At 49.8% G+C, this 68,377-nt stretch overlaps 4 protein-coding genes across 11 annotated transcripts; all 4 read left to right on the top strand.

Annotated features, from left to right (window-relative positions):
• The first annotated feature begins 1,785 nt into the window (after positions 1 to 1,785).
• On the top strand, positions 1,786 to 11,928 carry PSME3 (proteasome activator subunit 3). Of its 4 annotated transcripts, none has more exons than XM_055255884.2 (11): positions 1,786 to 2,348; positions 3,022 to 3,054; positions 3,175 to 3,237; positions 3,436 to 3,540; positions 6,304 to 6,352; positions 6,745 to 6,857; positions 7,393 to 7,461; positions 7,607 to 7,674; positions 7,775 to 7,829; positions 7,957 to 8,043; positions 10,179 to 11,928. In XM_055255884.2, the coding sequence occupies exons 1-11, from the start codon at positions 2,307 to 2,309 to the stop codon at positions 10,257 to 10,259; spliced, it is 765 nt and encodes a 254-aa protein (XP_055111859.1). In that variant the 5' UTR covers positions 1,786 to 2,306; the 3' UTR covers positions 10,260 to 11,928. The 4 variants fall into 4 exon arrangements, with proteins under 4 accessions (XP_055111859.1, XP_055111858.1, XP_055111857.1 ...); XM_055255883.2 differs by having other exon boundaries at positions 2,124 to 2,935; XM_055255882.2 differs by having other exon boundaries at positions 2,209 to 2,348; positions 7,354 to 7,461.
• Positions 11,929 to 12,432: 504 nt separating this feature from the next.
• Positions 12,433 to 19,166, top strand: AOC2 (amine oxidase copper containing 2). 2 transcript variants are annotated; one of them, XM_055255871.2, is made up of 4 exons: positions 12,433 to 14,660; positions 17,541 to 17,826; positions 18,057 to 18,186; positions 18,538 to 19,166. In XM_055255871.2, exons 1-4 carry the CDS (start codon positions 13,073 to 13,075, stop codon positions 18,802 to 18,804), a joined length of 2,271 nt encoding a protein of 756 aa, XP_055111846.1. In that variant the 5' UTR covers positions 12,433 to 13,072; the 3' UTR covers positions 18,805 to 19,166. The 2 variants fall into 2 exon arrangements, with proteins under 2 accessions (XP_055111846.1, XP_055111847.1); XM_055255872.2 differs by having other exon boundaries at positions 17,541 to 17,745.
• Positions 19,167 to 19,762: 596 nt separating this feature from the next.
• AOC3 (amine oxidase copper containing 3) lies at positions 19,763 to 26,542 on the top strand. 4 transcript variants are annotated; one of them, XM_063629111.1, is made up of 5 exons: positions 19,763 to 20,189; positions 20,301 to 21,378; positions 22,863 to 23,148; positions 23,857 to 23,986; positions 24,689 to 26,534. In XM_063629111.1, the coding sequence occupies exons 1-5, from the start codon at positions 19,779 to 19,781 to the stop codon at positions 24,962 to 24,964; spliced, it is 2,181 nt and encodes a 726-aa protein (XP_063485181.1). In that variant the 5' UTR covers positions 19,763 to 19,778; the 3' UTR covers positions 24,965 to 26,534. The 4 variants fall into 4 exon arrangements, with proteins under 4 accessions (XP_063485181.1, XP_055111845.1, XP_063485182.1 ...); XM_063629112.1 differs by lacking the exon at positions 19,763 to 20,189 and having other exon boundaries at positions 20,574 to 20,667; positions 20,844 to 21,378; XM_063629113.1 differs by lacking the exon at positions 19,763 to 20,189 and having other exon boundaries at positions 20,857 to 20,952; positions 21,081 to 21,378.
• Positions 26,543 to 38,071: 11,529 nt separating this feature from the next.
• LOC129469654 (membrane primary amine oxidase-like) lies at positions 38,072 to 45,729 on the top strand. The gene is made up of 4 exons (XM_055256441.2): positions 38,072 to 39,620; positions 43,436 to 43,721; positions 44,415 to 44,544; positions 45,113 to 45,729. The coding sequence occupies exons 1-4, from the start codon at positions 38,072 to 38,074 to the stop codon at positions 45,386 to 45,388; spliced, it is 2,241 nt and encodes a 746-aa protein (XP_055112416.2). The 3' UTR covers positions 45,389 to 45,729.
• Positions 45,730 to 68,377: the final 22,648 nt, after the last annotated feature.

Consider the following 68,377-nt stretch of genomic DNA (forward strand, 5'->3'; position numbering starts at 1 on the left):
AGAACAAAGCATGTTTTAACAGGCACAAACATATTAAGTTTTCCAGTTGACGTTATAAATTCTGACAGAAATAAGAATAGTGGCATACTTAAAATAGAATGGAGTAAATGTGGGAAATAATTCCTGAAGTTTCAAATCGGATCTCAAAAGTTCCCAGGGAAATATGTTAACAGAAAACAGAGGTAAAAGGGGGAAAACTGATAGATGTTTATGAGCAAGATGTTATATGTGGCCTTCTACAAGCTGAAAAGGACTTTGAGCTTGAAAGCAGGAATGGGAATAATTACTGTAATTTAAGGAGTAAACTCTTCATGCTAAGCATGAACAGATCACTTACTTATCTGACAGTGGCTACTATTTATTTTGTATCTAAGCACTGTGCTAATTGTTTTACATATATTATTTCTAATATTCACAACACTACAAAATTACATACTATTATTTATTACTAATTATTAAAGTTCCATTTTACAGATGAGGGAATTGAGACTCAGCATTTCAATAATTTGCCCAAGATTCCAGTTAGTAAGGAGCTGAGGTGGGATTTGAAGCCCAGGTCTCTGATCCCAAAGGCCATAGTCAGTCTTCTGTGCTTTACTCCATTTAATTGTGTATTCCCCTCATTTCCCTAGCACTTAGTAGAGAGGCCAGCCTAGGATAAATGTTCAACAGCAAGAGCGACCCCAAAATACAAATCTGATGACCTCCTTTTGCACTTAATCTAGATTGTTTACTAACAAGCCTCCTCACCTTCAGCTCACTAGTCTTTGTCTTCAAGACAATCTCTTTCCTTCCCTAGAGCATTTGCCTGAGCTGCACTTATACCTCTCAAGGCTCTTCTCACTCTTTCCATGCTAACCCCTTTATATCCTTTAGATCACAGCTTGTCACTTGTTCAGAGGCCTTCCTTGGCCATTCGATCTAAAATAGATCTCTGGTATTTTCTATGTCATCCACTTGTTTCCTAACATTTATCAAATTTTGCAGTTACCTTGTCAGTTTACTTTCTGGTGTTTTTCCAATATTATGCCCCATGGGACCAGCGACCTTGACTCTTGTTTGCCTTTGATTTCCCAGAGCTGTGCTGTTCAGTGCAGAAGCCAGCAGCCACATGTGGCTACTGAGCACTGTACTGAAAATGTGGTGTTGCCTTATTGAGATGTGCAGTTAAGTGTAAAATACGCACTGGATTTTGAAGACTTGGTATGAGAAAGGAATGCATACGATCTCGATTTTTAAATGTTGATTACATGTTGAAATACTTGTATAAACTGGGTTAAATATACGACTAAAATTTTCACTTGTTTTACTTTTTAATTGTGGCTGCTAGAAGATTTCAACCTACATATGTGACTCACATATTTCTAGAATCTGACACAGTGCCCTGGTCCATTTTATTGAATGAAATATCCAATGTCGAGAGAGAGATCGAATGAATGGGTGCATGAAGAGGTGTAGTCTCAAGCTTCCACTAGGCAAATAGATACAGCACTGCCGTAGAAGTTAGGAGATCTGCGTTCTGGCTCAGGATGTACTGGGAACGCCTTGGACAAGCCCTACCCTACTCTGGGGATCAATTTGCCGATTAGGTAGTTGATCTTTGAGGTCTGGAAGCTTACGAGAATCAGTTGGCAGGGAAATGTACCAGGAAAGCTTGGTACAACGGCACTTGTCTTTTTCGCTCTAGCCTAAACACTTGAGCCTCGGCAAACGGGCACAGGCAGCGGGAATCAAGGACTACACCCCCGAACCCAGTACCCGGGTCCCCGACTTCCCCGAGCCTACGTCACTGGGGCGCGACGGCGTTGTCCCCGGGACTGCAGCGGCTGAGAAGGTCCCTTCGGTGAAGGCGAGTTCCGGGACAACAGAGAGGGTCGCACCGTTTCCGAGTCTCTCGGAGGCTCAATTCCCCACAGCGCACCATTCTCCACAGCTCTCCTTTTACTTCACCCCTACCCGACACTTGACCCCGGCAGTGTAAACCCAGCTGGGAGCGTCCAAAGCCGAGCCTCATCGCGGCTGCGCAGCGCACGTGCACAGCCTCGCAGGAGTCTCGGCGATTGGCTGTGACGCAGTTTCCGGCGTGAGCCGCGAAAGCCGGGAGGGCGAGCGAGAGAGCGACCAGGCAGCAGGCTGCCGGCGGGCGGGCGGACGGCACGGAGGGAGTGAGCGAGCGAGCAGTGAGTGAGCCAGCGAGGGCGGCCGGGTCCCGAGGGCAGCCGAGATTTCTCAGGTCCCTCCGGCCCCCTCCCTGGAGTCCACAGCGCCTCCGCTGTCCAGCGGATCGGACACGGCCCGGCCCGGCCATGGCCTCGTTGCTGAAGGTGGATCAGGAAGTGAAGCTCAAGGTAGCGGCGCCGGTCCGGCCTTTTTGCCCCTCGCTGTGATCCCCCAGCAGTCTGACCGGCTTCCTACTCCCCATGGCGTCTTTGTCTCCCTGGGGATACCAGCTCTGAGCTTCCGCTCGGCTCAGCCCAGCCCCCAACTCCCGGGGTCGGCTTCGCGGGAGAGGAAAATATAGGATGGCTTTCTGTACCGCGTCTGATGATGGAGAGTCCCGGGGAGACCTCCGCGGACACGTGTTGGACTCAGGGCTTTAAGCCAGTGACAGCTGGAAATCCCCCAGCCCAACAACGTCCCTGGACACTGCCCCTGCCCTTGGCGGCTGGCCTGCCTGGTATCACAGACCAGGTCTGGGTGGGGGTTGGCACGTTTGTGAGCTCACATCTTCCCTAACTACCTGTCTTTTGTCTGCTTATCAAATTCAGACAGCTTCAGACACAGGAGGGAGGGAGGGAGGGAAGGGAGAGGACAGAGGAGACAGGCAGGTGTCCTCAAAGCCCTGCTTTCTTCTCCTGAGATGGAAAAATGGATCCTCAAAAAAATAAAGTATTTGCAGTCTGGGGGCCTCTCAGCTTCTTATTACAGTTACAAGGTGAGGGAGACAGTTGGATTTGGGATTCTCCATCCTGCTCTTACCTCTGTCCGCAGGTACTGAATTGCTCTCTTTGTTAATTTTAGGTTGATTCTTTCAGGGAGCGGATCACAAGTGAGGTGAGTGAAATAAATAGAAAAATGATTGTTGGTTGAGAGTTTCCCAAAGAGGAGGTATCTATGGAGAGAGAGAGACCTTCCCACAGATATTAATTCAGCTGTATTTTCCCTCTTCCTTAGGCAGAAGACTTGGTGGCAAATTTTTTCCCAAAGAAGTTGTTAGAACTTGATAGTTTTCTGAAGGTGAGAGACCCTTTTCTTTCCTCAAATTCCCCGATTTTTTTGGCCCTGGTATTACTGTCAACTGGGACAACCTGTGTGTTGATTCTTCTTCTTTTTATTTTTTTAAACTGTAAAAGCACTTTCATTTCTTGCTCTTCGAATCAAATACTTCTTTGTTCAGCTTGAAAAGATTAATGTTTTGGGGTGGGTGTCTTTCAGGAACCAATCTTAAACATCCATGACCTAACTCAGATCCACTCTGACATGAATCTCCCAGTCCCTGACCCCATTCTTCTCACCAATAGCCATGATGGACTGGATGGTGTAAGTGTCCTATATTTATCTTTGTGTTCTTGAGCAGTAGGTCCTCTGTCCTCTGTTTCCTTGTCAGTTTAAGATGTACAGAGGGAACAGTGGGATTTGGATCTGGGAACTAGGACTCTGTTACAGACATGATGACTCTAGTATAGTTCTTTTATTTCTTATTTATTTATTTATTTTTGAGAAAGGTGTCACTTTTTTTGCCCAAGCTGGAGTGTAGTGGTGTGAGCGCTGCTCACTGCAGCCTTGACCTCCCGAACTCAAGCGATCCTTCCTCCTCAGCCCTGCAGGTAGCTGGGATTACAGGAGTGCACCATCATGCCCAGCTGATTTTTGTAGAGACGGGGTTTCACCATGTTGCCCAGGCTGGTCTCAAACTCCTGAGCTCAAGTAATCTACCCGCCTCAGCCTCCCAAAGTGCTGGGATTACAGGCGTGAGTCACTGCACGGGACCTCCAGTATATTCCTTTTAGACCCTGAGTTTCATTTACGACGTGAAGTGAATGTGCTAATGCTACTGTCAGTGTTAGAGTGAGTTTCAAATAAAAGAGAACTAGCTTAGGCCAGGCGCGGTGGCTCACGCCTGTAATCCCAGCACTTTGGGAGGCCGAGGTGGACAGATCATGAGGTCAGGAGATCAAGACCATCCTGGCTAATGGTAAAACCCCGTCTCTACTGAAAATACGAAAAAATTAGTTGGGTGTGGTTGTGGGCCCCTGTAGTCCCAGCTACTCGGGAGGCTGAGGCAGGAGAATGGCATGAACCTAGGAGGTGGAGCTTGCAGTGAGCTGAGATCGCGCCCCTGCACTCCAGCCTGGGCTACAGAGCGAGACTCTGTCTCAAAAAAAAAAAAAGAGAACTAGCTTCATCAAGTTACCTGGTTTTTCTCATGGCTCTGAACAAGACTTATATTTGTTTCCATGTCTTAAGTAGTGTTATGGGATATGAAGTTCTCGCTATGTAACTGCAATCGCTGTCTTTGCTGTGCATCTCTAACACCTGGTCCTTATCAGTCATGTGTCCACATGCTACTATAACACTGATGATACTGTATTGTTGTCTGTAGTACTGCCTCATTGATAGAACTTGTACGTCTGGAAGGCAGGAACTATCTTTTTTTGTTTGTTTGTTTTGAGACAGAGTCTCACTGTTGCCTAGGCTGGGTGCAGTGGCACGATCTCAGCTTAGGGTAACCTCCGCCTCCCGGGTTCAAGTGATTCTCCCACCTCAGCCTCCCATGTAGCTGAGATTACAGGTGCATGCCACCACACCCAGCCAATTTTTTTATTTTTAGTGGAGACAGGGTTTCACCATGTTGTCCAGACTGGTCTTGAACTCCTGACCTCAGGTGATCCACCCGCCTCAGCCTCCCAAAGTGCTGGGATTACAGGCATGAGCCACCGCACTCGGCCGGCAGGAGCTATCTTAATCTTTGTATTCCCAGCACCTAGTGTTGATCTTGGTCCCTAGCAATTGCTGAATACATGTTTGTTGACTGAATAATGTGTTCCTTTGTGGAACCAGCAGATTTGTACGTATTCCTTTAATTATCTTCCCTGCTTTGATTGGTTCTTTTTTCCTATTCTTTATAATACTTAATGTATTGCGTTTCTGGAAAGTTGGTCATCCAAACTAGAGCATAATTTGCTTTGTGGTAAGAACCTTTTCTTTCTTTTTCTGAGGGGGGACACAGTCTCACTCTGTCACCCAGGTTGGAGTGCAGTGGCTCAATCTCAGCTCACTGCAACCTCAAACTCCTGGGCTCAAGTGATTCTCCTACCTCAGCCTCCCAGGTAGCTGGGACTACAGGCACATGTGCCATCATATTCAGCTAGTTGTTGTATTTTTTGTGGAGATGGGGTTTCCCTATGTTGCCCAGGCTGGTCTCGAGCTCCTGAGCTCAAGTGATCTGCGTGCCTTGGCCTCCCAAAGTGCTGGGATTACAGGCGTGAGCCATGGCGCCCAGGCCAAGAATCTTTTCTTTCTTTCTTTTTTTTTTTTTTTGAGATGGAGTTTCGCTCTTGTCACATAGGCTGGAGTGCAATGGCAAAATCTTGGCTCACTGCAACCTCTACCTCCCAGGTTCAAGCAATTCTCCTGCCTTGGCCTCCCGAGTAGCTGGGATTACAGGTGCCTGCCACCCCGCCCGGCTAATTTTTTGTTTTTTCGTTTTTTTTTTTTTTTTTTGAGACGGAGTCTTGCTCTGTTGCCCAGGCTGAAGTGCAGTGGTGCGATCTCGGCTTACTGCAACCTCCGCTTCCCGGGTTCAAGCAGTTCTCTACCTCAGCCTCCCAAGTAGCTGGGATTGTAGGTGCTTGCCACCACGCCCAGCTAATTTTTGTATTTTTAGTAGAGATGAGGTTTCACTATCTTGGCCAGGCTGGTCTTGAACTCCAGACCTTGTGATCCACCTACCTCAGCCTCCCAAAGTGCTGAGATTACAGGCACGAACCACCGCGCCTGGCTAACTTTTTGTATTTTTAGTAGAGATGGGGTTTCACCATGTTGGCTGGGCTGGTCTCGAACTTCTGATCTCAGGTGATCCATCCACCTCGGCCCCCCAAATTGCTGGGATTACAGGCATGAGCCACCGCGCCCCGCCTCTAAGAATCTTTCTTAAAGCTTTATATGTACTTAGGAAATTGTGCAGAAATTAATAACCCAAGCTATGAGGCTGAGGAAGGGATTAAACTTGTTTGAAGGGTATCTTGCGATGGAGATGTGGGTGTCAAAAGCAGGCTCATCCCTGCCTCTTTGTATCCTTAGCCCACTTATAAGAAGCGAAGGTTGGATGAGTGTGAAGAAGCCTTCCAAGGTAAGAGGCACCCTTACCTCACCTCCCCTCACCCCACCCCTGACTTGCAACCCTGAGAAGCAGGATGGATCTAGTGTTCTCCTGACCAGGAGGAAAGATCTGATCTTACTCCCCAGAGGTAGCATTCCCAACTCCTCCAAACGTGCTTGTTATTTAGTGCTCTAAACCTGGTTTTCCAATAAACAGAGGGTTTAAGACTTTTGTCATGTTTTAGATGCTCATCTGTTCTTTTGTTCCATACATTCTCGTTGATTCTAATAGTGGTGTCATGGTAGGATTATGACAAAGGCAGAGATCATAGCATCTGATAAGTATAGGGAAAATGAGAGAGAGGCAGGGGATGCTGTGTTCTTCCCTCTTCCCTGATCATTTGACCTTCACATCTCTGCCAGGAACCAAGGTGTTTGTGATGCCCAATGGGATGCTGAAAAGCAACCAGCAGCTGGTGGACATTATTGAGAAAGTGAAACCTGAGATCCGGCTGTTGATTGAGAAATGTAACACGGTGAGGCACAGGCTGGTGACCTATGGGCCGTACTTGCCGGCCCCAAGTACCCCACCTGAAGTGCAAAAAACAGTGGATGTACGGGTGGTATGGGAATTGGCAGACTAGGTTTTTTTGTGTGTTTTTTTTTGAGATGGGGTCTCGCTCTGTCACCCAGGTTGGAGTGCAGTGGCGCCATCTCGGCTCACTGCAACCTCTGCCTCCTGGGTTCAAGCGATTCTCCTGCCTCAGCCTCCTGAGTAGCTGGGATTACAGGTGCCTGCCAACACACCCAGCTACTTTTTGTATTTTTAGTAGAGACGGGGTTTCACCATTTTGGCCATGGTTAGCCAGGCTGGTCTCGAACTCCTGACCTCAGGTGATCCACCCTCTTTGGGCTCCCAAATTGCTGGGATTACCGGCATGAGCCACCATGCCTGGCCAGACTAGGTATTTTGACTTCTGTGTTCCTGGCATCTGGCTCCAACCGTCTGAATTGTGTACTTCATGGCTTCAGCCTTCAGGCAAAGGTCCTCATATATGTTTTGACCTCCAGGTCAAAATGTGGGTACAGCTCCTGATTCCCAGGATAGAAGATGGAAACAACTTTGGGGTGTCCATTCAGGTAATGTACTTGAATTACAAACTGGGAAGAGCAGCTTGGGAGATACTCTCATCTCCCTTGTGTTACCTTTTTTTCCTTTTTCTTTGGGGCTGCTGTGGATGACATGGAAGTGGCTTTTGATGCACCTGTTGTTTGTTTGTTTTAGGAGGAAACAGTTGCAGAGCTAAGAACTGTTGAGAGTGAAGCTGCATCTTATCTGGACCAGATTTCTAGGTAGGGCTGCTTGGGCTTGGCCGAGGCATTTGGGGGCTGATGAGGTGGTGGGCGCCATCAGGGGTCTCCTGCAGCTTCCTCCTCTTCTCTCTCCTTCCAGATATTATATTACAAGAGCCAAATTGGTTTCTAAAATAGCTAAATATCCCCATGTGGTAAGTAAGGGGTTTGTGGCCTGAGGGTGGAGGTGGCAGGATAGTGAAGAGTGACTGTTACTGGGAAGGAGCTGTCTGGGAACAATTGGGCTTTGGGGACTAGCTTTTTCCTCTACCCTCCTTGCAGGAGGACTATCGCCGCACCGTGACAGAGATTGATGAGAAAGAATATATCAGCCTTCGGCTCATCATATCAGAGCTGAGGAATCAATATGTGAGTAACCTCAGTCCTTGTCCATAGTTGCTGTGGCTTCTCTTAGTTCTGTTGAGAGTATTCTTGAAATTCTCTGAAGGGCTGAGATGAAGGTCTGAGGTAAAATGAATAGACCAAATTCTATGCATCACCTGAGTGTTGAGAACCATGAAGTCATCTAGCTGGGTATCTCTCTTCTTTCTACCTGAGTGGAGGGGTGTGCAGTACAATATGGTTAAGATATAGGTGTCAGAGTCAGACAGACGTAGGTTTGCAACCAGGCTCTACCTGTATTGTATGACCTCGAGCAAACTGTTCAAGCTCAAACTTCAATTTCTTCTTTAAAATGGGACTGGGCTGGGTACAGTGGCTAACGCCTGTAATCCCACCGCTTTGGGAGGCCAAGCCGGGTGGATCACCTGAGGTCAGGAATTCGAGACCAGCCTGACCAATATGGTGAAACCTTGTCTCTACTGAAAATACAAAATTAGCCGGGCCTGGTGGTGCATGGCTGTAATCCCACCTACTTGGGAGGTTGAGGCAGGAGAATCGCTTGAACCCGGGAGGTGGAGGTTGCGGTGAGCCGAGATTGCTCCATTGCACTCCAGCCTGGGCAACAAGAGCGAAACTCCGTCTCAAAAAAGAATAAAAATAGGCCAGGTGTGGTGGCTCACACCTGTAATCCCAGCACTTTGGGAGGCCAAGGTGGGCGGATCACTTGAGGTCAGGAGTTCGAGACCAGCGTTACCAACATGGAAAAACCCCGCCTTTACTAAAAATACAAAAAAAAATTTATCCGGGCGTGGTGGCACATGCCTTTAATCCTAGCTACTCAGGAGGCTGAGGCAGGAGAATTGCTTGAACCCGGGAGGCGGAGGTTGCAGTGAGCCGAGATAGGGCCACTGGACTCCAGCCTGGGCAACAAGAGCAAAACTCTGCCTCAAATAAAAATGAAAAAATAAAATGGGACTGAAAAGGCTGGGTGTGGTGGATCACACCTGTAATGCCAGCACTGTGGGAGGCTGAGGCAGGTGGATCACATGAGGTCAGGAGTTTGAGACCAGCCTGGCCAACATGGTGAAACCCCATCTCTACTGAAAATACAAAAAATTAGCTGGGCATCATTGGTGGACTCCTGTAATCCCACTTAATCGGGAGGCTGAGGCAGGAGAATCGCTTGAACCCAAGAGGCGGAGGTTGCAGCGAGCCGAGATCGTGCCACTGTACTCCAGCATGGGCAACAAGAGCAAAACTTCGTCTCAAAAAAAAAAAAAAAAAAACTGAAGAGTGAAGAGTACCTACTGCATAAAATTCATTCGCTTTTTAAAAATAACAGATAACACATTGAAGGACCTGGTACAATTCTTACTATGTTAAGTGCACAATACATGTTAGTTGTTATTACACACTTGGGGCCTTGGAAATACCCATTTATACCCAGTTGAAGTATAAGAGAGACGGTGCTGCCACCCGGAATGCAGGCTCAAGTGAGGTTAAAATTACAGTAACTTGGCCAGGCGCGGTGGCTCACGCCTGTAATCCCAGCGCTTTGGGAGGCCGAGGCGGGCGGATCACGAGGTCAGGAGATCGAGACCATCCTGGCTAACACGGTGAAACCCTGTCTGTACTAAAAATACAAAAAATTAGCCAGGCATGGTGGCGGGCGCCTGTAGTCCCAGCTACTTGGGTGGCTGAGGCAGGAGAATGGCATGAACCCGGGAGGCAGAGGTTACAGTGAGCCGAGATCGCGCCACTGCACTCCAGCCTGAGTGACAGAGCAAGACCCTGTCTCAAAAAAAAAAAAAAATATATATATATATAGTAAGTCATCACTTAATGTTGTCCATAGGTTCTTAGAAACTGTGACTTTAAAAATGATGTATATCAAAACCAAGTTTATTTTCATTAACATTGTAACAAAATGACATCGAACAAAATGACGTTATTTGAAACCAGGTTGAGGACCTTCTGTACTTGATTTGCTTACCTGCCGTACTTTGATTTGCTTCAAGTCGCAGTTGCCAAGAACCTATTGGTGACATTAAGGACTTACTGTATGCAGATGATTGCTTGGGGATTTGTGGAGGGGTCTCTCATTTTCTTGATGAGGTAAGGTTTGTACAGATATGTGATTCCCCTGATCCCTCTTCTCCCAGGTCACTCTACATGACATGATCCTGAAAAATATCGAGAAGATCAAACGGCCCCGGAGCAGCAATGCAGAGACTCTGTACTGAGGCCAGGGCCAGAGCCAGGGGACTCTGTGAGTCTGGCTCAAGACCGACATTGCCTTGGTTTGTTACATGACTATCGTGATGGGGAAACTGGCTGGAAATAGTAATCACACCTCTCTGTTTTTAGTTAGAGTCTAATGAAACTCTCATCTAGTTCTGTGATGTGTTTACCTCTTTTTTCAGGCCTCAGGAACTCTTCTATTTCCTTCCCTAATACCCCACACCCAACCTGTCATAATTTCTGGAGAACTCCAGGTTTGTGTGTGCAGGATGTTGGCACAAAAATACTTGTGTTTTCACTCTTTTCCTCTCTCCCTCCTGTGTCTTGCGCTTTATGTTTTCTTCCTTTTGATAATTAGTTGGTTAAAAGCTGAGGGAACCGGAAGGAAAGTGCTAGGTATTTTTTAGGAACTAGGGCGGCGGGGGGACAAACTTCTCTTCCTCACATGAGGTTACTGTTTCTTTCCTCTGCGGAGCATTGGATCCTCCCACAGTTGCCCTGGTGATGAATTAGGGCTTCGCATCTGTGTACATCCCACCTTGAATCTTGATCGTGACAAGAAACACCTCAGGCCTTCAGTCAATTCCAAAGCTCCTTCAGATGTTTTTATAATGGGTGTTTTTACATGCACGTATGTGTATGCATGTATACACCCATACAGACATGCACACACACACTCCTACTACTCCTACTCCATTAGCTAACATATCCTCCCTCTCCACAATCCCTGTCACATACCTTTCAGGAGGTGATGGTTGTCTTAGTTGTCATCTACCAGACAAACGTCCTGGGCCCATCCTCCCTCCTGATACTGTAGCCTTTTGGTACCCAGGGTGAGTTGGTGGGGAACAGAGAGATGAGAAGCAGAGGGCTTGGGGAAGGCCTGTTCCTCTCTGACTCAGCCGTTTTTGGCATTATTGCAAAAGCTTGACTCCTGGTTGCCTTTTCCCAGCCAGTTTTCAGTTGGGGTGAAGGTGTCTGTAAGTGTGAGGTCCGGATGCTGCTGCTCATGCTGGGCTTTCCTTTTGGGAACTATTTCTCTTATTTATAGTGTCGGGCTTCCGGGGAAAGCAATCATTGGTTTGTATGTGTATGTGCACACACACATGCATATACACGTTTGTGTATGTGGAAATGCTCTGGGCAAGTGAAATCTATAGAAGAGTTGCCTCCTGTCTCTCGAATCTTCCAGAGATATCACTTAATTGTTAACAGCTTTTGTGTTAATCCCCTTCAGCCCCCAGCTCTTTTATTCTACCATGGCTGGAGAGTTGATACCTGCAGTCAGCCTGCCAGTGACTCTTAGTGTCTGTTTCTGACTTATTCTTCCTGTCTCTGTCTTCCAACCCCCAATAATATTTCCACCAGGGATGCATCATTTTTACTCCCAGTATTCTGTAGAGAAGGAGTCAGGATGCTGTCTTCCCACGAATAGTACTCAGTAACAAACCAATTGCATTTTAGTTGGGCAGTGCTCCCACCCACCCTCCAGATCCCTTCCAGTTAAAACCCTTCCCCCTTCCCTCCATGTGTTTCTCAGTTTCCCGTTTTGTTTGTTGGATCGTTCCACTGCCCCTCCTCCTCACCCTATCACCCTTGGATCGTAATGTAAAATTCTTTTACCATGTCAAGAAATTATTAAAAATACAGGTACTTTGACCTCTTTCTAAAGCCGCAGACCCTGGTGCAATGCTCTGGTGGCTAGGGACGTACTCGTGTGCACGCTTGGACACCCACCTCCATGGACACCTAGCCACCCTGTTGTGTGTCCTTATGCCAGTTGAGCTGAATCTTTTCCCCAGTATAGTGGAAAGACTGAGGCTTCTGCCTACTGAGCAAGGGTGGGTGCTTCATTTGTGTTCGGTCTGAATTACGGGAAAGTTAGCTCTTCCCAGACCTAAGCTGCCTTCTCTCCCTACTTTCAGAAGATCCTAGTTCCTTCCTTCCCGAGTGATACCCATGAACTGCCAGTAGAGGTTGCTGTCGTTCCATGTGTAAGGAATGAACTGGTTCAAGGCATGTCCTACCCAGTCATTTTCTTTACCTTATACCAATTCTCCCTGAATAATGTCTTCAGTTTCTTGAGGAGACTCCTAGTTTTGGTTTTCAAATTACTTGGAGGGCTGCCTAGGAATCTGTCTCCCTCTGAAATAAAGTTTCCTCAACTTCCACCTTGCAAGTAGCCTTCTGGTTTCCAGTGATCCCCTCGTTGTCTCTGTAAAAAGAGTTTAAGGTCTTGAACAATGGAGGACCAGCTGCTCTGTTCTCTTTCAGAGATGACTACCAAAAGCTAGAGGTTTGTGAGTGCCTCCCCTGTGCCAGGCTGTTAAGTACCTAATGTGCATGATCACATTTAATCTTCAGGAATCTATAGGATAGTTGTATCTATTTGTTACAGTTGAGGACACTGAGATTCAGGATAAGTATTTCCGCTAAGGTTACATTCCGCTAAGGCATCCGAGGTTTGTACTCTTCCTGAGACCCATTCCGGGTGGAAACTGGAGGTTAGCATCGTTAACCCAGATTCCCTTTCATCTGGTCTAAATGATGGAAATCAGTAGTTGGTACTGACTGCTACCAGTGGGAGTTCAGGGGCAAGGAAGAGGCTATGCATGTGGAAGCAGTGCCCAGGGCCAAACCACAGGACAGAAAATTGGAACAGAATTACATAAATCAAGGTCAGAAATTCCTGCCCAACCCATGGGGTGGAGTTTTCTCCATTCCTATCCATCCTAGTGAATATAAACCCCGACTTGATGTCAGTAACTGGAAGGAGCAGCTGTTAGAACTCTGATTTCAGCTCTCAGCATCCACCATGCATCTCAAGATAGTCCTGGCGTTCCTGGCACTGTCCCTCATTACCATCTTTGCCCTGGCCTATGTTTTGCTGACCAGCCCAGGTGGTTCCAGCCAGCCTCCCCACTGCCCCTCTGTATCCCATAGGGCCCAGCCCTGGCCACACCCTGGCCAGAGCCAGCTGTTTGCAGACCTGAGCCGAGAGGAGCTGACAGCTGTGATGCGCTTTCTGACCCAGCGGCTAGGACCAGGGCTGGTGGATGCAGCCCAGGCTCAGTCCTCGGACAACTGCATCTTCTCAGTGGAGCTGCAGCTGCCCCCCAAGGCTGCAGCCCTGGCCCACCTGGACATGGGGAGCCCCCCACCTGCCCGGGAGGCACTGGCCATTGTCCTCTTTGGTGGACAACCCCAGCCCAATGTGAGTGAGCTGGTGGTGGGGCCACTGCCTCACCCCTCCTACATGCGGGATGTGACTGTGGAGCGTCACGGCGGGCCCCTGCCCTATCACCGTCGCCCGGTGCTGAGAGCTGAGTTTACGCAGATGTGGAAGCATCTGAAAGAGGTGGAGCTACCCAAGGCACCCATCTTCCTGGCGTCCACCTTCAACTACAATGGCTCTACCCTGGCAGCTGTGCATGCCACCCCTCGGGGCTTGCGCTCGGGGGACCGAGCTACCTGGATGGCCCTCTACCATAACATCTCAGGGGTTGGTCTTTTCCTTCACCCCGTGGGGCTGGAACTACTACTGGACCACAGGGCCCTGGACCCTGCCCACTGGACTGTCCAGCGGGTCTTCTACCTTGGGCACTACTATGCAGACTTGGGCCAGTTGGAACGGGAGTTTAAGTCTGGCCGGTTGGAAGTGGTTAGAGTCCCTCTACCCCCACCAAATGGAGCTTCATCCCTGAGATCTCGGAACTCTCCGGGTCCTCTTCCCCCTCTTCAGTTCTCGCCCCAGGGTTCCCGCTACAGTGTGCAAGGAAACCTGGTGGTATCCTCCCTCTGGTCATTTACCTTTGGCCATGGGGTGTTCAGTGGCCTGAGGATTTTTGACGTTCGGTTCCAGGGTGAGCGAGTAGCCTATGAAGTCAGTGTCCAGGAGTGTGTGTCTATCTATGGTGCCGATTCACCCAAGACGATGCTGACTCGCTATTTGGATAGCAGCTTTGGACTCGGCCGTAACAGCCGAGGCTTGGTGCGGGGAGTGGACTGCCCCTATCAAGCCACGATGGTGGACATCCATATATTAGTGGGCAAAGGGGCAGTCCAGCTGCTTCCAGGGGCTGTGTGTGTATTTGAGGAAGCCCAGGGACTGCCCCTTCGAAGGCACCACAATTACCTTCAAAATCATTTCTATGGTGGTTTGGCCAGCTCAGCCCTTGTGGTCAGGTCTGTGTCATCTGTGGGCAACTATGACTACATTTGGGACTTTGTGTTGTACCCAAATGGGGCACTTGAAGGGCGGGTCCATGCCACGGGTTATATCAACACAGCTTTCCTGAGAGGGGGAGAGGAGGGCCTCCTCTTTGGGAACCGTGTGGGGGAACGAGTGCTGGGAACGGTGCACACACATGCCTTCCACTTCAAGCTGGACCTGGATGTGGCAGGTGAGTGCTGAGGGGATGAGGATGGAGACTTGGGGGCGGGGTCAGGTGGGGTGAAGGGAAGGGAAGGGAATCTCCCAGGTCAAGCTGAAATAAGTGGCAAGAGCGGGGTGTTCCAACACCACAGCTGTAGTGGCAACAGGGCAGTGACTGTTTGAGCATATTCAGTACAGCCAGTCTGCTACTGGGCTACTGGGAATCTGGTAAAAGGTGAAAAGGGTTCCCCCGCCCAGCCCCTTTGACTTGCTGTGATTGTGAAACTAGTTTAAATGTAATGGCTGGGCATGATTGCCTTAGCCTCAAGTGACACTGGGTGGGTGAACTGGCCCAATGGGGCTAGAGTTGGAGCACTTTGCTTCTTCCTAATTCTAAGGGTCAGTGGGGGTGGGGAGGGCAGGGTCCTGAGCCGAGGTCGGAAGCAGTCTGTCCAGAGTCTTCAGGGTGGGGGTGGACCTGGGGCTTAGGAAGGAGAGGGTAGCAAAGCTGGGGTTGCTCCCCAGGATAGGGCCACTCCTCGTCGGGAGGGCCATCCCATTCTTGTCATCACAGTTGACTCATGGCACACAGTCAGCTTGCTGCAAGTATGGAAAGAGATTTCTCAAGCACAAAGGGCTCAAAGCATACTGAGGACTTGCTGTTCCTGACAGATTTTGTCAAGGACAGAAAGGAACTTACAGACTCACAGACTTTTAGATCCACAAAGAAAATGAGAAGAAACTCACCAGACCCTCTCCATTTTAAGGGAAACTAAGGAGGGTGGTGGGAGATGGGACAGGTAATGACTGCCCGAGTATAATGCAATGTAAACTAGTATTTCTTGTGAAAATGCTTTCTTATCCACAAGTCTAAAGACATGGCACGTGCGTGCCTGCGTGTGTCTGTGTGCACACACTTGCACTTGTGTTCGCAGTGGCGTGGAGGGTAGGGAGGACTGATAGCATGATTGAAATGATCATATTAACTAGATTACTCTTTGACATACTTGGATTTTGACTTGTCTTCTGATTGGAGGTTTTTCTTCAGCATCTTTGGCATTAAAGAGGCTTGTTTTGGGAAGTAACATTTATTGGATCCCTAGCGTGTGCAGCATGGGCTGCCGCTGTGGGCCAGAGAGGCTGTGTCAGGCACCAGCGCACAGGATGGCTGCAGAGGCACCAGCTTCAGCATAGTGCCTCCTGTGCCAGGTGCCTTCATATAGGTCTCGTTGAAAGGAACTAACAGTCCAGACCTGCAGAAAGTGTATGACCAAGTGCTGAGTTAGGCGATGCAGGTTATGGATGCTGTAGAATTCCAAGGAACTCCCAGACAAAGGTATGAATGTGCTCGCTTCTGAAAAAGACTGACAGTACTTCCCACCTTGCTGAGATCAAAAGTGAAGTCTCAGAGCTGGGAGGAGTATGCAGGGGACCATGGGAAGGGAGGGATTGGGTTTTCCTTTCTTTTTTTGAGGCAGCTTCTCACTCTCACCCAGGCTGGAGTGCAGTGGTGCAATCACAGGTTACTGCAGCCCTGACCTCCTGGGCTCAAGCAATCCTCCTGCCTCAGCCTCCTGAGTAGCTGGTATGACAGGCACACACTACCACGCCCAGCTTTTTTTTTTTTTTTTTTTTTTTTGAGACAGAGTCTCACTCTGTTACCCAGGCTGGAGTGTAGTGGTGCAATCTCAGTTCACCGCAACCTCCACCTCCCAGGTTCAAGCGATTCTTGTGTCTCAGCCTCCAGAGTAGCACACCACCACACCTGGCTAATTTTTATTTTTTTATTATTTATTTATTTAAGTAGAGATGGGTTTCACCATGTTGGCCAGGCTCATCCTGAACTCCCGGTCTCAAGTGATCCACTCACCTTGGCTTCCCAAAGTGCTGTGAGCTACCATGTCCGGCCTTTTTTTTTTTTTTTTTTTTTTTTTTTTTTAAAGAGGCAGTGTTTCATTCTATTACCCCAGCTGGTGTCCAGCACCTGGACTCGAGGGATCTGCACCATCCTGCGACCAGCTTCCTGAGTTGCAAGCCGCCACACCCGGCTTGGGAGTCAGTTTTTCAGCTAGCTTCTCCAAGACAAATACCATTATCCCTTTCATAGTTAAAAGAATGTCACTAGTCAACTGCATGTGCTTTTCTGTTTATTGGGCACAGTCATAGAACAGCTTTAATTATGCCCAGTGTAGGGATTCAGAAAGTGAATCAGAGAAGCAAATTGATCCAGGGACTGTTTGGTAGTCCAGTGCTAATAGAACTTTCTGCAGTGATAGAAATATTCTGTATTTGTGCTGTGGCTCTAAACAGTAGTCACTAGCCATGTATGGCAACTGGGCACTTTAAATGTGGCTAGTGTGACAGAGGAACTGAATATATATATATATATTTTAGACAGGGTCTTGCTCTGTTGTCCAGGCGGGAGTGCAGTGGTGTGATCTCAGCTCACTGCAGCCACAACCTACTGGGCTCAAGCAATCCTCCCACCCCAGCTTCCGAAGTAGCTGGGACCACAGGCATGTGCCACCATGCCTGGCTGATTTTTTTATTGTTTGTGGAGTCAGGGTTTCACCACGTTGCACAGGCTGGTCTCAAACTCCTGGGCTCACATGATCCACCCGCCTCAGCCTCCCAAAGTGCTGGGATTGCAGGTGTGAGCCACCTCAGCTGGCCCTAAATTTTAATTTTCGTAGCCACGTGTGGCTAGTGGTTACCCTATTGGATAGGGCAAGTTGGAAGAAGATAGGAGCTTGCGCTTGCCCAGACCTCCTGGCTCCCAGCACAGTGTGCTCTGATGCTCTCTCTGCCTTTTGTCACACCAGTACAGTGGACATCATGGGGAAGACAGGGACCTGGCCCAGAGACCTTACCTAGTGTGGAACTCATCTCCCTTCCCTCCCCCTGGCAGGGCTGAAAAACTGGGTGGTAGCTGAAGACGTGGTGTTTAAACCTGTGGCCGCCCCCTGGAACCCGGAGCACTGGCTACAGCGCCCACAGCTGACTCGGCAGGTCCTGGGAAAGGAGGACCTGACAGCTTTTTCCTTGGGAAGCCCCCTACCCCGCTACCTCTACCTGGCTAGCAACCAGACTAATGCCTGGGGTCACCAGCGCGGGTACCGAATCCAGATCCACAGCCCCCTTGGCATACACATACCCCTGGAGAGTGACATGGAGAGGGCTCTCAGCTGGGGGAGGTGAGGAGGGCCCTGGCCTGGGTGGAAGGAAAGGACAGCCCCTCCCCCGCCCCAGTCCTTGGAGACAAACTCCCAGCCCACAGCTACCATTCATCCCTGTACCTTCCCTCAAACCCAAGTTAGATACACGGTGGGAAATGGTCTCACACAGAATCGGATCTAAGGGACTCCTGGGCCAGTAAAGGCACTTGACATTTTTCCAAAACCACCTTCTTATGATTCCTGGCCAGATACCAGCTTGTGGTGACCCAGAGAAAGGAGGAGGAGTCACAGAGCAGTAGCATCTATCACCAGAATGACATCTGGACACCCACAGTTACCTTTGCTGACTTCATCAACAATGAAACCCTCTTAGGAGAGGTTGGTTGCCCTAGGGACATAGGAAAGGGACACCTGTGGGCATGGCATCTTGGCTGCCCAGCCTCTGGCCAGAGGTTAGAGGGAATGGCTGATTTCCAGTTCGCAGATTCAGAGGCCATGGAGTTTTCTGATGACCAACACAGGTCATTCCTCCTGGGGTGAGATTAGCTCTGGGACACTGGCTCCCCCCTCTCCCCGCACAGCTGCTTACATGGATTGCTCCACGTGTTGTATGGGCATGAGGCTGGGCAGAGTGGAAGCCAGGCTGAGACTGGAGGCTGGGATTGTGGCTGAAGGGTGGTTCTTTGGGTCTTGCTTCCATAGTCCTCCAGCTCCTCCCTCTTCCTGCAGGATCTGGTGGCTTGGGTCACAGCCAGCTTCCTGCACATTCCCCATGCCGAGGACATCCCCAACACAGTGACTCTGGGGAACAGAGTTGGCTTCTTGCTCCGACCCTATAACTTCTTTGATGAGGACCCCTCCATCTTCTCCCCTGGCAGTGTCTACTTTGAGAAGGGCCAGGATGCTGGGCTCTGCAGCATCAATCCTGTGGCCTGCCTCCCTGACCTGGCAGCCTGTGTCCCGGACTTACCCCCTTTCTCTTACCAAGGCTTCTAGTCCTGAGGGTGTGGCGGGGGGCGTGGTTAGGCACATGTACTTTTCCCTATTTCTACTTTCTGTTCTCTGTGTTTTTATCACACCTGCTCCCCAGATTCCCACCCCTTCAATGTTCCTCTCACACGAAACCCCCATCAGTCCCTTTGGTTAATTCTTACTGCCTGTTCATCTCTAAAATGTTAAATTATAAAAATGATTTTAAAATACTGAAAGAAAAATACCACAAATCCTACTACTCAGAAATCGGTGGTGTTCACATTACATCAGACATCTCTTTATGCATGTGCATTCAAAAGGAAGAGTAGGTAGAATTTTGTAAAACAGATGTTATATGTAATTTATAATAAAAAGTATTAGAGGAATTTTACTTGAATTTATTGTTTGACCTTTTAAGTATCTAGAGTCCCCTGGAGAATACTAAAGACTCTGACCAGGGAAATTAGTGCCGGGGGACAGAGGGCAAGGGGGATAGACCTGGCCAAGGAATGTCATTTGGAAAGCTAAAGGGGCAGGGGGTGGGGGTCTTTGGAAGGAGAACAATAGTTTGAAGTTACCGGAAAATATCTGGCCCTGACTAAGTGGGGGGTTCAGGAGAGGCCGCTCTGCGCAGATCCTGCTCCTTCCCGGTGCTGCATTATCTTGAAATTTTCCTTCCTCTTCTGCCTAGCCCCAACTCTCCCCAACTCCAACCCTGACCCAGAAAGTAGAGTGATTTGGAGCCTGGAAGACAAAACCATGTAAGGTCTGTGGAAATCACAGCTGTTCAGACCCGCCTCCAAGCCCGGCCACCCCGCCCCCTTGCCCCAGCCTTCCTGTGTCCTTCCCACCCTTAGTCCCAGGCATCTGACTATCGGGAACCTCAGCCAGAGTCCGGGAGCCCCCCTCCATCCAGGAGCCAACAGAGCCCCCGTCTTGCTGGCGTGAGAATACATTGCTCTCCTTTGGTTGAATCCGCTGTCCCTCTTCGTGGGAAAATGAACCAGAAGACCATCCTTGTGCTCCTCACTCTGGCCGTCATCACCATCTTTGCCTTGGTTTGTGTCCTGCTGGTGGGCAGGGGTGGAGATGGGGGTGAACCCAGCCAGCTTCCCCATTGCCCCTCTATATCTCCCAGTGCCCAGCCTTGGACACACCCTGGCCAGAGCCAGCTGTTTGCAGACCTGAGCCGAGAGGAGCTGACAGCTGTGATGCGCTTTCTGACCCAGCGGCTGGGGCCAGGGCTGGTGGATGCAGCCCAGGCCCGGCCCTCGGACAACTGCGTCTTCTCAGTGGAGCTGCAGCTGCCTCCCAAGGCTGCAGCCCTGGCTCACTTGGACAGGGGGAGCCCCCCACCTGCCCGGGAGGCACTGGCCATCGTCTTCTTTGGCAGACAACCCCAGCCCAACGTGAGTGAGCTGGTGGTGGGGCCACTGCCTCACCCCTCCTACATGCGGGACGTGACTGTGGAGCGTCATGGAGGCCCCCTGCCCTATCACCGACGCCCCGTGCTGTTCCAGGAGTACCTGGACATAGACCAGATGATCTTCGACAGAGAGCTGCCCCAGGCTTCTGGGCTTCTCCACCACTGTTGCTTCTACAAGCGCCGGGGACAGAACCTGGTGACAATGACCACGGCTCCCCGTGGTTTGCAATCAGGGGACCGGGCCACATGGTTTGGCCTCTACTACAACATCTCAGGGGCTGGGTTCTTCCTGCACCACGTGGGCTTGGAGCTGCTAGTGAACCACAAGGCCCTGGACCCTGCCCGCTGGACCATCCAGAAGGTGTTCTATCAAGGCCGCTACTACGACAGCCTGGCCCAGCTGGAGGCCCAGTTTGAGGCTGGCCTGGTGAATGTGGTGCTGATCCCAGACAATGGCACAGGTGGGTCCTGGTCCCTGAAGTCCCCTGTGCCCCCAGGTCCAGCTCCCCCTCTGCAGTTCTATCCCCAAGGCCCCCGCTTCAGTGTCCAGGGAAGTCGAGTGGCCTCCTCACTGTGGACTTTCTCCTTTGGCCTCGGAGCATTCAGTGGCCCAAGGATCTTTGACGTTCGCTTCCAGGGAGAAAGACTAGTTTATGAGATAAGCCTCCAAGAGGCCTTGGCCGTCTATGGTGGAAATTCCCCAGCAGCAATGACGACCCGCTATGTGGATGGAGGCTTTGGCATGGGCAAGTACATCACGCCCCTGACCCGTGGGGTGGACTGCCCCTACCTGGCCACCTACGTGGACTGGCACTTCCTTTTGGAGTCCCAGGCCCCCAAGACAATACGTGATGCCTTTTGTGTGTTTGAACAGAACCAGGGCCTCCCCCTGCGGCGACACCACTCAGATCTCTACTCCCACTACTTTGGGGGCCTTGCGGAAACAGTGCTGGTCGTCAGATCTATGTCCACCTTGCTCAACTATGACTATGTGTGGGATGTGGTCTTCCACCCCAGTGGGGCCATAGAAATCCGATTCTATGCCACGGGCTACATCAGTTCAGCATTCCTCTTTGGTGCTACTGGGAAGTACGGGAACCAAGTTTCAGAGCACACCCTGGGTACGGTCCACACCCACAGCGCCCACTTCAAGGTGGATCTGGATGTAGCAGGTAAGACATTTTGGTGGGGAGAAGTCTTCTGGAAGAAGGGCTGAAAAGTTGTTTCCATTTGCTTTGGGTTTTATGTAGATTTTCCCAGAAAAGAAGATGTGGATTTTTGTGCTTCCCTTTTTGCTGGATGGGAGAGAGTTGGCTGCTGAGTTTTATTTGGATCTTAGCTCACTGGCTGCATGCAAAGCTGCAGCCTTCCTCCACGTGACCTCGTCCAGATCTTGGGAAATGGCCAAGCTCAGGGAGGAGGCAGGATCTGGGCTAACAGGGTCCCCATTGCCCTCTTCCCTCCCTTGTACTTATATGGGCTCTGCTGCTGGGAGCAGCCTTCTGTTTGTCAGCTCAGTTCTGCGTCTGGCCTGTGCTGGTGGTGTGTTGAAGGATCTCTTTGCATTCTACCACTTCCCTGGCACGTGCAGGTCAGTCATTCCAGGTTGTACATTTCCTCTGGAGATGGACCCCCCTCCTCCCTGATTTTCCTTCTTTCTCTGGGCACAATTCACTTAAGGGTGAGGGGTCACATGGATCCTGTGGAGCATTCTGGACAGATCCTGGAGTCTGGTCACACAGAGAGCCAAGGCTACATGATGGCTTGGAGTCTTCATCTTTGTCTTTTCACTGTCTTTCCCCACGTTGAGTCAGTCGCCAGGTGGTTTTTTGGTTTTTTTGTTTTTTTCTGTTTTGCACCTGCAGTATCTCGCCAGGTCACACTGTCATGCCCTGCAGGTGCCAGCCCTCTCTCTGCTGTTTTTGCTCTTGTTACTTTCAGATCCAAGAGCCACTCTGCACCCTGAGGGCCTCCCATCCACACCAGCCTGCCCTTTACTCAGCTCTCACTTTCGTCATCACCTGTGGGATCCTGTCCACAGAACCCCCTCAAAACTCTTTCCTTCACAGTGCAGCTCCACCCTGCCTTGCTGTGCTCTGCACAGCTACACCCAAATACTCCATGTCCCTGGACACGCACTGCACACGTTACAGTCAGGCATCCTCCTGTTTGCTTACGCTTTGTCTCTGCTTAGAATGTCCTTCCATGTCATCTCTTCTGGTAATGTCCTTTAAGGCCAGGCTGAAAAGTTGCCCCCTTTTCCTGCCTGCAACTGTATTCCTGTGACCCGGAAGCTGCCTAGGCCATGCTTCTCTCACAGGACAGGCCAGTCAGTGGTTTGCCTGTCTGCATGGAAAGCGAGAGGGTAAGGATGATCATTCATCTCTATCCCCAGGGACGAGTACAGTCCTCTCTGCTAATGAATGTTGATAGAATGAATGAGTGAAATGGAATGAACTCCCTGATGAAATATTTTAATTTATAGGTCAACAGCTTTGGCTGAAGGATTGGAGGTATCTTGGGGAGAGGGAAGAGAAGGAGAGGCACACTCAGTTCTGGGCTGCTCTTTGGCCCCCACTCTGAAGCCAGGTGGGGGCAAGTCCAGAGGGGCCAGGGCAGTTGCCTGACAGGCCCTCCCCCATCCTACCCTGAGCAGGACTGGACAACTGGGTCTGGGCCGAGGATATGGTCTTTGTCCCCATGGCTGTGCCCTGGAGCCCTGAGCACCAGCTGCAGAGGCTGCAGATGACCCGGAAGCTGCTGGAGACGGAGGAGCAGGCCGCCTTCCTCGTGGGAGGCGCCACCCCTCGCTACCTGTACCTGGCCAGCAACCACAGCAACAAGTGGGGTCACCCCCGGGGCTACCGCATCCAGATGCTCAGCTTTGCTGGAGAGCCGCTGCCCCAAAAGAGCTCCATGGCGAGAGGCTTCAGCTGGGAGAGGTGAGTGGTGGGCAGTCAGAGAGGAGGGGAGCAGTGAGAGTGGGAAAGGAGTGTTGGCGGACACTCAGCTCACACTGTATGTGAGGGGAGAGATCTCTCAGGAAGGCTTTTCTTTTCTTTTTTTTTTTTTTTTTTGAGATGGAGTTTTGCTCCGTTGCCCAGGCTAGAGTGCAGTGGCACAATCTCACTGCATCCTCCGCCTCCCAGTTTCAAGCGATTCTCCTGCCTCAGCCTCCCCAGTAGCTGGGATTATAGGCGCACACCACCACACCTGGCTAATTTTTGTATTTTTAGTAGAGACAGGGTTTCACCATGTTGGCCAGGCTGGTCTCGAACTCCTGACCTCGTGATCCACCCTCCTTGGCCCCCCAAAGTGCTGTGATTACAGGCATGAGCCACAACGCCTGGCCAAAGTTTTTTCTAGTTATCCAAAGAAACCATGATGGGCACATTTTCCCCTTGGAGGCTAAAGCCCAGGGGTGAGAACTCTCTTCTGTTTTGGATGGGAGAGGGGCTGTGCTGTTAAATGGCTGGGGATAAGCAGGAGGACTTGACCCCCCCTAGGGTGTCGTCGGGGATTCTGTAGCGCCGAGTCAGTTGTGTGACTGCAATTGGGGAAGCTGAGCTCTAAGCACTCAGCTCCCTTTGTCATAATCAGGCAGCAGGATGGGGTCAATGGCCATGGAGGCCTGACCAGTGCCTCTCTAGGTACCAGTTGGCTGTGACCCAGCGGAAGGAGGAGGAGCCCAGTAGCAGCAGCGTTTTCAATCAGAATGACCCTTGGGCCCCCACTGTGGATTTCAGTGACTTCATCAACAATGAAACCATTGCTGGAAAGGTCAGCTGGCTGGGGTAGGGGGTACAGGATGAGCCTTGCTTTCTCTTGGGAGGGTCCCTGAAAACCACCTTCGCTTCTCAGGGGTGGTGCTGATTCCTGCCTTCTGCACTTCAGTATATCTGATCATTATCCTTTGAGGGAACCTCCCTGAGCTGGGTGTCCATATGCAGACACTGAGTGAGGCCCTGGGCCTGTCCTTGAGATCTTAGAGCCCTCTTAGTTCCAGTTTCATGGACTGAGTCCTTTCCAGGCTCCAGGACTCAGGAGGGATGGAAGTTACCAGGGAAAATGACATCTCCTGTATCTGAAGCTTCTCCCATTCCTGACTTGATGAATTTCACAATGTTGGCCTGGTTCTGCTTCCCAAGCGCTGGTTCTTATTCCTCCACCCTTCTTTCCTCAGTTGTGGGGAACTCTTGGAGAGTTAGGGGAAGAGGAGCTGAAGTAGCCTGTGGGTGTCACCCTCTGGGGGTAGATAGGCAATGGGCGATATGATGGGAAATGTCAAGAGATGGAGGCTGCAAGCCAGGGACGGGGAAGCAGGTGTTGCTAATATGAAATGGACTACTTATGCTTTGACTTCTATCCAGTAGGAAAAAATGTTTAAAGACTCATGATCCTTGGGCTAGAGAGCTGAATCCCTACCAGGGCATGTCCTCAGCAAAGCCAAACCTCGTGATCCTCTTTCTTTTCCCCTGCTAGGACTTGGTGGCCTGGGTGACAGCTGGTTTTCTGCATATCCCACATGCAGAGGACATTCCTAACACGGTGACTGTGGGGAACGGTGTGGGCTTCTTCCTCCGACCCTACAACTTCTTTGACGAAGACCCCTCCTTCTACTCTGCCGACTCCGTATACTTCCGAGGGGACCAGGATGCTGGGGCCTGTGAGGTCAACCCCCTGGCTTGCCTGCCCCAGGCTGCTGCCTGTGCCCCCGACCTCCCTGCCTTCTCCCACGGGGGCTTCTCTCACAACTAGGTGGTCCTGGGATGGGGCATGTGGCCAAGGGCTCCAGGGCCAGGGTGTGAGGGATGGGGAGCAGCTGGGCACTGGGCCAGCAGCCTGGTTCCCTCTTTCCTGCGCCAGGACCCTCTTCCCTCCACTGCCCTCCCTCAAATCCCCCTCTGAGCCAGGAGCCTCCTGACCCTGTGATGCCTGACACAGGGGACAGTCAGCTTTGTTGATGCCAGCTGTGCTGAGTTCCCATCCAGAGAGGCCAGGCATGGCCCAGTCTGGAGCCTTGGCCGAGGGCTTCCCTAGATGTTTCCGTTTTTTGCTGTCTGGCTTTCCCGAATCTTTTTAGGCCACCTCCAAGGACTCTTAAAGGGGGTTATTCCCTGGAGACCCCAGGGTAGGGTTGTCAGTCCTTCAAGTCCATAGCTGAGCTGGAAAGGATGCTTCTGCTCACATTCCCTCTCATCCAGGTCCTTTCCTTCTCATCTTCCTCTCTCTCGCCTACTTCCTCCTCCTCCTCCTGTTCCTGCCTTCTCTCCTATCCTGCAATTTCTCCCGAATCCTGAGGGGATATCCCTATGTCCCAGCCGCTGGTACTCCCCCAGCCCTCAGTTTTCAATCAACTTCCGTTTCCTCTCCAGCCCTATGGAAGTCTCAAGGATGCAACGGGGCCCCTAATCCAAGTGGCCAATCCCTGTGTGTCGTTCCCTTGTGTCTGTTGCTTATTGGGAGTAGGAGTTGCTCCTACCCCTGTCCTGGGGCTGGGTGTGTTTCAGGACAGCTGCTTCTGTGCATTTGTGTCTGCCTGCCTCATGCTCTCTAGAGGAGGATGGTCATCGTGACAGCAGCAGCTCAAGTTAGCATTTCAGGTGATTTGGGGCTGCAGTGGTAATGAAGAATGGTCATTTTGTGCCAGGTCTCTGTATTCTGCAACAGCCTGTTTGGGAGGCTGGAGTGGAAACCAAGGGTGGGCATCAAAGAAGAGAAGAAGCCAAAGGCCCTACAACTCCAGCCACCCAGCCAGGAGGGGCTGTCCAATCACATTCAGGCATGCAAATGAGCTGGGCCCTGGGTGAGGTGGGGGTCTGGCCTAATAGGGAGGGGCCTGGCCTGGGTGGGGCAGGGCCTGGCCTGGTCCAGGCTTGGGCCCCCTCCCCATCACTGCTGTCCCTCCTGAGGTCTGGATTGGGGATGGGGACAAAGAAATAGCAAGAGATGAGAAACAATGGAAACTTTTTTCCCTAAAGGATTGGTTAAATCAATTCTGATACAGCCTTACAATATAATAGTATGCAGCTAAAAAATAATTGTTTGTCTTTATATACTAATATGTAATAATCTTCAGGTGAAAAAGGCAAGCCACAGAAATGTGTATAGTGCACTTCCCATTTGTGTTTCAGAAAGGAGTAGAATATAAATACATAATTGCTTATGTATGCCTATTCAGAATAAATGGATAACACTGATTACTTTTGGGAGGGGAACCAGGAGGTTGAGGACAGGGGAGGGAAGGGTCTTAACACTTATACCCTTTTGTACATTTTGAATTTTGAACCATGTGACTGTATTACCTATTCAAAATAAACAATAAATGGACCCAAACAGGAACTGACTTCTTTTTTTACTGACACTTTCTTTTTTTAGTGGGGAACAGGTTGGGGGTAGGGTAAAGTGGGTTAAGGAATGGGACCAGGGATGAAATTTTCTCCAGTTCTTGAGATCCAGAGAAGCAGGTGTGGCCTCTAGTAACTCCTTTTGCCTTCTCATGCTTGTACATCTTTGAGGAAATGTTAAACCTCGGTTAATTCCCTGACACACACCCCCCCCACCCTTTCTCTCTCTCCTCTCTTCTCTCTCTCTCTCAATGAGGGGCAATGAGAAGCAGTGAGGAGGGGTGACTTCTGCTTGCCAGAAGCCCAGGCCAGGACAGGAGGTAAAGTGCAGGAAACACATTCTGGATGCCACTCAGCTTCTGCCCAGAAAAAGACCAGAATATGTCTGGGAGCTCTGGCACCATGGAAGCTTCTGCTACCTTCTGTCTGTTCTGCCCCAAGCCCAAGTTCTGCCGTAGGTCAGTGGAACAATGGATGGGGAGGAATCAGTGAGCTGGAGAGAAATTAGGCTCTAAAGAACAGGGAGAAAGCCTTCAGTGAGGAGCAGGGGGCCTGCAATGGCATATTAATTCATAATATGGCCAGGAGTGGAAGCAAGAGTGAAGGAGGACAGGGAGAGATGGAGAGAAGGGCAGACTCAAGACAGAGATGCAGGAGAAAGTGGGATGCCTGGCCTGCTGGGACACTGATGCAGGCTTCATAGTCCCTCTGACCTGAGGACTTGAACTTTCTTTTTTTTTTTTTTTAATTTTTATTTTTTGAGATGGAGTTTCACTCTTGTCACCCAGGCTGGAGTGCAATGGTACACTCTCGGCTCACTGCAACCTCCACCTCCCGGGTTCAAGCGATTCTCCTGCCTCAGCCTCCTGAGTAGCTGGGATTACAGGTGCCTGCCACCACGCCCGGGTAATTTTGTATTTTTAGTAGAGATGGGGTTTCACCATGTTGGCCAGGCTGGTCTCGAACTCCTGACCTAAGGTGATCTGCCTGCCTTGGCCTCCCAAAGTGTTGGGATTACAGGTGTGAGCCACTGTGCCCGGCCTGAACTTCTCCTTTCAATGCATATCCTCTTGTCCCCACCTCCTTATGGCTCTTTCTTTTTTTTTTTTTTTTTTTTTTTTTTTTTTTTTTTTTGAGACGGAGTCTCGCTCTGTCGCCCAGGCTGGAGTGCAGTGGCGCAATCTTGGCTCACTGCAAGCTCCGCCTCCCGGGTTAACGCCATTCTCCTGCCTCAGCCTCTCTGAGTAGCTGGGACTACAGGCGCCCGCCACCACGCCCGGCTAATTTTTTTTTGTATTTTTTAGTAGAGACGGGGTTTCACTGTGGTCTCGATCTCCTGACCTCGTGATCCGCCCGCCTCGGCCTCCCAAAGTGCTGGGATTACAAGCGTGAGCCACCGCGCCCGGCCTTGGCTCTTTCTTATGGCTACTTGCACCATCATCAGTGCTGGGGGAAGGGGAGCAAAGGAATTCAGATATCCACCCCCACCCCCTCACCATCTTGTTCACTGGAATTTAGTTGCCTTGAAACCCATCTCCAGACCAAAGATCATGAGTGTTTGCATGTGGTGTGTGTGTAATTGTATGTCAATTCTCACAAGCTTTTATATGAAAACGTGACTGGTTGTGTCTGCCTCCTTACGTCTCAGCATGGTGATGATGCCACCTGCCCCAGGCCCCAGATGAGGGGAGGCAGAATGGATATCTAGATTGTTAGAACATCAGTTCAACTCAGGAGGGCCGCAAGGTGGACCTCCAGCCCCACACCCCAATCCAATCTCTTCCTTAGACCACAGAAGTTGTCTGGAGTCTTGGCTTCAGACTTGTGGTCAATTGTCTAGGAGTGATTACTGGCTAAGGATGTCAGGTTCTGAAGGAACTGGTGCTGCCAAGGCTCAGATCTTTAGGACTTGGGGCCCAGTGGCCTGAGATAAAGGAGTTGGACAAGGGAACCCCTGAGGCTTGGGTCAGACGGCATGACTAGGACTTCTCCAGGAATGTGGACATGGCAACCCCCTGTGAGGACATGAGGTGTGCCCACTTGCCTCGCCTCTTTTATTTTTTTGAGACGGAATTTCACTGTTGTCGCCCAGGCTGGCGTGCAATGGCATGATCTTGGCTTACTGCAACCTCCACTTCCTGGGTTCAAGTGATTCTCCTGCCTCAGCCTCCTGAGTAGCTGGGATTACAGGCACCTGCCACTATGCCCGGCTAATTTTGTAGTTTTAGTAGAGACGGGGTTTCATCATGTTGGCCAGGCTGGTCTCGAACTCCTGACCTCAAGTGATCCGCCCGCCTTGGCCTCTCAAGGTACTGGGATTACAGGTGTGAGCCACAGCACCCGGCCCCCAGTGATTTCTTAAACACAAAATCAACAAGAGCCCTTGGCCGCCTACTTTCTGGACCTCTCGGTGGCATTTGACAACACCAACTGTCCTCCCTTCTTGGAACCCTCTCCCATCTTGACTCCCCCACATTGTCCCCTTTTCATCCATAGTTGCTCCTTCTCAGCCTTCTCAGGCTCCTTGACTTCTGCTCCCCTTACCTACTCATGGAGCCCCAAGCTCTTGCCTTTTCTAGGGCTCTGTCCTTGGTCCTCCTTTCTCCTCTCTCCAGAAGTCCTCCGTGGGTGATCTCTGCCCGCCCGCCTGCCTGCCTGCCTGCCTGCCTTCTTTTCTTTCTTTCTTTCCTTTCCTTTTTTCTTTTTCTTTTTTTCCCCCCTTAAGAAAAGGTCTTGCTCTGTCACCCAGGCTGGAGTGCAGTGGTACCACCATGGCTCACTGCAGCCTCAACCTCCCAGACTCAAGCGATCCTCCCGCCTCAGCCTCCTGAGTAGCTGGAATTACAGGCATGTGCCACCATGCCTGCCTAATTTAAAAAAATTTTGTAGGCCAGGCGCGGTGGCTCATGCTTGTAATTTGAGCACTTTGGGAGGCCGAGGCAGGTGGATCACCTGAGGTCAGGAGTTCAAGACCAGCCTGGCCAACGTGATGAAACCCCGTCTCTACTAAAAATACAAAAAAATAGCTGGGCATGGTGGCGGGTGCCTGTAATCCCAGCTATTCCGGAGGCTGAGGCAGGAGAATTGCTTGAACCTGGGAGGTGGAGGTTGCAGTGAGCTGAGATCACATCACTGCACTCCAGCCTAGGCAACAAGAGTGAAACTTTGTCTCAAAAAAAAAAACTGTAGAGACCGTGTCTCGCTATGTTGCCTGGTCTCAAACTCCTGGGCTCAAGTGATCCTCCCACCTCGGCCTCCCAAAGTGCTGGGATTACAGGTGTAAGCCACCAAGCCCTGCCAGCCTTTCTTACTTTAACTGTCAATATTTGTCATTGGCCAAATCTCTCTCTACATATATGTTTTTGGTGTTTTGTTTTGTTTTGTTTTTTGAGACAGAGTCTCGCTCTGTCGCCCAGGCTGGAGTGCAGTGGCGCAATCTCGGCTCACTGCAAGCTCCGCCTCCCGGGTTCACGCCATTCTCCTGCCTCAGCCTTTCCTAGTAGCTGGGACTACAGGTGCCCGCCACCACGCCCGGCTAATTTTTTGTATTTTTTTTAGTAGAGATGGGGTTTCACCGTGGTCTCGATCCCCTGACCTCGTGATCCACCCGCCTTGGCCTCCCAAAGTGCTGGGATTACAAGCGTGAGCCACCGGGCCCAGCCTGTTTTGTTTTTGAGACAGGTTCTCACTGTATTGCCCAGGCTGGAGTGTAGAGGTGCAATCTTGGCTCACTGCAACCTCCACCCTGCGGGCTCAAGTGATCCTCCCACTTCAGCCTCTGAAGAAGCTGGGACCACAGGCATGCACCACTATACTTGGCTAATTTTTTATATTTTTGGTAGACAGCGTTTTGCCATGTTGCCCAGGCTGGTCTTGAACTCCTGAGCTCAAAGAATCTGCCCATCTTGGCCTCTCAAAGTGCTAGGATTACAGGTATGAGCTACCACGCCAGCCTATATATGTATATGTATTTTTAAAGTTATTGTAGAGATGAGGCCTTGCTATGTTGCCCAGGGTGGTCTTGGACTCCTGGGCTCAAGCCATTCTCCTGTCTCTTCCTACAAAGTGCTGGAATTACAGGCATGAGGCACCACATTCAACCAAAATAAATCTTTTCTCTTTCTGTTTTTTCTTTTTTTAGTGACAAGGTCTTGCTCTGTCACCTAGGCTGGAGTGCACTGGCACAATCATAGCTTACTGCAGCCTTGAACTCCTGGGCTCAAGCAATCCTCCTGCCTCAGCCTCCCAAGTAGCTAGGATGTGCCTGGCTAATTTTTTTTTTTAATTTTTTGTAGAGATGAGGTCTCTCTGTATTGTCCAAGCTGGTCTTGAACTCCTGGGCTCATGTGATTCTCGACTCTTGGCATCCAAAAATGAAGAGATTACAGGTGTGAGCTGCTGCACCTGGTCAACATTAGTTGTCTTTTTTTTTCTTTTGAGACAGAGTCTTGCTCTGTCACCCAGGCTGGAGTGCCATGGTGTGATCTCAGTTCACTGCAACCTCTGCCTCCCAGGTTCAAGCAATTCTCCTGCCTCAGCCTCCTGAGTAGCTGGGATTACAGGTGCCCACCACCATGCCCAGTTAATTTTTGTATTTTTCATAGAGACGGGCTTTCACCATGTTGGCCAGGCTGTTCTTGAACTTTTGACCTCAAGTGATCTGCCCATCTTGGCCTCCCAAAGTGCTGGGATTACAGGCGTGAGCCACTGTGCCCAGCCCCAACATTAGTTGTCTTAATGGCATGTTCTTAGCCAAGAGCTGGAGGTACCTTCCCCGCTATTGACCATAACTTACCAAAGGACCAGACACAAGTTCCCTGGCTGGGATGGACTGCCTTGTGGCTAGGCCTTGACATTAGATTTTATTTCCTTTATCCTAAAGGTCACACAACTGTTGCAGGGCACAGAGAACTAGAGAGACTAGTATGGGTGAATACAGGAGGATATTTATTAGGTGTGTACCAGCTCAGTGTACTCACATCTAAAAAGCTGAGCACTGAACAAAGACAGAGTCTAGCTTATACAGGCTAGTACACAGAAACAGGACAAAGGCAGTAAACTATATAGTGACAAGTCACATAATCTATAGCATAACTGTTGACTTGGCATAACTTGTAAAACAGAAACTTATCAATTTTACTGAATACAAGTATTGGCAAACATAGTCATAATTAATGGTTTAGAGAAAGGGGAGACAGCAAAGGAATTTGTTCTTCTTTTAACTTTGCTCAGGGGTGTCTGGAGCCTATTTCTGCAGGCTAGGTCACCATGACGTGTCTATAGCCTTGCCTGCAGTAGAAGAAAACTTCTGTTTTTCATTTAACCTTTACTTTTCTTGGAGTGAATACATGCAGTATTTATTTTCTTTAAATTTCTGATTCACAGCCTGTTTCCAATGGCCCCTTCATGCCTTAGTTACAGTAATTCCATTGTCTGTCTTGACTTCAAGAAGCTTTCTAGTTCCTCATCTCCATGTTACTGCTCATTGATGGGAATATTGGGTGTGAGTTCTACTCCCCAACATTCGGGCATAAATATTAAATGTCACTTTTCTTTTTGTTTCTTTTTCTGAGATAGCATCCTGCTCCGTTGCCCAGGCTGAAGTGTAATGGCATCATGATCATGCCTTACAGCAGCTAATTCTTTTTTTTTTTTTTACTTTTTTGTAGAGATGTGGGTCTTGCTATGTTGCCCAGGCTGATCTTGAACTTCTGGGCTCAAGCAATCCTCCCACCTCACCTTCCCAACGTGCTGGGATTACAGATGTGAGCCACCATGGCTGGTTACCTTCCTTTCTTTTCTTTTCTTTTCTTTCTTTTCTTTTTTTTTTTTTTTTTTTTGAGATGGAGTCTTGCTCTGTGGCCCAGGCTGGAGTGCAGTGGCATGATCTCGGCTCACTGCAACTTCCGCCTCCTGGGTTCAAGCAATTCTCCTGTCTCAGCCTCCCCAGTAGCTGGGACTACAGGCGCCTGCCACCACACCCGGCTAATTTTTGTATTTTTAGTAAAGACAGGGTTTCACCATATTGATCAGGCTAGTCTCAAACTCCTGACCTCCGGTGATCCGCCCACTTCAGCCTCCCAAAGTGCTGGGATTACAGGCATGAGCCACCATGCCTGGTTCCCTCTTTCTTTCTTTTTCTTTCTTTGTTTCATTCCTTCCTTCTTTCTTTCTTTTTCTTTTCTTTCTCTCCCTTCCTTCCCTGCCCTTCCCTTTCTTTCCTTCCTTCCTTCCCTCCTTCCTTCTTCCTTTCTTTCCTCCCTCCTTCCCTCCCTCCCTCCTTCCTTCCTTCCTTCCCTTCCTCTCTCCTTTCCTTTCCTTCCTTTCCCTTCCCTTCCCTTTTCCTTCCTTCCTTCCTTCCTTCCTTCCTTCCTTCCTTCCTTCCTTCCTTTTCTTTCTCTTTCTTTCTTTCTTTCTTTCTTTCTTTCTTTCTTTCTTTCTTTCTTTCTTCTTTCTTTCTTCTTTCTTTCTCTCTCTCTCTCTTTTTCTCTCTTCGTTTCTTTTCTCTTACCTTTTTTCTGAGATACAGTCCAGCTCTGTCACCCAGGCTGGAGTGTAGTGGCACAATCTTGCCTCATTGCAAACTCCACCTCCCAGGTTCAAGTGATTCTTGTGCCTCAGCCTCCCAAGTAGCTGGGATTACAGACGTGGGCCACCACGCCCAGCTAATTTTTGTATTTTTAGTAGAGATGGGGTTTCACTATGTTGGCCAGGCTGGTCATGAACTCCCGACCTCAGGTGATCCACCCACCTCAGCCTCCCAAAGTGCTGGGATTACAAGCATGAGCCACCACTCCTGGCCTTATTTTTTTTTATGTTAGATAACCAGCTCTGTGCCCTCAGCTACCTGGCTGGCAGGAAATTAAACTCCAGGCATGTTTGTTGAGGGTGCTCATCTGTAGGGTTAGGTAAGACTCTGGAATCTGGGACTTTTGGGGACTGTCAGCTAGTCTTCAGTAGACAGTGATCACTGCTGTTAAACTCACTTTCCACTGCCTTGCCAAGTCTTGCCAAGGTGGGGACAGAGGAGGGGCCTCGGCATGAGTTTCCCTCTGAGGCTATCACTTCCCTAAGGCCTTGCTGGGCAGGAGAGTGGGCTCTAGCCATTCTTTCCCTCAACACACACACACACACACACACACACACACACACACTCCCTACTTGTGAATCCCACAAAATTCCCCTAAGATCTGTCCTCACTCTGTAGGGGATCTCTCAAAAACCTTCCTCCTTCCCAAGTTGATCCAGGGAGCTGTCATCTGTAATCCAAGAGCTTAAAGAGGCTGCAGCGGGAAGACTGCTTGAGCCCAGGAATTTGAGGCTGCTGTGAGCTATATGTGACATCACTGCACTCCATGCACGCTAGCCTCGGTGACAGAGAGAGAGCATGTCTCAAAAACAAAACAAAACAAAACAAAAAACCCAACTTTTTTAAAAAGTTTTTTTCTTTTTTTTTTTTTTGAGACGGAGTCTCACTCTGTCACCCAGGCTGGAGTGCAGTGGCGCGATCTCGGCTCACTGTAAGCTCTGCCTCCCGGGTTCACGCCATTCTCCTGCCTCAGCCTCTCCGAGTAGCTGGGTCTACAGGCGCCCGCCACCACGCCCGGCTAATTTTTTGTATTTTTAGTAGAGACGGGGTTTCACCGTGGTCTTGATCTGCTGACCTCGTGATCCGCCTGCCTCGGCCTCCCAAAGTGCTGGGATTGCAAGCGTGAGCCACCCCGCCCGGCCTAAAACAGTTTTTTTTTCATGAAGAGCTTCTATAGAGCATAAAAATCAGCTCAGCAAGAGAAAATGTGGTTCTTGGTTTCCCTGAGGACAAGAAGGGCTCACATGCCTGGAGGGGGGAATTATTATATTGAAATTCTGTCCCGCAGGAAAGGGGAACCCTACTTTTCTTACAGCCTTGAAATGAGCCCCACTACTTCTACAGCTTTAAATAACAAGAGGCCGGGCGCGGTGGCTACGCCTGTAATCCCAGCACTTTGGGAGGCTGAGGCGGGTGGATCACTTGGGGTCAGGAGTTTGAGACCAGCCTGGCCACATGGTGAAACTCCATCTCTACTAAAAATACAAAATTAGTCAGGTGTGGTGACACGCGTCTGTAATCCCAGTTACTCGGGAGGCTGAGGCAGGAGAATCGCTTGAACCCGAAAGGTGGAGGTTGCAGTGAGCTGAGATTGAGCCACTGCACTCCAGCCTGGGTGACAGAGCAAGACTCCATCTAAAATAAAATAAAATAAAGATACAAAAATTAGCCAGGTGTGGTGGCATACGCCTGTAATTCCAGCTACTCTGCAGGCTGAGGCAGGAAAATTGCTTGAACCTGGGAGACGGAGCTTGTAGTGAGCCGAGATTGCACCATTGCACTCCAGCCTGGGCAACAGAGCAAGACTGTCTCAAAAAAAAATAAAGTCAAAGAAAAGAACAAGAGGCAGGAAAACCAGGCAAGTTTCCTTATCAAAATACAACTGAGAGGTGACAGTGTGCTGGCAGTCCTCACAACCGTCGCTCACTCTCGGCGCCTCCTCTGCCTGGGCTCCCGCTTTGGCGGCACTTGAGGAGCCCTTCAGGCCACCGCTGCACTGTGGGAGCCCCTTTCTGGGCTGGCCAAGGCCGGAGCCGGCTCTCTCAGCTTGCAGGGAGGCGAGGAGGGAGAGGGGCAAGCGGGAACCGGGATTGCCCGTGGCGCTTGGGGGCCAGCTGGAGTTCTAGGTGGGCGTGGGCTTGGTGGGCCCCGCACTTGGAGCAGCCGGCCCTGCCCGCCCCGGGCAATGAGGGACTTAGCACCCGGGCCAGCAGCTGTGGAGGGTGTACTGGGTCCCCCAGCAGTGCCAGCCCACCGGCGCTGCACTCGATTTCTCACCGGACCTTAGCTGCCTTCCCGTGGGGCAGAGCTCGGGACCTGCAGCCCGCCATGCCTGAGCCTCCCACCCCCTCCGTGGGCTCCTGTGCCGCCTGAGCCTCCCCGACGAGCGCCACCCCCTGCTCCACGGTGCCCAGTCCCATCGACCACCCAAGGGCTGAGGAATGCGAGCGTGCGGGACTGGCAGGCAGCTCCACCTGCAGCCCCGTGCGGGATCCACTGGGTGAAGCCAGCTGGGCTCCTGAGTCTGGTGGGGACGTGGAGAACCTTTATGTCTAGCTCAGGGATTGTAAATACACCAATCGGCACTCTGTATCTAGCTCAAGGTTTGTAAACACACCAATCAGCACCCTGTGTCTAGCTCAGGGTGTCTAGCTCAGTTTGTGAGTGCACCAATCGACACTCTGTATCTAGCTACTCCGGTGGGGCCTTGGAGAACCTTTGTGTGGATACTCTGTATCTAACTAATCTGATGGAGACGTGGAGAACCTTTGTGTCTAGCTCAGAGACTGTAAACGCACCAGTCAGCGCCCTGTCAAAACCGACCACTCTGGCTCTACCAATCAGCAGGACGTGGGTGGGGCCAGATAAGAGAATAAAAGCAGGCTGCCCAAGCCAGCAGTGGCAACCTGCTCCCGTCCCTTTCCACACTGTGGAAGCCTTGTTCTTTCGCTCTTTGCAATAAATCTTGCTATTGCTCACTCTTTGGGTCCACGCTGCCTTAAGAGCTGTAACACTCACCGCGAAGGTCTGCAGCTTCACTCCTGAAGCCAGCGAGATCACGAGCCCATCAGAAGGAAGAAACGCGAACACATCCGAACATCAAAAGGAACAAACTCCAGACGCGCCACCTTAAGAGCTGTAACACTCACCGCGAGGGTCCGCGGCTTCATTCTTGAAGTCAGTGAGACCAAGAACCCACCAATTCCGGACACACAACCAATGGCATAAACATTTCTGGATAGCCTGACCCTTCTGGTGTTGATTTATCTGGAGGGTCCTGGTCTCTGTGTGGTGCTGCCAGTCAAGAGGAATGATGGATTTTGTGAAAAACCCAAGGGCAGAGGGGTCGGGGGTGGAGCTAGAGGGGACTAGGAATCAGGTCGTGTTCAGGAGGTGGGGCAGAGTTAAACTTTGACTTTAAATGACCCACATAAGCCTCTGTCCTCCTGTTCCAAATCAAACAACGCACTCAGGGTCATGGTCAATGACCTGGTCTAGGTTTCCAGGTGTCTGTCTCTCTGTCTTCCTGCAATGACTACCTTGCTGAAAACATGTGCCACGCAAGTCTTCATGATCTTACCTCCTCTGCCTGCTCCCCTCCTCCCCAACTCCCACCAGATAGGCTGATCCTTGGCTGTTCCCTGCTTGTGCTGAGCTGTTTCAGGTTTCTGTGCCTTTGCTGGAATATCCTTCCTCTTCTCTGCCAGGTGAATGCATCATCTTCAAGGTCGGCTCGAACATCTCTTCCTGAGAAGTCTTCCTAGATGTGTCCAGGTTGGAGAGAATTCTTCCCCAGGTACATGAGGGAAGCACATCCCCCTTCTGGAACCCTCAGTCTCTTCCAGTTCCCCTCAGGACCTAGCTGCCCAAATGACAGTGGCTTTCCACATGTTTGTCACCTGGAAAAGAAGGTGCTCAGCCATTGGCTGTGAAGGACAGAGGTGGCTTCACTCTCCATGTCGGCACCATTTTGGAAAAGGATTTTCAGGCCTGAGATAAGTCCACAGCCAGTTTCCCAGCCCCACCTGACCTCTGCCCTGGCCTGTCCCTCAGTCCAGTACAAGGGGAGGCATGAAGGTCTCGGTTATACTCTGGTTCCTGCCCCCACACTCACCCCCACCCCAATGAACCAGGAAGCTTCTAGCTTGTTCTGCACCCTGCACACTCCCCTGCAGTGACTTAGGGCGCTCGGGGCCTCCACAAAGCTGACCTGGCTCAGCCCTTCAGCCCCCCAGCTCCCTACTAGATGCTTTGCTTTCTCATCATTACTCTCAGGCTTCCCTCAGGCTGCTGCTAGGATTCTGGTGGATGGATGGAGGCAGGAGAGAGTGGTGGGAGGCAGAGCCTGGAGGACATCAAAAACTAGAGGAGGGAAGGAGGGAATCTGGCTGTGGAGGTGTGGCCAGGTGATTTTCCCTTGCAGCCTTGCAGCCAGGAGAAAAGTTCCACCTGGGGGGAAGAGAAAGGAGAGCTGCAGGACAGTCACCGCCCTCCACTTCCTCTTGCACCTTGCAAGCTCTTATCTCCAAAACGCACCTCTCTGCCTACTTGGTTCATTGACCCTGATCCTGAGTACGTTGTTTGGTTTGGAACAGGAGGATAGAGGCTTACGTGGGTCATTTAAAATCAAAGTTTAACTCTGCCCCACCTCCTGAACACGACCTGATTCCTAGTCCCCTCTAGCTCCACCCCTGACCCCTCTGCCCTTGGGGTTTTTCACAATATCCAACATTCCTCTTGACCGGCAGCACCACACAGAGACCAGGACCCTCCAGAGGCTGTGAGAAACATCCTGCACCCAGGTTCTCTCTGTTTATCATTGTCGATTTTGTATTCTGCATTCAGAACCAAGAGCCTGAAGACGACCCAGGAGCTTCAGCTATGGCTGTCTTCATTATTTTGTCCCTGTTTAGTGTTCTGGTGACAGGCATGGGTGAAGATGGGGCTGGGAGTGAGAAAGGAGGTGAGAGGGAATGTAAGCTGAACCAGCTTCCCCATTGCCCCACCATATCTCCTAGTGCCCAGCCGTGGACACACCCTGGCCAGAGCCAGCTGTTTGCAGACCTGAACCGAGAGGAGCTGACAGCTGTGATGCACTTTCTGACCCAGCGGCTGGGGCCAGGGCTGGTGGATGCAGCCCAGGCCCGGCCCTCGGACAACTGTGTCTTCTCAGTGGAGCTGCAGCTGCCTCCCAAGGCTGCAGCCCTGGCTCACTTGGACAGGGGGAGCCCCCCACCTACCCGGGAGGCACTGGCCATCGTCTTGTTTGGCAGACAACCCCAGCCCAACGTGAGTGAGCTGGTGGTGGGGCCACTGCCTCACCCCTCCTACATGCGGGACGTGACTGTGGAGCGTCATGGAGGCCCCCTGCCCTATCACCGACGCCCCATGTTGTTCCGAGAGTACCTGGACATAGACCAGATGATCTTCGACAGAGAGCTGCCCCAGGCTTCTGGGCTTCTCCACCACTGTTGCTTCTACAAGCGCCAGGGACGGAACCTGGTGACAATGACCACGGCTCCCCGTGGTTTGCAATCAGGGGACCGGGCCACCTGGTTTGGCCTCTACTACAACATCTCGGGGGCTGGGTTCTTCCTGAACCCCGTGGGCTTGGAGCTGCTAGTGAACCACAAGGCCCTGGACCCTGCCCGCTGGACCATCCAGAAGGTGTTCTATCAAGGCCGCTACTACGACAGCCTGGCCCAGCTGGAGGCCCAGTTTGAGGCTGGCCTGGTGAATGTGGTGCTGATCCCAGACAATGGCACAGGTGGGTCCTGGTCCCTGAAGTTCCCTGTGCCCCCAGGTCCAGCTCCCCCTCTGCAGTTCCATCCCCAGGGCCCCCGCTTCAGTGTCCGGGGAAGTCAAGTGGCCTCCTCACTGTGGACTTTCTCCTTTGGCCTCGGAGCATTCAGTGGCCCAAGGATCTTTGACGTTCGCTTCCAAGGGGAGAGGGTAGCCTATGAAGTCAGCGTCCAGGAGGCCTTGGCCATCTATGGAGGCAATTCTCCTTCTGCTCTACGAAGCCGGTACATAGATAGTGGCTTTGGCTTGGGCCACTTCTCCACGCCCCTGACCCGTGGGGTGGACTGCCCCTACCTGGCCACCTACGTGGACTGGCACTTCCTTTTCGAGTCCCTGGCCGCCAAGACAATACGTGATGCCTTTTGTGTATTTGAACAGAACCAGGGCCTCCCCCTGCGGCGACACCACTCAGATTTCTACTCCCACTACTTTGGGGGCCTTGCAGAAACGGTGCTGGTCGTCAGATCTGTGTCTACTATGCTCAACTATGACTATGTGTGGGATACGGTCTTCCACCCTAATGGGGCCATAGAAGTCAGACTCCACACCACCGGCTACATCAGCTCAGCATTCCCCTTTGGTGCTGCCCAGAGGTATGGGAACAAAGTTTCAGAGCACACCCTGGGCACGGTCCACACCCACAGCGCCCACTTCAAGGTGGACCTGGATGTAGCAGGTAAGGCATCCTGGCAGAAGCAAAGGTGCTGGAGGGGTGAGCTGAAGTCTCCATGCCTAGCTTTAAAAGTTTTCATTGGGCTGGGCGCGGTAGCTTGTGCCTGTAAGCCCAACACTTTGGGAGTCTGAGGCGGGCGGATCACTTGAGGTCAGGAGTTCAAAACCAGCCTGGCCAACATGGCGAAATCCTGTCTGTACTAAAAATACAAAAATTAGCTGGGCATGGGTATGCCTGTAATCCTAGCTACTCAGGAGGCTGAGGCAGGAGAATCACTTGAATCTGGGAGTCAGAGGTTGCACTGAGCTGAGATTGAGCCACGGCACTCCATCCTGCGTGCAGAACCAGACTTTGTCTAAAAAAAAAAAAAGTATTCCATGCTTTAAAAAATTACCTCTGTGATTATAGAATTTATTATATTGTATACTATGTATAAATATGATATACTGATATAAGCATTTAGATTTCTATATTCAAATATTATCATAATGTACCTACGTTTCGCCACTTCTGTTTTTTCACATAACATTATTCAAGCAAGCAACAAAAATGTATGAATGCACACTTGTGCCAAGCACCCCACTATGCAATTTAACAAAAGAAACAACATTTTTGCTCTCAGATGGTTTACATTCTTTTTTTCTTATCTTTTCTTTTTTCTTTTTTGAGACAGGGTCTCACTCTATCACCCAGGCTGGAATGAGGTCGTGTGATCATAGCTCACTGCAATCTCCAACCCGTGGGCTCATGTGATCCTCTCACCTCGATCTCCCAAAATGCTGGGATTACAGGTGTGAACCACCATGCTCAGCCCTTATAATTTTTTGGTGGTGAGAACACTTAAAATCTACTCTTAGCAGTTTCCAAGAATATATAACATATTGTTATTAACTATAGTCACCATGTTGTACAATAGATCTCTTTGGGGTTTTTGTTGTTGTTTGAAACAGGGTCTTACTCTGTCACCCAGGCTGCAGTGCAATGGTGTGATTACAGCTCACTGCAGCCTCAACTTACTGGGCTCAAGCAATCCTCCCACTTCAGCCTCCTGGGTCGCTGGGACTATGGGCACATGCCACCATGCTCAGCTAATTTTAATTTTTTTTTTTTTTTTTTTTTTTGAGACGGAGTCTCGCTCTGTCGCCCAGGCTGGAGTGCAGTGGCGCGATCTCGGCTCACTGCAAGCTCCACCTCTCGGGTTCACGCCATTCTCCTGCCTCAGCCTCTCCGAGCAGCTGGGACTACAGGCGCCCGCCACCACGCCCGGCTAATTTTTTTTGTATTTTTAGTAGAGACAGGGTTTCACCGTGGTCTCGATCTCCTGACCTCGTGATCCGCCTGCCTCGGCCTCCCAAAGTGCTGGGATTACAAGCGTGAGCCACCGCGCCCGGCCTTTAATTTTTTTTTTAAAGAGATGGGGATCTCGCTATGTTTCCCAGGCTGGTCTTGAACTCCTGGGCTCAAGCGATCCTCCCTCCTCAGCCTCCCAAAGTGCTGGGATTACAGGCATGAGCCACCATGCCCAGTCCAATAGATCTCTTGAACTTCTGAAATTTTTTATTCATTGAGCTACATGTCCCCAACTCCACCCTCCTTAAGGCCCTGATAACCACCATTCTATGTCCTACTGCTATGAGTTCAACTTTTTTTTAGATTCCACATATAAGTGAGATCATATAGTATTGTCCTGCTGTATCTGACTTATTTAATTAACATAATGTCCCTAGGTTCATCCATGTTGTTGCAATGAGATTTTCTTCTTTTAAGGCTGAATAGTATTTCATTATGTATATATACCACATTTTCTTTAGCCTTAAAATTTTTTCCTTATTCCTTATCCATTTATTAATTGGAATTTTCCATAAGGAAGAGTTGTCCTTCCTTTTTATTTCTGTTTTCAATTATTTATTCAAATTGTATAGACTCATGGTTTTTTATTGTACTCTAAGGGTTATAACCCAGTACTTCATTTATTTTGTTCCTTACATTTTTCCAACTTTGGCCATTGGGAGATCCTTCAGATTAGTTCCTATGTCCTTTTCACATACCTCCACACGTTTTCGAGCACTTCTTTACTTTCTGGCACCCAAAAATGTTTCAATTTCATCTGGCATTTTCCCTGCTCCTACCCTGGAATCAACCTTGTCTCCAAGGAGATCAGGTTCACTTTATTGGAGAATGGTATTTAGAAACCAATATCTGGGCACCAAGTGTGCTCCTTGTTACTGGGATGTCATTGCTTTTAGGCCCTCTCAATGGACTTAGCTAGAAAATTTAAGCATATATTCCAACCAACCCACACACACACATCTATCTTTATCTCTGTATTAAATGATGACAACTTTTAAAACACTTGGAACAGTGCCTGACACATAGTGGGCCCTTGAGAAATACTAGGTATTGTTGTGATTAGCCACAGGAGCCTACTTGTGCACGTGGACCATAAAGAACTCTTAGTCTGTGGCCGGGCACAGTGGCTCATGCCTGTAATCCCAGCAGTTTGGGAGACTGAGGCAGGTGGATCTCCTGAGGTCAGGAGATCAAGACCAGCCTGGCCAACATGGCGAAACCCCATCTCTATTAAAAATACAAAAATTAGCTGGGCATGCTGGTGTGCACCTGTAATCCCAGCTACTCAGAGGCTGAGGCAAAATAATCACTTGAACCTGGGAGGCAGAGGTTGCAGTGAGCCAAGATCATGCCACTGTACTCCAGCCTGGGCAACAAGAGCGAAACTCTGTCTCAAAAAACAAAACAAAACAAAAAAAACTCTTAGTCTGTAATTGCCACCTAAGGGTGGAAACACTGGGATATAGAGTAGGGGCAGTGAATCTACAAAAGGAAACTAAGGGTTTGCTGAATCAGTCTTTCCTCTCTCCTGGTCTTTGGAAGGTGCAGAGGGAGCTACCAGCATGTTTTGATTTATTGCTCCTTGTCTCAGATCACTTAACTTGACTCCTAATATGGGACCTAGTTGGACTCAAAATCATTCAGACTCCAAAAGTTTAGGAAACAGATTGTGTCTTAAGCCCCGTTGCCTGCTCTCTGCCAAGTTTCAAACTGCGAAAGGTACCTCCAAGCCCCAGCAGCATCGGGCCCAGTACTGGTTTTCCTTCCCCTTGGTCCTCATGTCTGCTGTTCCTGTGTTGTGGCGTCTCTCTATGCTGTCTTTCTCTATGTGCTGATGTGTGGGCAGTATAAGGCCAGACTAAGACCCAGGTCCCCAGCACTGCCATGATATTAACCGTGTGTCCTTGCTGACCAACCAAGGTACATTATTGAATGCTCTAAGACTCAGTTGTCCCATCTGTAAAATGGAGACAATGATACTTCCTCCTTTTTGAGATTGTTGTAAAAGTGAAAGCATGAATACACAGAAGACACTCGGCATGCTGCCTACACAGCTCCTTCAGGTTCAGTCAAGGTGAGGCTTATTTTCATGATAAGGCAGTCCTGGCAATGCCACAGGGCTTCACATGTGAGGGGAAGTCTTCAGGTCAGAGGGAATGCCACCCTGCCCATTGCCCACGAGATTGTTCCAACCTCAGGTAAACACCCTCCCATGCAGCCCCTCAGAGGGAGGACATTGGTGGAGGCCCAGTCGCAAGGCATCTGGGATTATTACCAGAGAAGACAGTAGGGAGAAAGACCTCCTCCAAATCCCTGGACTGGGACTAGCTCGGGGAGAGGGAAGAGAAGCAGGAGAACCCTCAGTTCTGGGCTGCTCTTTGGCCCCCACTCTGAAGCCAGGTGGGGGCAGAGTCCAGAGGGGCCGGGGCAATTGCATGACAGGCCCTCCCTGATCCTACCCTGAGCAGGACTAGAGAACTGGGTATGGGCCGAGGATATGGCCTTTGTCCCCATGGCTGTGCCCTGGAGCCCTGAGCACCAGATGCAGAGGATGGAGGTGACCCGGAAGTTGCTGGAGACGGAGGAGCAGGCCGCCTTCCCCATGGGAGGCGCCACCCCTCGCTACCTGTACCTGGCCAGCAACCACAGCAACAAGTGGGGTCACCCCCGGGGCTACCGCATCCAGGTGCGCAGCTTTTCTGGGGAGCCACTGCCCCAGAACAGCTCCATGGAGAGAGGCTTCAGCTGGGGGAGGTGAGTGGTCGGTGGTTCAGGAGGGAGTGGGGTAGGTAGAAAGTATGAAGGGCTCCACACTGCTCCACCTCCCACAGGTGCACACAAACACACACACACATTCCTGTGGCCACAATCTGTAGCCACTCAAAGCCTAATGGGTGGGTGGAGGAATGCTGAGATATGAGGCATTGAAGCAAATCTAGGAAAATGTTAATGGTAGACGCTAGACTTGAGTATGTGGATGTTCACTATACAATTCTTCCAACTTTTCTGTATGTCTAAAATGTTCACATTAAAGGTTGGAGGAAAAAAACAGTGAGATGGGAACACAGATCTGAGAGAGGATTCCCTGAAATCTAGGTATTTGAGATACTGAACTTGACCTAGGATGGGAAACAGGTCCACATGTATGGTTCCAAGGCCCAGGCTCAACATCATGCTCTGATCCAGATGGATGGATGAGCAACATTCCTACCTGAAGTCTGGTGGGCCAGTTGATGTTTAAGGTACAGGTCAGTGGACAAGTGGGGGAACGCTGCAGAGGAGAGAGAGAGAGACAGAGACAGGCAAAGAGAACCGGACAAAGAATGATACAGAGGCTCAATACTCCAAGACTTTGGGGCTTATTTCCCCCTTGTGTTCACTCTTCAGTGCAGCTTCAGGCAGTGGGACAGTTGATGAACTTGTAGGTCTAATAAAAAACTCCTGTAGATACCAACTGGCGGTAACCCAGCGGAAGGAGGAGGAACCTAGTAGCACCAGCATCTACAATTTGAATGACCCTTGGACACCCACTGTGGACTTCACTGACTTCATCAACAATGAGACCATTGCAGGGCAGGTTAGTTGCATGGAGGGGTGAGCAGGCAGCTGTGGAGGAGGGGAGGAGTCGGGGCACAGGATGAGCCACTTCACTGCCTCAGGAGCCAGATTCCTCAGGGATCTTCAGAAACCACTAAGAATGAAACTTTGGCTGGGTGCAGTGGCTCATGCCTATAATCCTAGCACTTTAGGAGGCTGAGGCAGGTGGATATCTTGAGCTCAGGAGTTTGAGACCAGCCTGGCCAACATGGTGAAACTCCATCTCTACTAAAAATACAAAAATGAGCAGAGTGTGGTGGCGTGTGCCTGTAATTCCAGCTATTCGTGTGCCTGAGGCTTGAACCCAGGAGGTGGTGATTGCAATGAGTCGAGATCACACCACTGCACTCCAGCCTAGGTGACAGCAAGACTCTGTCTCAAAAAAAAAAAAAAAAAAAAAAAGAAACTTTATGATTTCACATTTTTCCTGAGGAACTAAGAACATATAGGTGGGTGAGCTGACTCCCTATCTGCAAGGTCACTGTGGGAGGCAGGGCACATCCTCAGCAAAGCCAGACCTTGTGATCCTCTTTCTTCTCCCCTGCTAGGACTTGGTGGCCTGGGTGACAGCTGGTTTTCTGCATATCCCACATGCAGAGGACATTCCTAACACGGTGACTGTGGGGAACAGCGTGGGCTTCTTCCTCCGACCCTACAACTTCTTTGATGAAGACCCCTCCTTCTACTCTGCCGACTCCATCCACTTCCGAGGGGACCAGGATGCTGGGGCCTGTGAGGTCAACCCCCTGGCTTGCCTGCCCCAGGCTGCTGCCTGTGCCCCCGACCTCCCTGCCTTCTCCCACGGGGGCTTCTCTCACAACTAGGCGGTCCCTGGGATGGGGCATGTGGCCAAGGGCTCCAGGGCCAGAGTGTGAGGGATGGGGAGCAGCTGGGCACTGGGCCGACAGCCTGGTTCCCTCTTTGCTGTGCCAGGACTCTCTTCCCTCCACTGCCCTCCCTCGCATTCCCCTCTGAGCCAGGAGCCCCCTGACCCTGTGATGCCTGACACATGGGACACTCAGCTTTGTTGATATCAGCTGTGACACATGGGACACTCAGCTTTGTTGATATCAGCTGTGACACATGGGACACTCAGCTTTGTTGATATCAGCTGTGCTGAGTTCCCATCCAGAGAGGTGAGGCATGGCCCAGCCTGGAGCCTGGAGCCGTGGCCAAGCATTTCCCCAGACCACTCCTGGTTTTCTTAACAGTTTGGTTTTTTTAATGAGGCATAATTCACATACCATAAAATTCATCCCTTTAAAGTATACAATTTCAGCCGGATGCAGTGGCTCATGCCTGTAATCCCAGCATTTTGGGAGGCCAAGGCGGGTGGATCATGAGTTCAGGAGATTGAGACCATCCTGGCTAACATGGTGAAACCTGTCTCTACTAAAAATACAAAAACAAAATTAGCCAGGTGTGGTGGTGGGCGGCTTTAGTCCCAGCTACTTGGGAGGCTGAGGCAGGAGAATGGCATGAACCCAGGAGGCAGAGCTTACTGTGAGCCAAGATCGCACCACTGCACTCTAGCCTGAGTGACAAGGGGGAGACTCTGTCTCAAAATAAAATTAAATAAAATAAAACAAAGTATACAATTTCATGATTTTTTTTTTTTGAGACAGAGTTTTGTTCTTGTTGCCTAGGCTGGAGTACAATGGTGCGTTCTCGGCTTACTGCAACCTCTGCCTCCTCAGTTCAAGTGATTCTCCTGCCTCAGCCTCCTGAGTAGCTAAGATTACAGGTGCCCACCACCACGCCTGGCTAATTTTTTGTTTTTTGGGGTTTTTTTTGTAGTTTTAGTAGAGATGGGGTTTCACCATGTTGGCCAGGCTGGTCTCAAACTCCTGACCTCAGGTGATCCACCTGCCTCGGCCTCCCAAAGTGCTGGGATTATAGGCATGAGCCACTGTGCCTGGCCCAATTTCATGTTTTTTAGTATATCCACAAAGTTTTGCAACCATTGCCACTAATTCCAGAACATTTTTATCACCCCAGAAGGAAACCCTGTACGTGTTAGCAGTCACTTTCTATTTCCCCCCAATCCCTCTCCATTTGTAGATAACCACTGCCCTACTTTCTGTGCCACTGGGCTTGCCTGTATTCTGGTCATTTGCATGAAAAGATTCAGACAATACGTGGTCTTCTGTGATTGGCTTCTTTCACTTAGCGTAATGTTTGTGAGATACATCCATGTTGTAGTGTATGTCAGTGCCTCACTTCTTTATGGTTAATGATATCTCATTGTATCAATATATCTCATTGTCATTATCCATTCATCCGTTGGTGGGTATTTGAGTTGTTTCCACTTTTTTGATTATTATAGATAATGCTGCTATAAATGTTCATGCACAAGTTTTTGTGTGGATATGTGTTTTCACTTCTCTTGGGTATGTGCCTAGGAGTAGAATTTCTGGATTGTGTGGTAATTCTATGTTTAGCCTTTTGGGAAACTGCCAGATTGTTTTCCAAAGTGACTATACTTTTTTCCTTCTTTTAAAATTGTATAAAATATACGTAACATAAAATTTGCCACCTTGGCCCAGGCGAGTGGCCCACGCCTGTAATCCCAGCACTTTGGGAGGCTGAGGCAGGTGGATCAACTGACGTTGGGAGATCGAGACCAGCCTGGCCAATATGGTGAAACCCCATCTCTACTAAAAATACAAAATTAGCTGGGTATGGTGGCATGCACCTGTAATCCCAGCTACTCGGGAGGCTAAGGCAGGAGAATCACTTGAACCCAAGAGGCAGAGGTTGCAGTGAGCCCAGATTCCACCATTGCACTCCAGCCTGGGCAAAAATAGCAAAACTCAGTCTCAAAAAAAAAAAAAAAAAATTCGCCACTTTAACCATTTTTAAGTGAGAGTTTGGTGGCATTCAGTAAATTCGGAAGCTCTTTTGGGCCACCTTAGCTCTCCTCTGTCCTGTTTTTTTTGTTGTTGTTGTTGTTTGTTTGTTGTTTTTTAAGATGGATTCTCACTCTTGTTGCTCACGCTGGAGTGCAGTGGCGCGATCTCAGCTCACTGCAGTCTTTGCCACTCAGGTTCAGGCAATTCTCCTGCCTCAGCCTCCCAGGTAGCTGGGATTACAGGTGCCTGCCACCACGCCTGGTGGTATTTTTGTATTTTTAGGGGAGACAGAGTTTCATCATGTTGGCCAGGCTGGTCTCGAACTCCTGACCTCAAGTGATCCACCTGCCTTGGCCTCCCAAAGTGCTGGGATTACAGGCATGTGCCACCATGCCTGGCTAATTTTTTTGTATTTTTAGTAGAGATGGGGTTTCGCCATGTTGGCCAGGCTGGTCTCGAACTCCTGACCTCAGATCATCCACCTGCCTCAGCCTCCCAAAGTGCTGGGATTACAGGCGTGAGCCACCACGCCTGGCCTGCCCTGGGTCTTAAAGGTGAATAGGGAGCCTCTAGAGACCAGACTGTTCTCCCAAAGCCCCAGAGCAGGTTCCCCAGTAGATGTGCATCTCAGTTTTGGGCCTTGGACAGCAGGTCCTTCTCTCTGTCTGTTCCCTCTCATGCTGACAAAGTCCTCCTCCTCTCGGTTTTCCGGCTACTTCAGCTTCTATTCCCTGCTGGTTTTTGTTTTTTGGTTTTTGTTTGAGATGGAGTCTCTCTCTGTCGCCCAGGCTGAAGTGCAGTGGCGTGATCCCAGCTCACCGCAACTTCCACCCCCAAGGTTCAAGCGATTCTCCAGCGTCAGCCTCCCAAGTAGCTGGGACTACAGGCATGCGCCACCACGTCGGGCTAATTTTTGTATTTTTTGGTGCAGACAGGGTTTTGCCATTTGGCCAGGCTGGTCTCAAACTCCTGACCTCAAGTGATCCTCCGGCCTCGGCCTCCCAAAGTGCTGGGATTACAGGTGTGAGCCGCTGCGCCTGGCCTGTTCCCTGCTGTTTCTAGCGGATGTCCTGTGGGAGTGTCCCTGCTGCCTCCGGTCTTGTAGTTCCTTCCTGCATTCCTTACTTCTGGTGTCCTCCTCTGCCCCTTGGCTGGGTTAGCCTTGAATCTGTAGGGACTGTCTTGTTTGAAGAAGAACAATGCTTGGTTATCTCCTTGTGGGGGACCTATGTCTCTGAACAGCTTTCTTCATCTTGTCTTTCTGCCTTTCATTGTCATCAAAAAATGTTCCTCCTGGCCGGGCGCGGTGGCTCAAGCATGTAATCCCAGCACTTTGGGAGGCCGAGGCGGGTGGATCACGAGGTCAGGAGATCGAGACCACGGTGAAACCCCGTCTCTACTAAAAATACAAAAAAATTAGCCGGGCGTGGTGGCGTGCGCCGGTAGTCCCAGCTACTCGGAGAGGCTGAGGCAGGAGAATGGCGTGAACCCGGGGGGCGGAGCTTGCAGTGAGCCGAGATGGCGCCACTGCACTCCAGCCTGGGCGACAGAGCAAGACTCCGTCTCAAAAAAAAAAAATGTTCCTCCCGTCATCTTGTCAGATGCCTACACTGACAAATAATCCTCTTACAAGTTCCTGCCATTTACACAGGCCATGCGGAATTTGCGTTTGTGAGGGGGAAGGATGGTCAAGTGTCAGCAGCAGCCCAGGGGGTTTGTGGGTGGAAGGATGAAAAAGATGAAGGGTCATCTGGTCCCAGGGCCCTGGTGACAGTAGACTCTGTTACTCTGCAGCAGCCAGCGTAGGTGACCAGAAGGTCACTGAGGGTAGGCACTAAAAAGCCTCAGGAGTGGCCAGGTGCAGTGGCTCACACCTGTAATCCCAGCACTTTGGGAGGCTGAGGTGGGCAGATCACGAGGTCGGGAGTTCAAGACCAGCCTGACCAGGGCTGCCCCTCATGGGCTGTGGACTTTGGACTTTGGATAGGCATAAATAAGAACCGGGACAATTCCCAGGAGGGGATTTGGGGGTGGGAGTAAGGTGGGGAGGAGGTAGGGCTCAAACACCAAGCTTTCTCAGGTGTGTCAAGGCAAGAGAAACTTACGCAGTATGCGGCGTCCACACCTCTGCTCCTTCAGTGTTTTTTCTAGGAGTGAGATCAGGAAGAGAGGGGGTCCCGTCCCAGCAGATGGCGAAACCCCGTCTGTAGCAAAAATACAAAAATTAGCCGGGCGTGGTGGTGTGTGCCTGTAATCCCAGCTACTCAGGAGGCTGAGGCAGGAGAATTGCTTGAGCCTGGGAGGCGGAGGTTGCAGTGAGCCGAGATCGCACCACTGCACTCCAGCCTGGGCAACAGAGCGAGGCTCCGTCTCAAAAAAAAAAAAAAAAAAGTCTCAGGAGCTCTGGCAGCCTGGTGGGGAGCTGGCCAATCAGGAGTGGGCATGCAAAGGAGCCATGTGCTTCCCAGCGGGGGACCGGAGGCCAGGTCAGGGCAACAGCCTCCAGGGCTGCCTGTCATGGGCTGTGGACTTTGGATAGGCATAAATAAGAACGGGGACAATTTCCAGGAGGGGATTTGGGGGTGGGAGTAAGGTTGGGGGGAGGTAGGGCTCAAACACCAAGCTTTCTCAGGTGTGTCAAGGCAAGAGAAACTAACGCAGTATGTGGCGTCCACACCTCTGTTCCTTCAGTGTCTTTCCTGGGATTGAAATCAAGAAGGACGGGGGTGGGGGTCCCATCTCAGCAGGAAGCCCAGGCTGCCCACCCAGTCTGAGGGGAGGGCACTCACTGGGCAGGATCTGGCAAGAGGGGAGTTCAGGGTGCAGATTTGGGTCCAATTCAGCTTGTGACCAGAAGAGGGATCATAAACTGGGATCCCAGATCACATGGAATCCTGTGGTTCCCTTGAGAACTGCCTGGACCACCAGGTCAACCATGTGGGCTGGAAAGGAAGTAAGTTCTGGCAAAGGGACCTTCATACAAGGACTAAAGCCGTGGGAACCACACTTCAATTCATGACTTTCAGCATATCTTGAAAGCAGATGGGGAAGGTTTGGAAAGGCAGAACTGCTACTGCCGCTGCTGCTGCCTCTTCTTTCCATTTTGTGTCTCAGCTCAAAGATAGAGCTTCTCTTACCCTCTCAGCCCAGATAAGTATCTTGTTTTGCCTTTCTTGCATTTTTTTGTTTAAAGAAATTTGGAGGCTTAATTGGGAGGATCACTTGACCCCAGAAGGTCGAGGCTGCAGTGAGCCATGATTGCACCACCGCACTCCAGCCTGGGCAACAGAGTGAGACCCCACCTCAAAAAAAAGTGGGGGAGGCATAATAGTGGAAATGCTTTATCTTGCCCTGAAAATGAATGCTGTAGGGAGCCAGGGCTGCCATTCTTGGCTGCTCCACAGGTTGCTTCTCCAGATGCAGAGATGAGGAGAAGGGACCTGTGGCCCCAGGCTGAGGTCTGTGAGGGGCCTGCTGCTGTGGCTCACCTGCTGACCAAGGAGGATGCCATACGGCCCCCCACTGGGGTCTGAGGGCACAACCCAAGCCACCCTGAAGGCGTGTGTGCACAAGGAGCTCTCAGGATAAGCCCCCAAGGTGGCCTGTTGGAAGGTTCTGATGGGAACATTTCCTTCCACCTTCAAGAAAGAAGCAACGTGACCCTGAAGAATGCAGCCCAGAGAGATCCAAAGGGTCAGAAGCTCTGGGGCAAATCTGGTAAGCTTCCTGGGGGTGCCACAGACTCATCTCCACCTTGCCCTGTGGTCTGGCCCCACCTCCTGGTGGAGCCTGCCCCGTCCCCATCCTGACACTTAACCTGTGGCTGACGGTGGGCCACCTCTGCTCCACTCAGGCTCTATGGCCGGGGAGTCTGCAGCTTCTCTGGCATTCCTCCTCCCCGTCTGGGTCCTGTGATGGAAACAGTCTCATTCAGCTGCCCCAGAGACTCACAGGTCGTTTACTCATTCAGCAAGTATTTTCCAGTCCCTGCCATGTGTTGGGCCCCTGTTAATTCTATAGTAATATTTGTTGTGGTAAATAAAATTGCCTTCATAGTAATGTCATGGTGGAGGGAGGAATACTCAGAGGAAGAGGCTGTCTCTGAGCCCACAGAGCTCCCACTGCTGTTTCTAAGAGGCCAGCACTACATCTTTGCATTTCAGAAAACTGGGTCTATTCAAGAAATAAAGATGGATGGAGGTCAAAATGGGAATGGATTTGGAGAACAGAGTCGGGGTGGGGATGGAGTAGGATGGAAGTGAGAGAGGGGTGGAGAGGGAATAGAGGGGAGGTTGGTGATGGGGAGGAGACAGGATAAGGAACAAGATGAGGACGGGGGAAGGTGGAGTTGGAGTGGAGATGAGGATCAAAGTGAGGAGGGCTGGGTCATCCTCTGGCCTCTCCTACCATGCCCCATCTACACGGATGCAAAGAAAACTTCATTCACTCATCGAACGTTTCTGGGACTCTTCCTGAATGCCAGACTTGCATTGGTACAGAAAAATGACTCTCTTCATACTTGCCTTCAAAGAGCTCAGAGTCTGGGCTGCGGAGAGGTCTTTTTGTAAACAAAAACACTGGCTGGGCGCAGTGGCTCACGCCTATAATTTCAGCACTTTGGGAGGCCAAGGCGGGTGGATCACATGAGGTCAGGAATTTGAGACCAGCGTGGCCAACATGGTGAAACTCTGTGTCTACTAAAAATGCAAAAATTATCCAGGTTTGGTAATGCATGCCTGTAGTCCCAGCTACTTGGAGGGTGAGGCAGGAAAATTGCTTGAACCTGGGAGGCAGAGGTTGCAGTGAGTTGAGATCACACCACTGCACTCCAGCCTGGGTGGCAGAGCAAGACTCTGTCTAAAAACAAACAAAAAAATAAACAAAAACACTGAGATAAGAGCTATGATCAGGGCGCAGTGGCTCACGCCTATAATCCCAGCACTTTGGGAGGCTGAGGTGGGGCGGATCACCTGAGGTCGGGAGTTTGAGACCAGCCTGACCAACATGGAGAAACCCCATCTCTACTAAAAATACAAAATTAGCTGGGCGTGGTGGTGCATTCCTGTAATCCCAGCTACTTGGGAGGCTGAGGCAGGAGAATCACTTGAATCCAGGAGGTGGACGTTGTGATGAGCCGAGATCGTGCCATTGCACTCCAGCCTGGGCAACAAGAGTGAAACTCTGTCTAAAAAAAAAAAAGAGCTATGACAGACAAGTGGGGCACAGAATGAGGAGCCATCTATCCCTGGTGGGAGTCTGGGAGGACTTCAGAGAGGAGGTGATGGTTATGTGTGTTTAATTGGATTCATTTATTTAATTCAATTAGTAATACATTCACATGTTCAAAATCCTAAAGGCACAAAAGAACTTGTGTCTGGTCATGGTTGCATAATTCTGTGAATGTACCAAACACTATGGAAACCATTGAATTATGTACTTTAAATGGGCAAATGATACAGTATGTGACTTATAGCTCAATAAAATTGTATTTCAGAAAAGGGTTTATGTCTCCATCCCACATCTGATTCTAGTCCCTCCCTGAAGTCAAGTAATATGGTGAGTTTCTTCTGTATCTTTTTCACTGGGAGTCGGGGAGTGACATTTGAAGTGGTGAATGAGCTGAATTTAGTCAAGTAGTGGACTGTGGAACACAGTGTTCTGGCAGTGACAGAGGCACGAAGGCTCGTGGTTCTGTGAATGCCCCAATGGCTGGAGCATGGGGTGAGGGTGGCAGAATGGCAAAGGCTGATTGGGGGTGGGATGAGCAGAGCGTTGGAGGCCATTCAAGGCAGCGTGTACTTTATCTGTAAGCAGTGGTGATCCAGACCTTTAAGCTACATGAAAAACAATGTGACAATAATTTAAAAACACCCAAATCTCCCTCCAACATCCTGTGGTCATTCATCTAAGTGAAACTGCAGTTCTTGTCTCTATGCACTCATGCGTTTACCTAGTTAGGTAAGCATAATCTAAACACACTTTTGTATTCTACTTTTTCCATTTAATATTAATCATAAGCATCTTTATAGGTTGTCATGTGATACTCAAATTGATTTTTTTTTTTTTTTTTTTGAGATGAAGTCTCGCTCTGTTGCCCAGGCTGGAGTGCAGTGGCATGATCTCGGCTCACTGCAAACTCCGCCTCCTGGGTTCAAGCGATTCTCCTGCCTCAGCCTCCTGAGTAGCTGGGATTACAGGCACCCGCCATCGCACCTGGCTAATTTCTGTATTTTTAGTAGAGACGGAGTTTCGTCATGTTGGCCAGGTTGTCTCAAACTCCTGACCTCAGGTAATCCACCCGCCTAGGCCTCTCAAAGTGCTAGGATTACAGGCATGAGCCACTGCACCTGGCCAAATGGATGGTTTTTAAAGGATAAAAGGTACTCTATCAAGTCGATAGTAAACAAATCATTCCCCATTGGGCAATTGGGTTGGTTCCAATTTGCTATCAAGTGGAAGGATGACCCAGTTGGATCTTGGCTTTGGACAATGGCTTTTACATGGCCAACTCACAGGCTCAGAGCTAAAAGGGATTCAGGGAGTCATCTGGGTTCATCATTAGGGTTTCTGTGGCCATGAGTAAGCACCCCATCTGAACCCATTTCTTCATCTGGAAAATGATAATATATTTAAATCATTCAAAAGCTTTTTAGGCCTTGGTTGATTTCTCTGACACTGGAAGGTCCATCCACAGCCTACCTGTTATGCATCAAAGGAACTATCTGAAGACACTGGAATCCTAGCCAGGCAAGGCGACTCATGCCTGTAATCCCAGCGCTTTGGGAGGCTGGGGCAGGAGGATCACTTGAGGCCAGGAGTTCAAGGTCAGCCTGAGCAACAGAGTCAGATTCTGTCTCTACAAAAAATTATTAAAATTAGCCAACTGGCCGGGCGCGGTGGCTCACGCTTGTAATCCCAGCACTTTGGGAGGCCGAGGCGGGCGGATCACGAGGTCAGGAGATCGAGACCACGGTGAAACCCCGTCTCTACTAAAAAATACAAAAAATTAGCCGGACATGGTGGCGGGTGCCCGTAGTCCCAGCTACTCGGAGAGGCTGAGGCAGGAGAATGGCGTGAACCCGGGAGGCAGAGCTTGCAGTGAGCCGAGATTGCGCCACTGCACTCCAGCCTGGGCGACAGAGCGAGACTCCGTCTCAAAAAAAAAAAAAAAAATTAGCCAACCATGGTGGCACATGCTTATATAGTTCTAGCTACTTGAGAAGCTTGAGGTAGGAGGATCAAGTGACAAGCCCAGGAGTCTGAGGCTGCAGTGAGCTGTTATTATACCACTGCACCCCAGCCTGGGTGACAGAGTGAGGCCTTGTCTAAAAAAAAAAAGACATAAGACTTTGATGTCCAGATGCTCTCTCCCATATTCTGGCCTAGAAAAGTGTCCCCATCACCCTATTGCCTTCCTTGGTCAGATGGCAAATGAGTGTCTGGGGCAGGTGCACTCAGGAGGCTCAAGAGGAAACATTCGGGGCTGCCTGCAGCAGTGCTGAGGCTGCAGTTTAATTTTCTTTGACATCAGTGGTAGAATTTGTCTGCTAGGGGCCAGGTGCAGTGGCTCACACCTGTAATCCCAGCACTTTGGGAGGCCGATGTGGGTGGATCACCTGAGGTCAGGAGTTCGACACCAGCCTGGCCAACATGATGAAACCCTGTCTCTACTAAAAATACAAAAAATTAGCTGGGCATGGTAGCAGGTGCCTGTAATCCCAGCTACTCGGGAGGCTGAGGCAGGAGAATCGCTTGAACCCAGGAGGCAGAGGTTGCAGTGAGCTGAGATTGCACCATTGTACTCCAGCCTGGGCAACAAGAGCAAAATTCCATCTCAAAAAAAAAAAAAAAAAAGAATTTGTCCACTAGGTACTGTGCTAGGTGCTGGCGGGGGAGACAGTGGGTCCCAGACAGACAGACATGGCCCCCTGACTGGCTTGGCCCAGGGGAGATGCTGCTGGAACAAGTAAACCTCTCTGATGGTTCTTGGAAGTGGGAGCTGGCCCAAGGCCCTCCATCTGCCCCTCGTCTCCCTCTCAGAGGCTGTTCCTTCTTCACTCAGACTATCTGGCCCCAGCTTCCCTGTAGCTGCCACAGAGACTTCATCATGTGAAGGGAAAGAGGTTGTAGCATTCTCGGTAGGGCCCGGGTCTCAAACACCTCCATGCTGCTTGTCTCTTATAGCTTTTTTTTTTTTTTTTTTTGAGACGGAGTTTTGCTCTGTTGCCCAGGCTGAAGTGCAAGTGCCATGATCTCGGCTCATTGCAACCCTGCTTCCCAGGCTCAAGCGATTCTCGAGCCTCAGCCTCCCAAGTGGCTGGGACTACAGGCACACACCACCAACCCCAGCGAATTTTTGTATTTTTAGTAGAAATGGGGTTTCGCCATGTTGCCCAGGCTGGTCTCCAACTCCTGAGCTCAGGCATTCCATCTGCCTTGCCTCCCAAAGTGCTAGGATTACAGGCATGAGCCACAGTGCCCGGCCCCTTATGCCTCTTTAACTTTACATCTCTGGGTCAGAATATGATGGGGAACTCTCCCTTTCTTGAGGACCTCCAAGGAATGTGATGTGTGTCACTCCCAATTCTTCTATTGAGAAGGAAAAGCCAGTACAGGACAGAATACTCTGGGCCAGATGATTTCCATCTTTGTTTCACTTAATCCGCATAACAACCTTGAAAGGCAGATGTTCATTATACCCATTTCACAGATGCAGAAACTACAATTCAGAGATATTAGGAAACGTGCCCACAGTTATCTGGCTGGTAAAAGGGGGGGCTGGGAATGAACCCAGATCTTTGCAGAATTACACCTCACGGCCTTCCCTGGGCCATGGCTCTTTTTCCACTGCCTGGTAGGCCTGTTTGAAGAATTAAACAAGGTATCAGACTCGTCTGAATATTGTAAGAAAAAAAAAAAGGATGAAACAAGGTAATGCTTGAGAAACCCTTGGCACCTGATCCATATTAAGTGACCCTCTCAGAGCAAAGTCAACACTCAAATGACAAGGGCAGAAATACGCAGAGCTGCTTTTCACAAAGGTGCTCAACCTTGACTGCACATTGAAATCACCTGGGAAGCTTGTAAAACTCAACGTACCCGGACTGCGCCTCAGCCTGATATGATCAGAGCCTCTGGGGGCAAACCACAGACATGACTGGCTTTTAAATTTCCCCGGGTGATTCTACTGTGTAGCTAAGGTTGGGAGAACTCTGGAGACGGTAGTTCAGTTCCAAGCCTCCCAAGAGGAAGCTGACTAGAGAGTCTAAGACATAAAGAATGTGTCCATCAGAAGGTGCAGAAAGGGGCCAGGCACAGTGTCTCACACCTATAATTCCAGCACTTTGGGAGGCTGAGGCAGGCAGATCACTTGAGTCCAGGAGTTCAAGACCAGCCTGGCAACATGGCAAAACTGTCTATACAAAAATACCAAAAAAAAAAAATTTAGCCAGGATGGTGACATGCACCTGTGGTCCCAGCTACTAGGGAGGCTAAGGTGGGAGGATCATTTGAGCCTGGGAGGCAGAGGCTGCAGTTAGCCAAGATCATGCCACTGCACTCCAGCCTGGGCAACAGAGTGAGAAGACCCCGTCTCCCTCAGAAAGGGAGCATCACAGAGCCTGCCCTGACAGTGACAATCAGCCACATTTGGAGCAGAGGACCTGGCCAGGGCCAGGACACGTCCCGTCCTAGAGGCACTTTAGCCATGCATATGGAGGCACCGGGCCTTATTGAAGCTATCTTGTGACCAGCTGCTGGTTCTGATTCCCAGCTCGACAGGCCAGCTTCCCACCACATCATGGTGATGGGAAGAAAATGGACACATCACTTACATCTCTTTTTGTAAATGAACTAATTGACATTCTAATAAGAATGACTTTTGCTTTGACAGTTACAGTAAATCAACAGATTGACCTTCAGGTGTAATTTTGGTATATATAGATCTTCCCTGAAAGACAATTCCCATTGGTGAGCCGAGGAATCTGGTTTCTGATTCAGGCTTCTCCCTTGGACTGGGGTGAATTCACCAATAAACCATCTTGAGATATCTTGGGAGATGTCAGCCAGCCTCGTCTGATGCAACCAGCCTAGCCACGGACTTCACGTGTAACTTTCAGAGCAGAGACTCCATGTCAGCAAGTTCCTCGCCTCCTTCCCTCCTTTCCTATAGTTTTGGCTTTTTGTATTGTTTTTGTTTTTGTTGTTGTTTTGTTTTTGTTTTTGAGACAGAGTCTCGCTCTGTTACCCAGGCTGGAATGCAGTGGTGCGATCCTGGCTCACTGCAACCTCCGCCTCCAGGTTGAAGCGATTCTCCTGCCTCAGCTTATTGAGTAACAGGGATTACAGGCGCCCGCCACCACGCTCAGCTAATTTTTGTATTTTTAATAGAGATGGGGTTTCACCATGTTGTTCAGGCTGGTCTCAAACTCCTGACCTCAGGTGATCTACCCGCCTCAGCCTCCCAAAGTGCTGGGATTACAGGCATGAGCCACTGTGCCCGGCCTGTTTGTTTTCTGAGACGAGGTGTTTCTCTGTCACCCAGACTGGAGTGCAGTGGTTCAGTCTTGGCTCACTACAGCCTAAACCTCCTGGGCTCAAGTGATCCTCCCAACTCAGCTTCCTGAGTAGCTGGGACTATAGGCACATGCCACCACCACTGGCTATTTTTTTTTTTTTCTACAGGGTCTCGCTCCGTCACTCAAGCTGGAGTGCAGTGGTGCAATCACAGCTCACTGCAGCCTCGGCCTCCCAGGCCCAAGCAATCCTCCTGCCTCAGCCTCCTGAGTCGCTAGGATTACAAGTGTGCACCACCATACCCAGCTAATTTTTAAATATTTTGTAGAGACAGCGTCTCCTTATGTTGCCCAGGCTGGTCTTGAACCTTGAGCTCAATGGATCTTCCTGCCTTGGCCTCTGAAAGCACTGGGATTATAGGTGTGAGCTACTGTGCCTGGCCCCCTCCTGTAGTCTTTCCGTGGCCAATATCCCTCTTATAAATCTGCAGAGCTTCTCACTCTCTGCAGAGAATATTAGGTCATTCACATACCTGGGTTCAGTCCCTACACCGCAGTCATTGTGATGCTTACACCCCAGACACCCCAGACATGTGTTCTCCTTCAAACAGCCCATTCCCACCCACTAAGCCTCTCCCCGTGTGTTCTGACTTCTCCCTCCCTTCCTTCCTCTGCTTCCTTCCTCTTTCCTCTTCCTTATTCATCTAGTGACAGCTTATTCACCCTCTAAAACCCAACTCGAATCCCACTCTCTCTACCTTTCCCTGAACAACATTATTTACTTTGCTCTCTCTGCTCCCATAGTACTTTGGACAGAACTCTGCCACGGAGGTTTGCAAACTGAACTCTAGTTCCTTGACCATGTGTGTCCTCCCCTCACTCCCCACACTGAACCTGGCTTTAGTGGCCTGGTGCCCAGCATGGTGTCGTGCCCATGTGTGGATGCTTAAATACATCTTTGAAATTTGAATAAACAGTAAACATTGTTATATATCAGTCATGTTGTTCTCTTTAAAAGCCACATCATATCCATTTTCTCATTGGACTACTTCAAAAGAGAAGCTCTAAGGACATCCAAAGATCCTAAATGAAAAATCACCCTGGCTGCAAGGGTCAGGCCAGGACACAGGGCCAAAGGTCAGCACTGACACGCTGAGCCCAGGCATTTGCTTTCCAGATGAGACCTGCACCACCTGGACCAGCAATGCAGCAGAGGTAGCAGGAAGGGGGAGATGGAGCCAAAGGATTTCTGGGCAGGCAGTTGCTGGCAGATCTATAAATTGATTCCCCACAATGGGCTTCACTGAAACAGCCCAGGAGTAGCCCAGAGCCTGGAGGTACACCTGAGAGGGCAGGGTGTGGGAAGATTAGAAGCATAGGCTAGGCCAGGCACCGTGGCTCATGCCTGTAATCCCAGCACTTTGGGAGGCCGAGGCAGGTGGATCACCTGAGGTCAGGAGGTCAAGACCAGCCTGGCCAACATGGTGAAACCCATCTCTACTAAAAATACAAAAAAAATTAGCCGGGCGTGGTGGCACATGCCTGTAATCCCAGCTACTCAGGAGGCTGACCCAGAAGAATCGCTTGAACCCGAGAGGCGGAGTCTGCAGTGAGCTGAGATCACGCCATTGCACTCCAGCGTGGGCAACAAAAGGAAAACGCCATCTCAAAAAAAAAAAAAAAAAGAAGCATAGGCTAGAAATTGGACCACAAAATAATATAGAATTTGACATGTGGGTGAAGAGGGGTGTTTTAGGGGCTGCAAATCAATAATGTTCTCCTCAATCTGCGTAAGCAGAGGCAATGTGGTATAGTGGTTTACAGTGTGGCTTCTGGAACTAGGTTCCTGGGGTTTGGATCCAGCACATGTGACATATGTGACCTTGAACAAGTTATTTAACTTCTCTGGACTTCACTTTCCTCACTTGTAAAAGGGGAACAGTAATAAAATCTACCTCAGGATTTTTATGAAAATTAAATTAGTAAACCCATGTAATTTTTCTTTTTTTTTTTTTTGAGACGGAGTCTCGCTCTGTCACCCAGGCTGGAGTGCAGTGGCATGATCTCAGCTCACTGCAAGCTCCGCCTCCCGGGTTCACGCCATTCTCCTGCCTCAGCCTCCTGAGTAGCTGGGACTACAGGCGCCCGCCACCACGCCTGGCTAATTTTTTGTATTTTTAGTAGAGATGGGGTTTCACTGTGTTAGCCAGGATGGTCTCAATCTCCTGACCTCGCGATCCGCCCGCCTCGGACCCCCGAAGTGCTGGGATTACAGGCGTGAGCCACTGTGCCCAGCCCATGTAATTTTGCAAAACAAGTCCTTAGCTTATAGTAAATGCTCAATGAATGTGAGCTATTATTTAATATTTTATTAAGTAGTATCTATGAGGTGTTGCAGTGACTGTGTAAGGAAACCACGGTAGCTCACATCTATAATCCCCATACTTTGGGAGGCCGATGCAGGAGGATTCCTTGAGCCCGGGAGTTCAAGACCAGCATGGACACTACAGCGAGACCCTGTTTCTACCAAAGAAATTTTGTTAAGTTAGCCAGGTGTGGTAGCAAGCACTTGTAGTCCTGGCTACTTGGGAGGCTGAGGCAGGATGATCTCTTGAACCCAGGAATTCAGGGCTGCAGTGAGCTATGACGGATTGCACCATTGCACTCTGGCCTGGGCAGCATAGCAAAACACTGTCTCTAAAAAAAAAAAAAATAGAAGGAAAGAAAAAGGAAACCACCTGAAAATGTAGTGGCTTAAAACAACAAACCAATACCTTTGCTCACAATTCTGTAGGTCAGCAATCTGGCCCAGGCTCTGTTGGACAGTTCTGCCAGATTCTCCTGGGACTGCTCCATGGATCACTCACATGGACTGGGGCGGGGTGGTCTAAGGCGGCCTCACTCTCAGCTCTGGTGACTGGGGTTGGCTGTCAGACAGGCCCCATGTTGTAGCAACCTGTCTCCAGGAGGCTGCCCGGACTTCTCCCCTTTGTGAGCTGGGGTTCCAATTGTAGCCCAAAGAGGGTAAGCCCTGGCTTTTCGAGCTTTTACTTATATCACATTTGTTTTTTGTTGTTTGTTTTTCTGAGACAGTCTCACTCTGTCACCCAGGCTGGAGTGCAGTGGCACAATCTCAGCCCACGGCAATCTCCGCCTCCCAGGTTCAAACAATTCTCCTCCCTCAGCCTCTCGAGTGGCTGGAACTGCAGGTCCCCGCCACCACGGCCAGCTAATTTTCGTATTTTTAGTAGAGACGGGGTTTCACCATGTTGGCCAGGCTGGTCTCGAACTGCTGACCTCAAGTGATCTGCCCTCCTCGGCCTCCCAAAGTGCTGGGATTACGGGTGTGGGCCACCACACCTGGCCTACTTATATCACATTTGTTAATGTCCCATTAGCCAAGGCAAGTCACAAGATCAAGCCCAGATTCAAAGGATGAAGACATAAACTTTACTTCTTGATGGGAAGAGAGGCAAAGTCACAATGCAAAAGAGCACACGTCAGGGATGGGAGCATTTTCACAGCCATGTGAACAGTCTACTATACTGGGCACCAGACATGTAAGCAGAGCTGAGTTCTGGAGGCTGGAAGGAATGCTTTCTTGGCCCTCAGGGCTCAGGATAGCAGGTTAAGATGCAAGCAAAACCATTATAATGCAAGGTCTGAATGTGATAAGTGCCCCAACATAGGAGTTCAAATCAGACAGATCTTTTGCAGCTAATGAGGTGTGGTCAATGGGTTGAGAAGGCTTTATTTTCTTGACCTTGAAGTGTTAGAATCTGGTCATACGGAGATGGGGAAAATGATATTCCAGGTGGAGGAAAAAGCAAAGTTGGAAAAACCAAGGCATGTTTGGGAAATCCAAACTTATCTAATATATCTGGTGTGTGGCCATCAAAGGGAACTGCAGGGCATAAAACTAGAAAGATAAGCTGGGGTCCAATGTGGGTGAGCTTGTGTTTGAACTTCATTCTGCAGGCAGTGGGGAGCCACTGAATATTTTTCAGGTGACAAGTGAAAAGAACTGTATTGTAAGAAGACTCCTTGGCCTGTATTCTATAGGATGACTTGGGGTGGGGAGCAAGAAGAGGAGAGGTGATCACAGGTAATAAAGGGACTGTGGGCGGGGGGACGGGATCTAGGCAATGGGGTTGGCCAGGGGCAGCACGAGTAGAAAGTATCTGGACAGATCCTGATGAGTGACTGCAAATGGAGCATGAAGAGGTGTCAAGGTTGGCTCCGAAGTTGCCAGGCTCACTGCCCAGAGGATGGCAGAGAGCAGGAGATTCATTTACAAAGCAGGGGAGGCTGAGCAACAACAGGTGTGAAAGGAACCTATGGATGTGGGGACTGTATGGGACATCCAGGTGGTGTCCAACCAAGGTCCAACATCATGCTAAGGAAGGAGGAGGAAGAGAAAGGAGAGGAGAATTTGTCAAAGCAACACTGAACACAGTGTTTCAAGGTGGTTAACAGTGAAGTATCACATGTGGCCAAATGATTAAGGAAGAAGAAAGATGAGTAGAGGCCAACCAGCTGATTTGACAATGAAGAGGTCACAGGTGACTTCCTAGGAGAGCAGAGGACGCGGAAGTCCCCAGGCTTTCTTTTCTTTTTTTCTTTTTTGAGACGGAGTCTCACTCTGTAGCCCAGGCTGGAATGCAGTGGTGCGATCTTGGCTCACTGCAAGCTCTGCCTCCTCGGTTCACGCCATTCTTCTGCCTCAGCCTCCCGAGTAGCTGGGACTACAGGTGCCTGCCACCACGCCCAGCTAATTTTTTGTATTTTTAGTAGAGACAGGGTTTCACCGTGTTAGCCAGGATGGTCTTGATCTCCTGACCTCATGATTCGCCCACCTCGGCCTCCCAGAGTGCCCAGGGTTTCTTTTTTTATTTTATTTTATTTTATTTATTTATTTATTTATTTATTTTTATTTATTTATTTATTTTTTGAGACACAGTCTCACTCTGTTCCCAGGCTGGAGTGCAGTGGTGTGATCTCGGCTCACTGCAACCTCTGCTTTCTGGGTTCGAGGTATTCTCCTGCCTCAGCCTCTCGAGCAGCTGGGACTACAGGGCATGCCACCATATCCAGCTAATTTTTGTATTTTTAGTAGAGACGGGGTTTCACCATGTTGGCCAGGGTGGCCTCCATCTCCTGACCTCGTGATCCGCCCGCCTCAGCCTCCCAAACTGCTAGGATTAGAGGTGCGAGCCACTGCGCCTGGCCCCCAGGCTTTATTTTTATTTGTTTGTTTGTTTGTTTGTCTCACTCTGTCACCCAAGCTAGAGTGCAGTGGTGGGATCTCAGCTCATTGCAACCTCTGCCTCCTGGCTCAAGTGGTCCTCCCACCTCAGCCTCTCAAGTAGCTGGGACTACAGGCACATACCACCACACTCAGCTAATTTTTTGGGAGTTTTTTGTGGATTTAATTTTTGTGGGTTTCTTTTTTTTTCTTTTTGTAGAGATGGGGTTTTGCCATGTAACCCAGGCTGGTCCAAGCTTTATTTTTTATATTTTATTTATTTTATATTTTATTTATTTTAATTTAAATTGTGTATGGAATGCTTCACGAATTTCACGACTTGTGCAGGGCCCACACTAGTCTTCCCTGTACCGCTGCAATTTTAGTATACGTGCTGCCGAAGCAATGACTGAAGTCCCCAGGCTTTGAGGAAGGAGCAACGGGCATCCTGCTCTCTGGGATTCAAAGTTGGAGAGAACCCCTGGACTTACATGACCCCCTCTTTCCACTTCACACCTACGAGAGTGAATAAAATGTTACAAATAAACACTGCTGTTCCCTTCCACCCTAAAGAAGAGAGGCACGCTAGACTCTCCCTGCTCCTCTCCCTGTCTCTCTGGCCTGCTGGCTGGAGATCAGGCACCGCCAGGCAGACAGGCGCTGGCGGGACAGGCGGCTGTTTCCTGCTAGTAGAGCACTGCTGTGTTTTCGCAGCTCAGAATAGCTCTATAGCCACCCCCAGGCCTGGGGACCTAGGAGCCTCACTGTTTATTTTCATGACAATTCTGGGCCTCACCTCTTCCCTTCTCTGAGTCAAGGTCCTCATTTGAGAACTCTCAGAGGGGGTAAGGTGTGGGTTAAAGGGTCCAAGACTACTAATTTCCTAATTATCTGTCCCAGCTGGCTCTGGAAGAGGGGAGGACTAATAACTGACTGTACAACATGGGCATTTTGGTTGGGATGGAATTTCCCCTGCTTTTAAAGAAAGAGTTGATTAAAGGACTGCATGGCCAGAGCCAGACGGGAGGAAAACGTGGGAATGAAAGAGGGTAGAAGGGATGACCCAATCTGGATTGCCACAGGTTCTGTGTGAGGAGCTTTCACTAGAGAATTGTGGGGGCTTCTCTGAGTCATGGTGCCCCTCAAGTCAGGCTGAGTTCTGGCTGCCCTGGTGTTTAGAAGGTATTCAGAGGTAGGGGGACGACTGGCTTCACGGGATACTCTTTTGAACTCTGAATTTTTTTTAATAATGTGAGCATATTACTTTTGAAAATATTTTAGGCTCACTCCTGTAATCCCAGAACTTTGGGAGGCCGAGGCAGGTAGATCGCCTGAGGTGGGGAGTTTGAGACCAGCCTGGCCAGTATGGTGAAACTCCATCTCTACTAAAAAAAAAAAAAAAAAAATTAGTCGGGCCCTGGTGGCATGTGCCTGTAGTCCTGGCTACTTGAGTGGCTGAGGCACAAGAATCGCTTGAACCCGGGAGGAGGAGGTGCCAGTGAGCCAAGATTGTGCCCCTGTACTCCAGCCTGGGCAACAGAATGAGACCCTGTCTCAAAAAAAAAAAAAAAAAAAAAAAAGGCCAGGCATAGTGACTCATACCTGTAATCCCAGCACTTTGGGAGGCCGAGGTGGATGGATCATCTGAGCTCAGGAGTTCGAGAACAACCTGGGCAACATGGTGAAACCCCATCTCTACTAAAAATGCAAAAAGTTAGCTGGGTGTGGTGGCGTGTGCCTGTAATCCTAACTACTCGGGAGGCTGAAGCAGGGGAGTTGCTTGAACCCAGGAGCCGGAAGTTGCAGTAAGCAGAGATCGCACCACTGCACTCAAGCCTGGGTGACAGAGGGAGACCCTGTCTCAAAATAATAATAATAATAATAATAATTTTTAAAATATGACCACATTTATCTTTTTCTTCTGGCAATCATTAATCATTTACTTCTGTTAGATAATTCAAAGCCAGGCACCAGTTCATTGGAGCTACGTTCAAAGGACTGCCACTACTCAGAATATCAAAGCTGAAAAGAGGGTGAGGGTCCCTGGGTCTCATTTTACAGTTGACAAAAGTAAAACCCAGAGACTCTAGTGACTTGGCCAAGGTTGCACAGTTTTTAAATTTTATTTCTTTTTTAAAATCCGGTGATGCCCATGGCGGGGGTACGGTTTCCTGGGCTGCCTGCTGGAGGCTTGAGAGTGTTTCTGAGAGTCTGCTAAGGAAAAGGAAGAAGCACCTTCTGCCCCCTGCCCACCTCCTACCCACCAGCCCCCACCTCTCTCCCGTCCACAACCAGGCTGAGCAACAGCTGGGCAATTGATGACTTGATTTCTTTCCCTCTTTCTTTAGTCGGTCTCAATTCTTCCAAAGAATCCTTGAGTTGAAGCAAGGAGGGACAGCGGTTTGGGCTTAGCTCAAGTCACACTTCCCTTCTCTCCTCAAATAGCCCTTCTTTGCCTCTGGGATACAGACCAGGACCAAGGGGAAAGAAAGCCGTTTAAAAATAGTCCTGACCACACTTTTGCAGGTTTCCTTCCCTTGCCTCTGTCTCTGTAGTGCACCATCAACAAGTTTATCTCCTGGCAGGAAGGATGAAATTTGACAGCAAGAATGTTTTTTAACTTCCTTCCGTTGCCTCTGCCTCTGTAGTGCACCATCAACAAAGTTTAACTCCTGGCAGGACGGATGAAATTTGACAGCAAAAATGTTTTCTAACTGCAAAAGTGGTTTGGCACTGCAAAGGGTTGATTAAGAATGGGAGGAAGATGGCCGAATAGGAACAGCTCCGGTCTCCAGCTCCCAGCCCCAGTGACACAGAAGACGGGTGATTTCTGCATTTCTGCTTGAGGTCTGGAGGCTGGGAGTCCAATGTCAAAGCACCAGCAGATAGAGTGTTTGGTGAGAACCTGCTTCTTCATTTATAGATGTCCATCTTTTCTTTGTGTCTTCATGTGACAGAAAGAAGGCTGGAGAGCACTCTATGGTCTCTACTATAAGAGCAGTAAACCCACTCATGAGGGATCCACCTTCCAAAGACTCTACTTTCTAATACCATCACACTGGGGGTTAAAATTTGAAGATATGAATCTTGGGGACATGCAAACATTCAGTCTCTAACACTAAGACACTCATAGAAGCTAAGTTAGGTAGTAACTTTTAGGCAGAAACTCTCTCAAAATGCTGTATAGCTCTACTAAATAGTTACCCACTGATCTAAAAGACTGAATTTATTCAAAGTTGAGCACACTTAGAGAATAAGCATAGTCATATGGTGAGGTCTTTTTTGTTGCCACCTAATATATATTGCTACAGTAAAAGGAAAACATTTTGTTTAAAACTTTGTAATTGCATTTGGCAAGATTCCCTATCCTCTTCTCTGTAAGAACTAATCAGAATTCACAGTGACTGTTAAACGGAAACAAATTGAAAGCGTAAGCTTACCATTGAAAAGAAGACATAAGGATAGTGCATTATTGCCAGTGGTGAGAAGTAAAATAGGTATAAACACACACACACTCAAACACACACACACACACACACAGACACAGAGAGAGAGAGAGAAAGAGAAAGAAACAGTTGGGATCCAAATATCCCATTATACAATATTGTTTAATAATATCTTTGCTTCCACAGCTTTTGTGAGTGAAATTAAACTAGAAATAGAAATTAAACTAAAAAAAAAAAAAAAAAAAAAAAAAAAAAGAATGGGAGAAGAGGTTGGCGTGGTGGCTCAAGCCTGTAATCCCAGCACTTTGGGAGGCTGAGGCGGGCTGATCACTTGAGGTCAGGAGTTTGAGACCAGCCTGGCCAACATGGTGAAACCCCGTCTCTACTAAAAATACAAACAATTAGCAGGGCGTGGTGGCATGCGCCTGTAATTTCAGTTACTCGGGAGGCTGAGGCAGGAGAATAGCTTGAGCCTGGGAAGCGAAGGTTGCACTGAGCTGAGATCACGCCACTGCACTCCAGCCTGGGCAATAGAGCAAGACTCTGTCTCAAAAAAAAAAACAAAAAACCAGACAAGTCTACCATCTATTTGTGAGGGAACTAGTTAAATGTTCATGGAAACAGGTTACTTCCTGGAGGGAACAACAGCTTCTTTTGGGGAAGGGGGCTAAGGAAGAGGGAGGTGAAGAAGAGGAAGGGCAGTTTGTGCTTCCCATAAAGGTTCTGGTGACTCTTTTGATTTTGGAAGAAGGCAGGCCCTGGGAGGGCAGGAGGAAGGTATCTAGTGGGGAGTTCTGAGATGTTTACAATGCAGCAAATGCCTTCAGGTTTTCTTCTGTGCACAAAATGTGCAGCCCATCCTGAGACACGCTCCATGCTTCCCCTACCTGCGCAGTTCAAGGTCCTGAAGCTGAACTTTCTCACTGTGCCAGAGAGAAGCCAGCCCTTTGCACTGGCGAACAATGATTAACCCACCTCTCCCTCCACCTGTTTTTCTCAACATGTTTTTCTAAAACATAAACTGGGTCACTCACTTAGAAGGTGACAGCAGTTGATCTGGCCAGTTTCCCATGTCCACCGTGAAACACTTCCTACATTGATCACTTGGTAGGGAAAAAAAAAAGCATACAAAAGAAAAGTAATTAAAAATAAAAATAAAACTGTACATTTTGCAGTTTGGGCTGTAGCCCTGCTGCTCGGACGAAGCTGTGAACTGGAGCTAGGTTTTGAATCCCATCTATAGTATGTAGACAACACTCATTCTAGGTCAAGCACAGTGGCTCACGCCTATAATCCCAACACTTTGGGAGGCTGACAGAGGAGGACACTTGAGCCCAGGAGTTACAGACCAGCCTGGGCAACAAAGTGAGACCCTGTTTCTACAAAAAATACAAAAAATTCGCCAGGTGTGGTAGCACCGGCCTGTAGTCCCAGGTACTGGAGAGGCTGAGCTGGGAGGACTGCTTGAGACCCAGGAGGCTGCAGTGAGCATTGATGGGACCACTGCACTCCAGCCTGGGTAACAGAGTTAGACCCTGTCTCAAAAACAAAACAAAACAAAAAAAACCCATTGTAGGATGATAACTGATTAAAGGAAAGGTAGCTCCTCTCTCAACAGAACCCAGAGCCCCCACCCAGAATAGAAGATACAGCTTCAGGTAAAATCAGACTTTCTTTCTGGTAGTAAATGCAATTTTTGGATGAGGTGTGTGGTAAGTTACAGCTCCTTTTCCCTCTTTGCTTTCTCGTCTGCAAA

The sequence above is a fragment of the Symphalangus syndactylus genome, chromosome 20 (assembly GCF_028878055.3).
Source record: "Symphalangus syndactylus isolate Jambi chromosome 20, NHGRI_mSymSyn1-v2.1_pri, whole genome shotgun sequence".
In the NCBI taxonomy this organism is placed as follows: Eukaryota; Metazoa; Chordata; class Mammalia; order Primates; family Hylobatidae; genus Symphalangus; species Symphalangus syndactylus.

What these genes read in the sequence shown, in the direction of transcription:
- AOC3 (XM_055255870.2), top strand. Translation starts at nt 19,779, where the DNA reads ATGAACCAGAAGACCATCCTTGTGCTCCTCACTCTGGCCGTCATCACC. An exon ending in GGTGGATCTGGATGTAGCAG is followed by an intron (nt 21,379 to 22,862) that starts GTAAGACATTTT and finishes TACCCTGAGCAG; the next exon opens with GACTGGACAACTGGGTCTGG. An exon ending in ATGAAACCATTGCTGGAAAG is followed by an intron (nt 23,987 to 24,688) that starts GTCAGCTGGCTG and finishes TTCCCCTGCTAG; the next exon opens with GACTTGGTGGCCTGGGTGAC.
- AOC2 (XM_055255871.2), top strand. Translation starts at nt 13,073, where the DNA reads ATGCATCTCAAGATAGTCCTGGCGTTCCTGGCACTGTCCCTCATTACC. An exon ending in GCTGGACCTGGATGTGGCAG is followed by an intron (nt 14,661 to 17,540) that starts GTGAGTGCTGAG and finishes TCCCCCTGGCAG; the next exon opens with GGCTGAAAAACTGGGTGGTA. An exon ending in AGGGCTCTCAGCTGGGGGAG is followed by an intron (nt 17,827 to 18,056) that starts GTGAGGAGGGCC and finishes ATTCCTGGCCAG; the next exon opens with ATACCAGCTTGTGGTGACCC.
- PSME3 (XM_055255882.2), top strand. Translation starts at nt 2,307, where the DNA reads ATGGCCTCGTTGCTGAAGGTGGATCAGGAAGTGAAGCTCAAG. An exon ending in GCCATGATGGACTGGATGGT is followed by an intron (nt 3,541 to 6,303) that starts GTAAGTGTCCTA and finishes TTGTATCCTTAG; the next exon opens with CCCACTTATAAGAAGCGAAG. An exon ending in ACTTTGGGGTGTCCATTCAG is followed by an intron (nt 7,462 to 7,606) that starts GTAATGTACTTG and finishes TGTTTGTTTTAG; the next exon opens with GAGGAAACAGTTGCAGAGCT.
- LOC129469654 (XM_055256441.2), top strand. Translation starts at nt 38,072, where the DNA reads ATGGGTGAAGATGGGGCTGGGAGTGAGAAAGGAGGTGAGAGGGAATGT. An exon ending in GGTGGACCTGGATGTAGCAG is followed by an intron (nt 39,621 to 43,435) that starts GTAAGGCATCCT and finishes TACCCTGAGCAG; the next exon opens with GACTAGAGAACTGGGTATGG. An exon ending in AGAGGCTTCAGCTGGGGGAG is followed by an intron (nt 43,722 to 44,414) that starts GTGAGTGGTCGG and finishes AAACTCCTGTAG; the next exon opens with ATACCAACTGGCGGTAACCC.